The sequence below is a fragment of the Spermophilus citellus genome, assembly GCF_964194105.1.
Source record: "Spermophilus citellus genome assembly, chromosome: 13".
Taxonomy (NCBI): Eukaryota; Metazoa; Chordata; class Mammalia; order Rodentia; family Sciuridae; genus Spermophilus; species Spermophilus citellus.
In genome coordinates, this window is record NC_138193.1 from 26,792,483 (window position 1) to 26,864,571 (window position 72,089).

A 72,089-nucleotide genomic window follows, 5' to 3' on the forward strand; every position below is an offset into this window, starting at 1 on the left:
TATCTTTATATGTTTTAACTTTCCTAAGTGTATAATATAACTTTCCTTAATCAAAAATTAGACTACATGTGGTGAACTTTGTAAAATAAGCGTAATGATTAGGTTTTCTAAGAGGCCGGAAATATGGGCTTGGGTTCTAGTTGATATAATCAATGTGGTGCCTAAAATTCTGATGACCTTTCAGAGGATGATTGTTGTCCATTATCAGATTTGTCCACAGTGTACTGAGATAGAAGAACAGCCTTCTACTTTGTCCTTGATATGCTGAGGGGTAGTAGAACAGCCTTCAAGGCATGAACTACCTGTTATGTTCTAGCCATCTGAAATTTAATTTGTTTGGCATTTAACATATGCATGCCTCCTGTCAGAAACATAAGCATGAAAATGAAAAGTCCCAATTACATAAAAAGGGTCTCAAGGTTTCGGTTTCCCACCAACCAGCCTGGCTTTGCCAGCATTAATCCTCACTGTGACCCTGTCAAGACAGTGGGAGAGCGGCTTTGCCAGCACTTTTTCTCACTGTGACCCTGTCAAGACAGTGAGTGGGGGATCGCCTTCACCAAGTACAGGTGACTGGTAAAGTGCAACCAAATGGATGGGACTCATAAGGAGAAAAATCTCTTGGTACTATATGGAGTATTGTGCAGACTTACACTGCCTAATAAATCTGAAAGATAATGAAACGCTGGGATCTGTTTTTCTCTCTTTCCCACTAAAAGGAAATCCTAGACCTCTTATTGAGCTCTTTGGGTGCTGAGGATAATACCTGATCTTTCTGGGAATTTCACTTGGTATTTTTACTGGCCGGCCACAAATTGGTATCATTTAAGTGGGATACAATACAAAAGGCTTCCGGGAATTTGAGAAGCTGTGGTTACTCACTGTTTTGGCACTCTACACCCCTCACCGCCACTTTGATTCACAAGTCTCCGTGACTGAGGGTTTTATTGATGAGAACGTCTGGTGAAGGGAGGCAGCCTCCTCCTGAATGTGCCCTTGGTGGGTGCCACTCATTGCCTCCCTGGCATGGATATCAGTTGGAAAAGCACCTTTCAGCTTGCTGCAGAGCTCTCTTCAAATTGGAATGTCTGAGTTTTGAAAGCCTTTGAAACACCACCATGAGATTCCTATTATTAGGTGGCTTAACTCAGATTCTATGATTGTCAATGTGAAAAATAAAAATGGTACACTCAAGAATGCAGCTGGCCTGTCCTCCTAAGCTTCATGCCACCAAAAAATGGCATCGCTATGCTGAAACATCCCCCCCACCAATTTAGCAGTATTAGTGATTGTTTCAACACTGGGGCCTTCTGGATAGTTGAGACAGCATGAACATCTCCCTTCAAACACTGATTCTTGTGATCAATTCAGAACTACTTAAAAAATGTTGTGGAGAGTAACAAGCACGAATTTATTAGAAAGGATAGGAAAGGGGGAAGAAGCCACTCTCAAGGGAACGTGACTTCTCTGAGAGCAGAGGGACAGAATGCCTTTTATTCCTGCTTTCCAGTTTTTGGGGGGTTCCCGCAGAAATTTCCAGACAGCCTTACCCAGGTCCATCTCTTGACTTTTGACTGATGGAGGACTACCTCTGACTTTCAAGTCCCCATTGCCATGACCACTCTAGTCCACTTTGGCACATGCTGACTAGGTTTAATTGGAACCTGTTCTTATAGGAAATTATCCTTCATTCCCTGAGTTCTGAGACCTGATCTGTGTAAGGGGAACTTGTGTTCCTTTTATTGGCATTTTTTCAGGCCTGCATTTCTCCTGCAGATGACAGGTATTTTGCTGAGGAATATAACCTACCCTATCCATTATGCCAGGCAGTTCTGCTGGTAAATAGCTCCTTGGAAAAGAAAGCATGTGGGGGTCAGGAAAGTGGGCCCATTTGATAGAATTATTCCCTTAAATTTGTGTTCCCACCACACCTGCCCCTTATCATTCCCACACCAAGGATATAGGGTCCCTAAATTCTTTTAGGGTATTGGGTATTAACTAATTCTGGTGGCTTTCTGGTTAGAAAGGGCCAAGTTGGGGGAGAGTGACCCATAGTCCTTTTTATTCAACTAGTGGGGCCGGGACAGTTATGGGTATTCAGAAGCAGGACAGTAGAGGTCCATGGTACCAGTTGCCTGGGGACTGAATATGGTGTACATAGAACAGAGGTCATACTATGACAACAATACAGAGGACAGCAAAGCATTATTTTTTGTAAACACTTAGGGCATAATAATTGGTATTTCAGCCGTCTCTTAAATCCATGAAGACAGTAACATATTCAAGCTTATGGTAGGGTCTAGCATGCCTTTTGAATGGAGGCCATTAAACTCTCTAGAAACATTAGCGGTATTGTCAGAAACATATACACTTTTAGTTTTTATAATGTCACAGGTGTCCCCTTGTGAAATGTTTAAACTACCAACTACCAACTGCCACCTGATTTTTGTAAAATAGCTTTCTCATTGGTGATAACTCTGTTGAGTACAGAGATCCCTTTAGCTGTGTCACTTAGGGGGTCTCTGGGTAAAGTTAGGGCTTCTGCATGCCACATTGCATTATTTAGACCAATCAGAGACATACATATTGGGGTTAGAAAACACACCAATGAAAAACAGGTCAGTTGTCTAGTGGAAGGGTGGGACGATTTGTGTGTCTATGAAATCAGGTTTAAATTGGCTGAGGACAAGCCTGTGGTTCTGCCAGTCTTCTGTGATCCTTGTCAGACACCCCTGCATGAGAACCCTTCCTTCATAGCCTCCTATCCTTTATGTCCTTTTGTTAAGGCTAACATAGTACACACCTCAAGTTACATTAAGAGGAATTGTCTTTCCTTTTAATAGTCCGTATGATTTTTCTTTTTTTTTTTTCTTTTCTGCAGTGATGGAGATTGAACCCAGCGCCTTGTGCCTGTGAGACAAGCATCTACCAGCTGAGTTATATTCCCAGCCCATGACTTTGCTTTGCTTATACTTTCTGGCAAGGTGTTTAAGACCAAGTTAGTCCAAACTGCCTTTGTTCCTGTCTACTTTAAGAGTTGACTGAGATTCCCCAGGAATCACTCTTGGGAACTTGTGAGAAGCTTCTTGGCTTCTTTAGTCTTGTGCTTGCTTTGCCATCTGTCAAAATGGGTCAGGGCCTTGCTGACCACACATGGTTTTCTTTGGTAGTAGCATTATGGACATATCCCAATCCAATGATCCTCCTCTTTGCAGACTGTGTACTGGTTGGCTTCCTGTCCTCATGATCCCCCTGATTGGGAGGTTGTATGACTCAGGAGTTTCAGCATTCTAAGAGAGGTTCTGTCATTCCCTGGGTCCTGGCTGACCTTAGAGGGAAAAGGCCAAATTATTTTCTGCTTTTTCATTAGCACTTTTTCCCCTTGGCTTTAGTCACCAAGCAGTCCATTTTCACTGTTCTTGAAGTGGGAATAGTGGGCTTTAACTTTAATGTCTATAATTTATAGTATAGTTACCACTTGCATTTAATTAGTGATAATGTTAGTGCTGAGAGTCAACACCATATCCTATCTGTTCTATAGGTGATTGCTCATTGTCTTTAATCAACTCAGGCTGTTCTGTTAGAGTAATACTTCTGTAAAACACTAACAGGCAACAGTTGATAAGTTTCACAAGGAAAGTAGAAGATGAATTTAACAAGTGCAAAAAAAAATTATTGGTTTATACAATGGCTTTGAACCAACAAGCATAATGTCTATAATAACACTCATGTATACTTCATATCTATTAAGCCTCCAGAAAGACCTATGACTTTATCAACTCCATCACATATGAAATGCTTTATAATTTTGCTTTTCTTGAAACTCATATAGCCTTAAATATTTTTTATATTTTACCTAAACTTTTAAATAGTTTTGTATTATGTCCTTTTTAACTTTGAGATTACAGTAATCTTTACGACAAAAATATCTTTTTAATTGAGCTCATTCTAGTCTAATTTGGAGCCATCCTCACATGGAGTAGGGTGTTCCCCTTGCTCACGTCTGCATGTCTCCTGTCAATTTTACTTGCTCAATGGGACTCTCAAGTCCTACACATTCCTCTGAATCCTAACCACAGTGTGGCTAAGGTCAGACTTGATGGTTTCCACTGGACCACAGTGGCTCTGCAACTCAGTGCCAGCTCTGCAGAACCAACACCATAAATGGCAACTCTGCTCAGCAGAGACTTCAAAGCCCTTCACAGAGCTCTGGCAAATACTCCCCTTGAGGAACTTTCATACATTTTAACAGACTCTTGGGTGATTTCCAATGACCTTTTTGGGCTGCCACTCTGAAAACTAAAGTCTGGCAGATTACAGACATCCCTCCATGAATCTCTGTGGACCACAAAAACAAATCACAGCTTCTTGTTAAAACTTTCCTACTTGCATACACTCACAGGAGGGGTGGGGCCTTTGATGAGACCAATCAGAGCCAAGCTGCTCACTGAGCCAGCCCTGGCCGCTACTCTATTGTTGCTGGGATCTTTCATCACACCCAGCTAGGACAGCACGAAGAGAACTCTCTGTTTCTGCAGAGGCTGCCATGAGTGCCAGGGAGTGGCTCCTTCTCAAAGGTGTTATAATTCTCTCCTGACAGTTTGATGACTTTGGACTGTAGACCCTTTCTAAATCTTCTCAGGATAGTGTTGGTGTTTTATCATCATTGACACTTTTCAGGTTTGGGACGGTCATGTCAGTTCAACCTGTCAACTAGTCACAGGTTTGTGGCATGCATTGGTTTTCTGGACAATTTGCCACCTGACCATGGTCTACCTTTTATTGCAAAAGATACTCCACATTGATTGATAGTGAAGGTACTCAATGGACCTTCCATGTCCCCTGTCATCTGTAGGCATCTGGCATTACTGACCATTGAAAAAGTTTCCATCAAAATCAACTCAAAAAGGTTTTGATTCTCTCCTTCATCTCGTGGTCTGTGCATCTTGCTCAAGCAGTTGGTCATTAAATGCAGCTGTCCCCAGAAAGAGATCATCCCCTCTTAGCTGCATCCTGGGTGATGATTAAGATGACCAGTTTGGCAGTTCTTCAAAAGTGAAACATACCCACCAGAGAACCCAGGAAATCTCATTCCTAGAGAAATAAAAACTTATGTTCACACAAAAGCCTGTATATGAATGTTTAGCTGGCTCTGTTAATAATCACCCCAAACTAGAAACAAAACTAGATTTCCTACAACTGTTCAATGGATAAACAAATGGAGATACATTTATGATAAATCAGCAATAAAAAGGAATAAATGATTGAAAAATACAACTTGGATGAATCTCAAGGAGATTAGCTAAGTGAAAGAAGCCAGTCTCAAAAGTTTACATCTTCTCTGTTTCCATTTATGATTTTCCAAACATTGAAAACTATAGTGGTGAAGAATAGATCACGTGTGCCGGGGATCAGGCATGGGAGGGCAGCATTGCCACAAAGAAGGAGTTTGGGTGACCTGGGGGAATCACAGAACTCTTTCCGTAACCTATTTGTGCTGCTGGTTGCAGTCCGTATACACATTAAAATGCAAAGAACTGTAAGCCAAGAGGCTGCACTTCTCTCTCAGGGGTACTGTTTCTTCCTGGGCAGGTGACCTCCTCCTTCAACAGCATCATGTTTGTAATGACATTGATCGTTCTCCTCATTGTCCCTTTGACCTACACAGCCTTACTCACATTTTAGCTGACCTCCAGCAGAGCAGGCTGTCTCCTTTCCTGGATGGCAATGGAGACTGGATCAGTGCATGTTCTGGTGGCACTTGTAAGTGGAGTCATGGCTTTTTGGGTGAGAAGTTCACCTGAGTACTTAATTTACACAGCAGATCTCATGCAGGAGCTGCATTGGACAACCTGGCATGTACAAAACTCTGCCTTAGTCTTCGTTTTCCTGGTTGGATTCTAGGGGTTGGAGCACAGCATGTGGTTGAGACTGACTTATCACTGTTATCTTTATCACAATGCCTTCAACTTCAGGTGAGGCCCCACTATCATTTGACCCAGGAGCTCCTACTGGACCTGTGTCAATGTGGGCATATTTTTAATGGAGGGAGGCCCTACCCATGCTGTCTTTATGCTTCCTTGATGACCTCTTTGTGGGGGTGGCCAATGTAATAAGAGCTAGCTTTAATTTCTGTTTTTCCAGGCACAGCCTTAAAGAAAATATCTATTAGCTATGAGGGGTGTATGTCAGTTTGCCCCCTCCACCCATCGATTCTTTTTTCTATGTCCAAGGTACTCTACCCAAAGAAAGTCACATTGACCAGAAAGAGATCTTTTCTTTCTTTCTTTCTTTCTTTCTTTTGTTTGGCACCAGGAATTGAACTTAGGTTCCCTTAACCACTGAGGTTTAAAAAGTTCCCAGCCTTTTTAAAAAGTTTTATTTTGAGACAGAAATTCCCTACGTTGTCCAATGCCTAGTAAATTGGTTAAGACCTCAGTAAACTTGCTTCAAACTTACAATCCTCCTGCCTCCCAAATTGCTGGGATTACAACCATATACAACCACACCTAGTCCATACAGAGATGTTTAGGGGCCCCCTTCTATAGAAACCAGCAGGACCAAGAAGCAAATGCCTGTATTCATGGGGACTCCAGGAGGCCATTGTACCTGCTGAGCTCTGAGCAGACGGCAGGACTCCATTCAGAGCCACCTGCTTTCAAGCAAATATTCAGAGGTTCAGAACACAAAAGATGGAGGAGCTTGCACTGGAGGCCTGGTGCAAGCTACCACCAGATTTCTCAGTGACATCATTTACCCTGGGGTCAGAAACATCTGGTCTGCTGATCTTCTCGCCTTTCCCTCTTATCAGGCAAGGACAGCCTGCCCCTGGGCTTCACTGGGTTTATCAAGGTGAGGGAAAGTAACTTGTTTGTGGCCATGTTGGAGGGCTTTGTGCGTGTGCCTGGTGAAACTGCAGGTTTCAAACTGGAGTTTTTAAAATGGAGTTGCTTAGGCTCAGGCCTAAGGCCATCCTCACACTTCCTGTCAGAGCTCTTTGTCTTTCTGAAGGTAGAGTCTGTCTTGGGCGTTAGCCCCAAGGAGAAATATTAGTAAGAAAGCCTATTCTTTACCTTTGGCATGAAAAGTAGGAAGTGAAGCCAGGGGAGTCAGATCTCTGTAAGCTGCAGTGTGGCTGATGTGAATTGAAATGTGTTGGGAGTCTTGAAATAGAATGAGCTTTGAAATTATAGCTCCCAAATATATACACTTCATTAATAATTTTATATTGTTCACATATGATAATATTCTGCATAAGGCCTCACTTAGTTGCTGAGGCTGACTTTGAACCTTTGACCCTCCTGCTTCCATCGCCTAAGCCACTGTGGTTGCAGCCATGAGCCACTGCACCTGGCTGTTTTTAATTTTTTAGTGTGATTGATAGAAAGTCGCAATTACACTTGTGACTCACAATTTGTTTGTATTGGACATTGCTTGCTGCCTTAGGGTATTGTTTACCAATTCAAAGCTCAAGATACTTCCTGATAAGACTAGAGAGCAGAAAAATTAAATAAAATTTAAAGTAATGGTTATTATATAATTTAAATTCATAAAATAGATACCCAAATGATTAATAAAGTGATATGATCAAAGTTAATATGAGACATGGTTCAATGCAAATATCTTTCTGGATAGTCTAGATATTGCTATTCAGCAGAACCTTAAAACAGCTGCTGTTTGAAGTTCTGGATTCAAAGTACAGAACTTCAAATAAAAAGAAAATAGGAATGGGTAGGGCTTAACTGAAATACCCCGAATTCCAAGTTAGAGGCCAGCCTAGGCAACTTAGCCCTTATAATTAAAAAAAAAAAAAAAAAAGTGAAAGGACTCTGGGTGTTAGTTGCTCAGTGATAAGTGTCCCTGGGCTAAAATCCTACTAGGGGGAGTAAAGAAAACGTCGCCAAGAACTTGCCATTCTGTTCTCATTCATCCCTGGTTGGATGCACTCTACCGTCACTCAGAGCGTTGGCTCAATGGGTTCCGTTTCGGGGGGCGGGCACTGAAGTTCTGTCCAATCAGAGGCGTGACATTGAGATCTGTCCAATCCAGCGCAGAGCCCGTGAGGAGGGGGCGGGTTTTTGCCATCCGGGGCCGGCTGCTGTCCCGATCTGTCTTTACGTTCGCTCCGCTGTGCTCCTGCTGTCCGGGTCACTGTACTACGGAGGCGCTGGGAACCCACAGGAGATCGTTGCGCTCCCGACCGCCAGGAAATGGTGAGTGAGCGGGGGCGTCTGGAGCCCCAACGCTGCGTGGAACTGGCAGGACTGGCGCGGCGGGAACCTGAAACGGTGGGTGGGACACCCCGTCCTCTCCAGTCTGCAGTCCCGAGTCCTCCTCGGGGCAGCGCCGCCCTCAGCCGCTCTGGCCGTCCTAGCGGAGCGCAGGTCCGCCACGGCGGGGACCCAGTCCCCTCTTGGTCCCTGCGTGGTCGCCTCGGCCCTGACTGAAGCCCTGTCTGGGCAGCAGCCTGCCAGCAGCCCGGCCTCGCCCCAGCTGTGCGGTGAGACCAGGGACCATCCTCAGGAAGAGTCCAACTCTGTGCGTGGTGTTCCTGCGTGAGAATAGCTGGGGTTTGCGGGGACCTCAGCTCCCCTACCTCCTGGGCCTTCCGAACGTGCGGGAAGCAGCACGTCTAACCCAGAGGAGCCTGTCCTGCAGCCTGGCTCTTTATAAATGCTTAAGTTATAGATAAACCCCTAGGTTTCTAGCTCCCTGTCCGCATTGCAATGCCGAATTCTCCTCTCCAGGTTGTGAATTATTTGTCTCCCATGAGCACTCTACCGCTGAGCCACAAACCCAGCCTCCAATTTCTTTAAATATGTACCTAGAATTCTTGTTACTAGATCATATGGTAGTTCTATTTTTTTTTTTTTAGTTTTTTGAAGAATTTGTATATACACACACACACACACAAAAAAAAATGAAATTTATATTCTAACCAACATTCTATAAAAGGTTTTCTTTTTTCCATGTGGCTGTACTCTGGAGAACTTGTTGTCTTGCAGCTTTTTGATAGTAACCATTTTAATAGCATAGTTCAGGCTGCAGGGGGTCTGCTATTTGATTGGTGCATTAAGTCCCTGATACAAGTTAGATTCCAGTGCTTCCACCACCTGTGGCCAAACTTGTGGTACTGGTGAAGGGCAATAGGGAATTAGGAAAGATTCACACACACAGATTATGAACATAAATAGTTTGAATCATGTGGAGCACTCCTTTCTGATGGAGAAGCAGACCTAAAGAGTTACACCAGCAATCTTTATTTATATATGTCTCCTTATCAGGTTAAGGAGTATGCAAGCATTATTCTTTGTACTAAGGAAAGTTTCAGAATTAGAAACATCTGCAGCTTTTCTACAGTTTCAATGTGAAATGTTAGGAGCTTTGTGTAGCGTTCAAGGAGGTCCATTGTTTGAAGTTACTGAGCAGCAGAGCTGGTGAAACATTGTCTGGCAGGAGAATTTCTGTATCCCTGGGAGCTGTGTTCCTGAAATCAAGGTCAAAGCTGATAAGACTTGCACAGAGCCTCCTTGGGCAGGGCTTTACCATAGCAGCAAGGCATCCTGTGCCTTTGCACAGAAACAATCCCAGGCAGCATGTGCACCACAGCCATGAGGTCATCAGAGACCCCCAATCGCAGTCACTGCTCTCGCAATCTAGCCTGTCAAGTTGCCACTGGAAGAGTGTGCTGTGGCTTTTTCTGAGATCTGTACTTTTTAACCCCTTTTCTTCTCTAGTGGTGGGGATTGTGCTCAAGGAAGTACTTGCCCTTCAGTATAAAACCACTTGTTAGTGATCTGTGGAGATTTGCACATACTCAGTTAGCCTTTGTTTGCAGAACTCAGGAGGCTGGGATGGAGACCCAGGAAGAAAAGGTGTTGAGGCTCTCAGTGCATGGGCAGACTCCTTCTAGGAAGAATTGGAGCTATTACTGGGGTGAAGTGGGGGAGAGAGCTCAGGAAGCACCAAACTCCCACTTAGGCTAACAGTGGTGGCCTTTATTTTCCTCTTTAAATTCATGATTCTGGCTAGATAGGAGCTCATTCATCTGCAGCAGCAGTTGGCAGAGTGAGCTGGTAGACCCAGAGCCCTTCTAGGGATAAACTGACACCTATGAGATTTAACCCATTGTCTTCCCTGGTCCCAGGTGATGAAGCCCATGGAAGTACTTGCATGTCCATAAAAAAATCACTTTTTCCTGTGGTCTTGATACTTGTGTGTTTGTAGTCCCCTCCTCTCTCAGCAGTAGATAAATTAAAATGCGAACCACAGAAGACTTTAGAGTTAGGATATGCAGAGTCCCAATCTTCCTCTCCTAGGTCTCTAAATTTACTTGTGGCATGACTTTGTCTAAGAACTTGAAACATGAGTAGATATTTATTCAGTGTATCCATATATGAAGGGCGAGTCAGGAGTCTCCTATTCTGAGGAATTTCCAACATTATCCTCCATTAACATCTGCCTTTTATTGTGGTGCTGGGGTTTGAACCCAGACCTTGCACATTCTGTATGCACCCTCTACCAGTGAGCTGTGCTACCAGTCCCTGCACCTACCTTTAGATTGGGCTGACCATGCATTGAAGTCTAATGTAATTCTTAATATGCTTGGATTTACTTTGGCCTTCCTGTTGGTTTTGACAATAGAAAATTCACCTTCATGTGGCTTCACCTATGGATTTTGTGTGTTATGAATCCTTAGTTATTATTAATGTAATATTGCAGTTTCATAATATATGTTAGTGTCAGGTAATGATAGCTACTTGTTTTGCTCTTACAAATCAGGGTTTTTTGGCTAATTTTGTATATACTTTACAGATGAGTTGTAGGGTGTTTTGTTTTGCCCCTTCATTCAATAAAAGGAAAACATCCTGAAATTTTGATGGAAAATGTTACAAATTAACTGGGAGGAAAATCATTGTTTTCGGAAGGATGAGTTTTATCATGTACACATGGTGTGTGTACTTGAGTCTTTTATTTGCTTCTGTACATTTTAATTTTCTGGTAAATTCTACATATTTCCTTTGAAAAGCATGCATACACATGAAGTATCACAGGGTTGAGATGGCTCTCTAATACTAATCTGATGTTTTCTATGGTTAAACTGAGTGTAATATGACAAAAGATGTGGGTGGTCCCTAGAAACCATTGTTTTCCCACTTTTTTTATTTGTGTCTTCTTGAATGTACACCCTCTTTCCCCCCCTTTGGATTTCAGTTGTTTGGACCAATATTGCTATGTCCTCGTGTGTTTTCATGGTTTACACATGCAGTGATTTCTACAAGTCTGTGCTGATGGTGTATTGTGTATCTTCATAGATTTCCATAAATATAGAACAACAACTTACATTTCATCTTTCGTTCATTATAATTTATTTTTCCATATATTTTTCAGTATTGTTTAATTTTATATATCTGATGTGATTTTATTTTACATTTCTCTAATTTCCTAAGATTTGGAATGTTTTCATGATTATTGGCTGTTGAGTTATCTTCTGTATAAATTGCTCAAGCCTGCTTTTTTTGGTGTCCCTGAATTTTCCTTTGCTATTAAAAATTTTCAGTTATATGTGAGGGAATTATTTTCTTCCACTGTGTCACTTCTCTTTTTACCTTTTAATGTTAGCATTTGATGAATAAAATTTTTGTTTTAACGTTGCCCATTTTTTTTATTTTTTTAACATGTTTTTTAGTATACCTTTGAAAAGAACTCCTTTTTTTTTGTGGTTCTTGGAATTGAAACCAAAGGAACCCCCTTCCCACTGAGCTACATTATGGCCATATTTGAAATTTTATTTTAAGACAGGGTCTCACTAAGTTGCCCAGGCTGGAATAGAAATTTCCATCCTTCTGCCTTAGCTTTCCAAGAAGTTAGTATTACAGGTGTGTACCACCATGTCCACCTTGTAACTAACTCCCTTTTTATAATAATTTGTGAATGTTTTATGGTTTGCTTTTATCTTTAATTATGTATTACCTCTGACAATGATTTATGATGTGATATGAGGAAAGACTACAACAGCACGTTTGGGTCACCCAGATATCCCATTTTCCCAGCAGCTTTCTTTGGAATAGGTGCAATTTTTCTACTTTCCTCCAGTGCAAACTTTTGTCATTTATCATTGCCTAAATAGCAAGTGTCTTTTTAAAAGTTCTGTCTTTGTATCAACAGGTCTATTTATTCATTTTATTGTGAGATGTACATGACTGTGGGGAGCCATTCTGACACGTGATTGGGTGACTCCCGTTAAGGGCCTGAGGCGCTCTGGCTGTGTCGGAGCTTTCCCGACCCTTTCCTGATGAGAGAGCCCATCCGTGTGGGGGTGTGCATGACCACTGACCCCGGAGACCCAATCACTGACCCTGACCTTGGAGTGCAGCCCCCCCTCAACCTTCATTGGATGGAATTCTCCCCTGAATCTCTTGTCCCCCAAATAAAAGGCTACTCCCCGGCGTGTTCGCTCTCTCTCTCTCCTGCTAGCCCAGAGTAATCCTCGCTGCCCTGCTGGAGGCGGGAACCAGGGAGGCGAGCCGTCTCGGACCTAGCAATGTAAAATAAGGTACTGTCTGTGTGTTTTATTTTGATCTCTTCTAACTAACTTAATGCCTAGAACCTCATTAATGAAACCACTGCGCAGGCCGCGTGGTAGACATGACTATTGTGACTTTATAGTATATGACCATGTGTGGCCTAATGACTTTTTCGTTGGTGATGGACCGCATGTACAGTGACAGTTATCACAGCCTAGGTGTGTCGTAGTGAACCATCTAGGTATCAGTGCTCTGGGTGATGACTGCAAAATGAAGAATCACTTTACAGTGATTTATAGCATTATCATCTACACATGGTGTAACTGAGTCTTTTATTTACTTTTGTAAATTTTAATTTTTTAATAAATTCTATGTATTTCCCTTTGTTTTAGTTGTAGATGGACATAGTACCTTTATTCATTTATTTTTGTGTGATGATTGAACCTAGAGACTTACATGTGTTAGGCAAGCACTACACCATGAGCCACAACCCCAGCCCTACATTTTCCTTTTAAAGCATGCATACACATAATTTACAGAGATTTACAGCATTTCCCTGAATGTATATCCAACATTAAATTAGGCATGTATATGTATATTCTAATTTATTTATAATGTTTCCTTCTAAAATATAACCAGAGTTTTTTCTATCTTATTTTTCTTTTAGTAGCATGAACATTTGACATGCTAACACTGTGGAAATGTTCATTTTCAATATCTTTAAATTTTACTCTTTTCCCTAGGACTATCTTTCTATACTCCTAAAATTTGCTTTCTCCAAACTATTGAGATTGATGATTAACTAATGAATTCTTAGGCTCTTTATTCAACTATTGAACAATGTGTTTTCTTTTTTTACTTCAGCTTTAGATACATCTCATTTTTATAGCTTTATTGTGGGGATATAGCTCCATTGGTAGAGTACTTGCCTCACATGCACAAGGTCCTGGGTTCAATCCTCGGCACTGCCAAAAAACAAAACCAAAAAATCATATTTATATATATATATATGATTTTTTTGTTTTGTTTATATATATATATATATATATATATATATATATATATATATATATATATATAAATATTTATATCCATCCATGAAACCAGCACAACAGTCAACATAGTTAATATAGCCATTACACTAATGTGCTCCCTGGTCCTCTTTTTTTTTTTTTTTAATATATTTTTTTTAAAGAGAGAGAGAGATAATTTTTTTTTAATATTTATTTTTTACTTTTCGGCAGACACAACATCTTTGTTTGTATGTGATGCTGAGGATCGAACCCGGGCTGCATGCATGCCAGGCGAGCACGCTACCGCTTGAGCCACATCCCCAGCCCCCCGGTCCTCTTTTATAATCCTTTTTTCCTGCTCTTCTCCACCATATTTAAAAATTAATTTGATCTTATTGGGCAAAGCCAAAAATAGGATTAGTTTCAAAATTCTATACATCAATGAATTATCAATGAATGGGACACCTCATATAGCTACTGTCCTCCTCAATAATCCGAACTTTGCTGGGCATGATGGTACAGACCTGAAATCCCTAGAGTCAGGCATTATTGTATTCAACTCAGCAGTGCCCCCTCCCTGAGTTTGTCAATTTGGAAAAAAATTAAAAATGTTCACTAATTTCAAGCTCAGAATTTCTTAAGTTACAGGTTGTTTGTTTGTTTTTGGTACTGAGGGAGCTTAACCACTGAAGCCCATTCCTAGCCCTTTTTAGTTTTCTTTAGAGACAGGATCCTTCTGAATTGCTTAGGGCCTCGCTAAGTTGCGGAGGCCTGCAACTTATGATCCTCCTGCCTCAACTTCCCAAGCCACTGGGATTACAGGTATGCACCACGGGCTCATCCAAGCTTTGTATTTTATCAATAGTATTTGAAAGGCATAAAAATAATTCCTAAGAGGCAAGATTTAGGTGGGTTTCAGCCAGCATACAAACAAACAAACCAAAACAAAGAAACAAAATGAAACAAAAAGCAAAGAAATTGTTTGCTAGGCCAGCTTTTGAGCCCATAAAATTATATTATCGAGGGCCCAATTTTTTCTAAGGAGCCTCCCCTGCTGCTGCTGTCACATCTGCCCCCATCAAGCATAGAAGGGTCTTTTACACTGAGAGCTTCAGAGCACTGGGAAACTGGGGACTCAAGTGCAGTTGTGTTTCTAATGTTGTTGGAATGGAGACTTTAATGGAGACTTTAATTTAACTTTAAATTATACCCCTTTCTGAGGGTATAATTTTTAGTGAGGCTTTTTGTACACTGTCATCTGTGTCAAGTTCAGATTTGGGTAGCAAGTAACTTTATTTTAAAGATGCATTGACAGACTGGGAAAGCAGACATCTCCATGTTGACTAGAGAAGCACTTGCTTTCTGTCCTTGTCCCACAGCTGATCCCATAATAGGACAAGGATTTGAGAAAATGAAAAAATAGTTTTCTTGTTGTGCTAGTGAAGGAGAAACCAAGAGGACTTCTGTCTCAGAGGCTGGGATTCTAACTTCCCTGGGGAACAATGGGCCTTTGGTGATAAAGCTGCCCTCTAGCTGTGCCCTTTCAGGAGTTTTCATTTACTTGTATCCTATACAGATAGCCATTTCTTTGATCTCCTGGTGCCAGCCTTGAAGTCTTGATTTTTTTCATTCCTATGTGCAAGAGCTGAAGGAGAGATAATTAGCCAAAGACAGGAAGAAGGTTAATCTTGCTCCTCCCATGGTTAGGAAGAGGAAGAGGGAGAAAAGGAAGGTGGGGGCGGGGGGGGGGGAGAGTAAGTTTTAAAATAAGTCACAGTGGCAGAGTACTGAGGGTTATTTTCATTTTCTCCACAGTTAGTTTTTATGGAAAAATGGGTGACTACATCTCTAAGCTGCTTCCTGTGCAACCTGGGTGATGAAGGGGTCCCTAGAATGGAAGGTTGTTGCCTGTTGTTGTAATGTTTTCTTTTGGATTTTTACTAGAATGGACAGAGGCAATTCCAGCCTTGGTGGTGACCTGGAAGAAGCACACTCTTGTAGAGAAGTTTCTTTGATTGTTCTACATGGTATTTTAACTAGATTTTGTTGGGGGTGGGATTGCTTTTGGCATATTTTCCCCTCTGCCACCATGATAAAAGGAATGGTCCCTAAAATATTGTTTCTTTGTGGGCTCAATTTAATCTTGCTGCTGTGGGTCCCCCTTTGGAGGCTTTTGACAGACACCTGTTCCCACTGCAAGTGGGTCTCTTGGCATAATTAGCCACCATCTTTTTAAAGGTGTGGTTTCCCTTTTCTGTTTTCCCTGTACATTGGGGTCTCCAAAAAGCATGTAACTTCCCCGTTGGATGTACAATGTTTTGATCACTTGTTGAGCCACTTCTGCAGTGACAGATAGTCGGTTGTCACTCTGCATTGAGGAAGGGATGTCTTAGGATCATCTCCTTCCAGGGGACTCTCTTTATTTCTGAAGCTTTTTCTATTCTGGTAGAATAAGCCTAACTCATACAGAAATGGAGTCTACCAATACAAGCAAATACCTGCAAGTTTCTACCACAGGGCATTTCTGTACTTGTGAATCATAGAAAGATTACATTTTTACATATTGAATTTATAGTAGACTGCCTCTTAGTCTTTGGATTGTTTGAGTGCAAAAGACACAGTTCTGAATTCCTTGCTGATGAGTCCATTGCAGGCATGACCCTCACTGGTAGGGCTTGAAGAAATTAACCAAGCCACCCTTCCTATAGCGAGCTGTCTTGTGAAAGCGTTTATATCAAGAGCAGGCCATTGTTTCATGCAGAAGTGTGAGCCCATGAGAGTCTTTCTGCACTTTGCAGTGTTATCCTAGAAGTCAAGATTTTCTTTACCCCTTTTCTTCTCATTAGTATGAAAAGACGTGAATCGGTCTGATTCAAGCTGAGGTTCAAGGCCCTGATAAAGAGTTTGTTCTTTCTTGCCATTTAGGTTGCTCTGTCAACAGCCTAATTTCTCCTGGTCACTTAGATGCCAATCTTCAGATGACTAGGATAGTGCTTAGTTGCCACCTGCTTTGGTGTGACCGTGGTCTATATTAATGCCAATATTTTCAAGGGCATGCTTAATACCATTGTTCTTAGCTGCAAGGACTCTTCTTTCCTTCCACATAGTTTCTTTTTTCTTTTTTTGGTTGTATCAACCTGGATTTATTTATTTATTTATTTTTATTGGATGTTCACAACATTACAAAGCTCTTGACAAATCATATTTCATACATTAGAATCAAGTGGGTTATGAACTCCCATTTTTACCCCAAATACAGATTGCAGAATCACATCGGTTACACATCACATTTTTACATACTGCCATATTAGTGACTGTTGTATTCTGCTACCTTTCCTATCCTCTACTATCCCCCCTCCCCTCCCTTCCACATAGTTTCAATGCTTACCTTCTTTCCTTTGGTCAGTGAGAGCTCTTGTCAGAGTAATTAGCTTGACTTTCTGGGTTGAAGTTTTAGGAGCAAAGCCTCAGCTTTCAATCTGTCTTTTTTCTTGACTGCAGAGTATACAGCTACCCACTGGCCATTGTCCATGAACTTGCTTTTATCACTGAAGAAGCCCAGTCTGGCTCAATGATAGACTATTGAAGAAAAGACACTTTCTGAAGACTCTCTAAGCTCTCTGAGCAGTCATACCATCTGCTGGCATGAGGGTTGTTTGATTTAAGGTGGGCTTGGTTTCTCTTGAGGTTGACATTGAAGGGTCTCAGAGGATAGTCTGGAATCTCCCTACCCTCCCAGCAGTCAGCTGACACCAGTAATTCTGTTCCAGTACTTCTGTTTGAGCCGCACCAGGACTTGATGAGGAACATGGCAGAGTAGTGGGTTGTCCTAGAAGGGTTTTTCAACCGCTTGTAGTAAATCACAAGCGGCTCTCATGACATGAAGGCAGGGGGACCTTTCTTTTTCTGTGAGGTCAATTTGTTTTGACAGATAGGCTACTGGTCACAGTATGTCTCCAATGCCTGTATGAGAACTTCAAGGACTGTACCTTGTTTCTCATTTAGTCTTAACTCCTTTATGAGTCAGACAGGCCTAGGGCAGGGCTGTCATGAGGCTTTGTCTTAACCTCTTAAAGGAAGCTTGGCTTTCTGGTGTACAAGTCAAATGTTTGATTTCTGATCCTTTTAGGGCTTCCTAAAAGACAGACATTTAGCTATTAGTCTAAAATTAGGGACCCAAATGTGGCAGATACATGACATTACCAGGAACATATATTTCTGTCTCTTATTTCTGACTTCTTAATATAGCCTGCTTTTAATCTGACATTCAGGCTCATTTGGAATTCCAGATAGATGACTATTTTACAAAACTGAGCCTTTTTGTGGACACCCCACCACATGAGGTGGGATGGTTTAGTGCAGCAGTAGTATTTGAGAGGCAGTGTTCTTGGTTAGGGTTGGCTGTAAGCAGGTCATCCACATAATGCAAAAGGAGTCCTTTATCCAGCTCTGACCCTCTCAGCTACAACTTATGATAACCTCATTGAACAATATAGAAGAGAGTTTAAATCCCTATGGTGATGTGTTATTTTCATATTGAATTCCTGTCACTCAAAAGCAAATGGTAATTAGGCATTTCTTTTCAGTGGGATGTAAAGAATTCATCTTTTCATTGTAGTGCTATGAACCAGCCACAGATACCTGGCATTGCAGTTAGCAATGAATTATGTTCTGTGGGCTGAATATTCTAAACAATGTTAGTTATAGCTCCTAGGTCTTCTTGTACAAGTTGGTATTCATCACTGTGAGTTCTTTTCCCCTTTCATTTTTTGAACAAGCAAGGCTGGAGTACTACAGGGTATTTGATAAAGCCAATTCCATACTTATTGTAAGAATTTGTCCATAAGAGGCTGGATTCCTATCAGCACTTCTATTAAGGGGGTACTGTTTCTTCCTGGGCAGGTGACCTCCTTCTTCAACAACATCATGTTTGTGATGACATTGATCATCCTCCTCATTGTCCCTTTGACCTACACAGCCTTACTCTCATTTTAGCTGACTTCCAGCAGAGCAGGCTGTCTCCTTTTCTGGATGGCAAGTGGAGACTGGATCAGGACATGATCTGGTGGCACTTGTAAGTGGAGTCATGGCTTTTTGGGTGAGAAGTATCTGAATACTTAATTTACACAGCAGATCTCATCCAGGAGCTGCATTGGACAACCTGGCATGTACAAAACTCTGCCTTAGTCTTCATATCCCAAGTTGCATTCAAGGGATTGGAGCACAGGATGTGGTTGAGCCTGACATGTCACTGTTATGATTATCACAATGTCTTCAACTTCAGATGAGTCCCCACTCTCAGTTGCACCCAGGGGCTCCTGCTGAGCCTCCTCTCAGTGTGGACATATTTTCCATGAAGGGAGACCATTCCCATGCTGTCTTTAGGCTCCTTTGATGACCTCTTTGTGGGGGCTGCCAACACAACAATAGCTGGCTTTAGTTTCTGTTTTCCCAGGCCTTACCTTAAAGGTAAGATCAATTAGCTGAGACGGGTGTATGTCAGTTTGCCACCTCCACCCATTGGAGATTTTTCTATGGCCAGGGTAGTCTGTCCAATGAAGTTCACTGTTGTTATAAAGAGATTTTTATTTTTTTCTGTACCAGGGATTGACCCAGGTTCCCTTCACCAGCAAGTCATGTTGCCAGCTATTTTTATGTTTTGTTTAGAGGCAAGGTATCCCTAGGTTGTTTAGCGCTTATCTAGATTCCATAGGGGCTTGCTGAGTTGCTGAGGCTTGTCTCAAACTTGTAATCCTCCTTCCTTAACCTCCCAACTTTCTGGGATTTCAAGCATTCACAACCACACCTAGTCCATACAGAGATGTTTAGGGTCCCCCTTCTATAGAAACCAGCAGGACTAAGAAGCAGGTGCCTGTATTCCTGGGGACTCCAAGAGGCCATTGTATCTGCTGAGCTCTGAGCAGAAGTCAGGACTCCATTCAGAGCCATCTGCTTTTAAGCAAATATTCAGAGGTTCAGAACACTAAAGGTTGGGGAGCTTGCACTGGAGGCTTGGTCTCTCCTCAGCTACCCTGACCTTGGTGGACAGTCAGGGCCTGGGTGGTTGGACCTGGCTCTGAGGCCAGACAGGTGCCCTATTTATCTCCACATGGTCATGAGCCCTGATGCTTGTGGTGCAGCTGCAGTGCAGCCTGGGGAGCCCAGGGCCTTTGGCCTTTTTAGTCAGAAATTAGCTGCTGTTTTTGTCCAGAGCCTGTGAGGTTGCAGATCTCTCTCTACTCTGGCCATCTGCTTTTATCCACAGCTGTTTTTCCTTTTGCAGTTGTTTATCCCCTCCATCTTCCTATACATTTAGGCTGATAGGATACTGTCTTAGGAACAATTTCTCTGCCCCTGTGCTGAGTGTTCTTGGGCAAATGGGGTGTCATGTAAATCTTAAAAGGAGACCATCCCTTCCTTAAGTCCCAGTCTAGCTGTTCCACCACCAGCTGCCGTGTTCTTTGTGGTTTTTTTTCCAGGTTGGGCAAGGGAGTTGGAAGGCAGGGCAGAGCGGGGTCCTCTTCACTTACCTCTCTAATCCCCAGCAACTTTTCTGGGATTTTCTTCTGACATAGGGCTGGTTTTCCTGACCCATAGTGGGATGATCTGCAGCTGCCTGGGATTAGGCTGAGAAACAGTGCTGGCCCAGCTTTCATTTTCTGGTGTCTTTCTATCCTTTCAAGAAGCAGTGCCTTTTTACACCATCAATGTAGTCTCAGGCCATTTGGGCTCCTCATGCAACTACATGAATATCTGCACTTGTAGAATTTCTTCCATTTACCTACCTCTGACACACCAATTCCAATAGCAGGATTATAATAGTTAAGGAAGTCATTCAGTGGCCTGATTGTTACAGTTAAATATCATCTTTTTAAAGACAGACTTGTACTTGGCTCTCTTAGCCAGGATTATTCTGAAGAGTCTATAGATGGGATCAATGCAGAATTGCCCATGTGTCAAAGGGCCAGCAACATTCAATCAAAAACACAGAGTGAACCAGAGTGGATCCCCCAAACCAGGACCAACTGAAAGGACCCTTTAAAACAGATCATATGGGGGCACATTTCCTAGATCCCCAGCTGCACTTAAGCACAACTCTGACACCAATGGTGCCATAGATGCCCACAGAAAGAGGGACCTGGTGTTCCCCTGTAGCAGACCTGATGTGTGGAATCCAGGGTCGCAGTGTGCACACAGGAGGAGCTTGCCAGATGTCCATGTTGGCATGACTTCACTGCATTCCTTTTCCCAGAATAGGCCCATGGTGGAGCCGCACACCATTCAGGGAGAGAAGACAAGAGGTCCTTGAAGCCAAGGGGCCTTGGCAGCTGCTGGGAACGCCCCTCAGACTCTCCCTTTACTTACAGGAACAGCTCCTCCAGGACAATCTGAGGCAACTCACCTGTCTCCTAATTCTCCAGGCTCAGCTATCAATGAGTTCATCAGCCAGCTTGCTTTTCAGGGTGGAAGTGGGGTTGCTCAGAGCACCAAACCTGCCCAAGAGGGCTGGAGCAGGGCACTCTCAGTTTTCTTCACAGTGACCAAATTTGACACTGATAGCTTGGTCCTTGTTCTCAATACTCATCCAATACTGAAATCAAGGTTTTGAAGAAAAGGAAAAGGTAGTTTTGTTGCTTTTCTACCAAAAGAGAAACACAGGATGTTGGGGACCGCAAATCAAGTCAAGATGGTGCCTGGCAGTTTGCCAGGAGGAGTGGTTTGTGAGGCAACGCCACTGAGCCATTAAGATGGTAGGGATTCCTTATTGGCTGATTGCTGTAACTGGATGATGCTAATTGAGTCAAGCTGTGTGTAATCAGTTAGGTATATATACCTCTGCTGTTTTGCAATAAGGCGGCTCCCGCTACCTTGGGTGCCCGCTACCTTAAGTTTCCGCTCAGTTCCCGCTGAGCAGGGTCTAGGCACTTTCACTCCTCCTCTGAGAATTTTATGACCACATCCCTGAATGACAGCACACCCTGAGATGCTGACATTTCTTCCTCTTCCTCCTCCTGCTCTGGGTTTCCTTTTCAAGCAAGATTGCTTGATTTGCGGTCCCCAACAACAGGGGACTCCTGTCCCAAAGGCTGTGATTCTAATTACAAGGTGAACAGAAGTCCTTTTAAAGTGATGACTCAAAGACTACCCTCCAGCTGAGCCCTGTCCAGCATCATAATTCCCTTGAAGCCTTGAGAGACCTATTTCTTAGATCTTCCTGTGCCATCCCTAAATTCTGGATTTCTTGATTCCCACAGTACATGAGCTCAAGGACATATAACTTGGTTTAAGTTCTGACTGAAGACATGAAGAAGGTTAATCTAATTTTCCTCATGGTTAGGGAGGCATAGATGGAAAAGAGAAAGAAAAAAACAAGTCAGTTGTAAAATAAGCCACAGTGGAACAGCAGCAAGGGTTATGTTCAAACCATGAAATAGACCCTGACACATTCCTAGGGAGAAGCAAATAGAACACCTGCCAGGTGGGAATGGCTGGGGTTGATGAAGAATAGAAAATTCAGAACCTGCTGATCATTGTGATAGATGACAGTCTTCATATGTCCTCAGTATGGGGCACTTAGTGAAACCATGAGAGGTCAGAACAATAGCAAGAACTGGGGATGTAGCTCAGTTTTAAAATGCTACTGGGTTCAGTCTCCAGTACCCACCCCCCCACAAAATTCAGATGTATGATCAAATAATCCTTTACTGTGAAGCCAGCCTATACTTAGGAGGGGACAAGAAAAGACTGTGTTTGGGCTGAGGTGGAGGTGGGTCAGACTCCATGGGAGTAGGCAGGAGGGAAATTTCAGCAATTTTACTTAATAAATATTTTATTTGTCCTCAAACATTCATGTTTCATGAATATTTCACATTGGGAAAAAACAGTGGGTTGTGTTTTATGCATGTATTCAGATTTACTAGGAAATGTTAGTGAAATGTGCCAATCATCTGGGCATGCATGCGTGTTTGTTCCTCATGAACATTTACCCTTACGTATTTTGATGTCATTTTATATTACTTTTGTTGATAATCTATGACATCGAACACTTTTCTTATGTGGTTTTTAAATCTAAAAATAATTTCCATCATTTTGTTACATTTAATTTATGTGTTTATAACTTCTTCCTGTTTTACATATTTTACTGAGAATATTCTTCCATTTAGATTTCTTTCATACAGATAATTTCTCAGGTAAGATAGTCTCTTTTTGCCCCATGCCACATTCTTATGGACTGCTCTACTTTTTAATGGAGTATAATTTATCAATCTGTCCTTTGGATTTGCTTGATTTTCTTATCGTCCAGGAGCAGGTGTTGAACAACCAGAGTTAAACCCTTCAATTAAAGCCTCACCTCCAGAAACTGATTATTTCTGGAGATACATATTATCCATCAGTCTGGCTCTAGAGCTTATGAACATGTTTATTCCATTGAAAACAGGTTTTCTTTTTAAAATGTGAGACAAACAAATTCCTCACATGATGTTTGTTTTCTTTCTTTTAACTCTTTTGAAAAAAAAATTACTGCTCTATAACTCTCATTTTAAATGTGTTTAATAATTACATTACTTTTTGGGCACCTTTTGTTTGCTGAGATATAATAGACTAGGAAAGAATTGTCCAAAGCCTCAGTAATCCAGGCACTAGTCTCCCTGGCTCCCTTCCTGGTGCAGCCAGGCCTGGCTTGTGCAGTTCTCCTGTGCTGAGGGCAGAGTTGGCTTGCTGGAGCCACTGAGTTGTAGTATGACACACACACTGTGGCTCCATGTCTAGGAGGAGTAGGAGTAGCCCAGTAAAGAAAGGGGAACACAAGTCTGCCAGTGCCCAAAGGCCAGAGTGAAACTCTGCCAAAATGCAAAACTCCCTTATGAGTATGAAACTGCCTGAGAGGAGCTGCAGCCCACAGTGTGTCACTCTGACATCATTCAGCCAGAGTTTGGATGCACCTCCTGGCACTCTATGCCTGTGTGAGGCCTGATAACACTCCCCAGTCATGGATTCTGGGTGGGAACTGCAGTTAGAAAGGAGGGGGTGTCCTTCCACAGTTGTATAAGACGTTGTCATGATTCTTGAGCTCTGGAGTGTCTTCTACTTGTGAGGCCCAGGTGGCTTTGCTGGGCTTGTGTCACCCACTGAACTGCAGGTCATGCAAGAACTCTAGGAAGGGTGCTAAAGTACCTAGAATGTGAGAAAATAGAGAAATCTACAGATTTTAGGCAAAAGGGAGAATCAGCCGTGGAGGGACTTTGTTCTGCCTAAAATTAGCTCCAGTTACAGGTAAGTTCACTACTGTGGCAATATGGCCTTATCACCCACTGGATGGTGGGGTGGTAGATCAGTCTGCAGCTGGAACCATCATTGGTTACAAAGAGCCACCATTGGGCATCTCTGGGTCTCCACAGTTTGTGCAGAGTACACAAAACGTAATCCTGGGAGAAGCCACCTTGGTGGATGTGGTTCCTGGGTAGGAGGTGCCTTGTTGACAGTAGACATCAGCTTTTTCTTTCTCCCCAGGGTTATTCATTTTCTGTGATTCTCCCACAATATGAGAGACAGGATCTCAAAACATAGACCCTGTTCTCTCTATAGCTGCTCACAGGAATGACAACAAATCCTTCATTTTCGAGTTTCCTCCACATTCAAAAATATCAATTTTCCTTTTGCAATTCATAGGATTATTAATATTTTTACCCATGCAATATTTGAAACTGACAGAGTATTTTAATTATCATATACCCCTTAGTAGTGGATGATGCTTTTGAAAATGCTTGCTTTTAGGAGGTTAATATTTCACATTGGTGGAGAGCAAATTATTATCAGACTCTTTTCATTACCTTAGTGCTTTCTTTTTTCTTCCTTAGGCACAGTCACCTTATCATCATATTTTTGACAAGTATTGTGGTTTATATCTGGGTTGTCTCCAAAATCTCACATGTTGAAATATGGTGCCCAGTTGCATCAAGGTAGAGAGATGGGCTTTTGGGCCATGATTGGATTATGAGGGTTCTGACTTTTGTGGACTAGCCCATTAACAACTGAATAGACTGGGAGGGGAACTAGTTGGAGGAGGTGGGTCATTGGAGCAGCCCTGACCAGGATCATCTTCTTCCAGCACCTTTCTCCTTCTCTGCTGCCTGGCTGCCATGAGCTGAAGAGGTTTTCTCCATGCTCTTCTTCCATGATGTTTCTGTCTTGGAGTGAGACTACCATGGCCTGAGTGCTCTGAAACTGTGAGCTGAAATAAATGTTTCCACTTCTAAGTTGTGACTTTTAGCTATTTATGTCACAGAAATGAAAAGTTCAGTACAAACGTTATTAGGTGGCATGTTCTTACTCAGTTTTTCCATGGTGCTGGATTTCAGAACTATCTGGGTATGACATTTCTCTTAGAATGTCTGTAGACATCAGCCTCCTGATTATCTCTTCCCAGAGGACAGACTAATGATTGGAGTGGAGACTTGGGGGAAAACTCCTTTTTTCTATTTTGTCTATATCTGTAACCCCTTGGAACTTGAATGTGTTTGCCATAACCTTCATTGCATGAAGATTTTATTGGCCTACAAATTGGATCATAGTGTTGAAGGGGAAACACAAATTATTCTCCTTTCTGCATTTTCTCTGAGTTGTGAATACAAGGAGAATATCCCAGAGTTCAGAGAATACCCACACACTTCAGGGTGTATAAGAATCCACAGTGTACTTCAGTGTGTAAGAATAGGAATGGGAGAATGTCCAAAATGTTAGGATGTCTTGATTTTAACCTTGGGTCTGACATGTCTATATTACGGTCAGCTTTGCAATTCCTGGGCTCATCACCTTCAAAAGATTTCTTACTTCAGCTTCAACTTTTCCCTAGCTTTAAAATGTATTTAATTAGTAGAGCTTCAAATAAGAGAAAATATTCAAAGCCACAGGATACAGTTAGATTTTAGAAAAGGAGTTCAGCCTTGTGTTATTTTAATTAAATGTTTTATTTTCCTTTCTTCTTCTCCAAAGTGTTCTTTGTGGGTTTCTCATGTGCAAGAAGAGAAGGGGCTGCTCCTCCCAGCAGCCATGTTTATTATCTCACAAGTTACCTAGCCCGCCATTACCGTGACCACATTGTAACTTAGTATTCCTTTAACCCCGAGTGCTAACTAACTGAGCTAAGGTCTAGGTTAATACAGTCACAGAGCCCTTTTCTCCAAGAACATCACTATAGAAACTAGATAGTATGCCTGCATAGTTATCTTAGTAGGTTCAAGGGGAAACTGCTGGGCATTCTAAGCGTGGGAAACAGTTTCCTCATGAAGAACACTCAGCCAGGCATCCTGTGCTTTTGCACAGGAGTTTCCTAGTAGTCAGGCATTCATGTCTTTGCACAGAAACTTCCTAGCAGCCAAGCATTTTGTGTCTTTGCACACAAACTACCCAATCACCAAGCATGCCACAATCATGAAGTTTGTCAGAGACTCCAATCCCAAACACAGAATTCTTTAATATTTTTTGAAAAAAAATGGATGCTTTTGCTATTCCTCTTGAGATATGAATGTAAGTGCTTTATACATGTATTTCCTCTGTAGACATAAATACTGAGTTTGGCCAGCATGGTGGGTGGTATGTGCCTGAGATGCCAGCTACTCAGGAGGCTAGTGCAGGAGGATTTTATGTTTGAGATCAGCCTTTGCAAATTAGGGACACCATGTCTTAAAATAAAAAATAAAATGGGCTATGGATGTTTCTCAGTGGTAAATCTATATATAGTCCCTGGATTTAATCCCTACTGCAAAACAAAATCCCACTGAGTGTAAATACTTTTTCCAGTTGAGTTGTGGGTCCTTTCTCATTCAAAACTAAATGAATAAAATTGGGAAGCAGAGAGGTCAAAGCTCAGTGACTTGTTATTAAGTAAATCTTGAGCCTACAAAAGAAGGTCCTTGGGAACCATGTTTTTTGTTTCTTGAGACCCATGTTTTCCAGATATGGGTTTGAATTGTAGGCAGTCACTTCTGAGAAGGAAGCCTAGAGAAGGAGGAGGAAGATGTAGTTGGTTTCCAGGTGTGTAGCCCAGGTAAGGGATGGCTTTGCATTTTCCTTTTAAACTACCTTATATTTGGAATGGGTAGACCTTTATATTTCTACATTTCAGGTTTTTGCTTTACATGTTTTAGCCACTGTGCTTTCTTTTCTTCTTAGAATAGTCAACTGTAACTCTTTAAATATATATGCCCAGATATACCCCCTGGGCTGGGGCCTTTGTTCTTACACGTTCACCTAAACCAGGCCAGGCATATATGACCTGCAGGATTGACAGGTTTTCTTTTTGATAAATGGATATCAGAATGTTTTGGTGTCCTAGATTCCCACTGGGGATGTATGTATGAGTCATTAGATATTGCTGAAGAAGTGTACCATGCTTTATTTATGTTCCATCTGGATGCTCCATCATCTATAAATGCACAAGAGTTAATGAAATGCTCATTTATTACCCCTTAGTATGTCCTGAAAGAACAGAATAATTAGAAGAGACTCAATCACTAGAATGCCAAGGAAAGTCTACTGAAATACCCTATTATATCATTTAGTTTTGATTTGGCCACTAATGATGTATCCCTTTATGTCGATTGGCACATGGTAACAATTTATTCTATTATAGCTGTTTTATCCTTATTTGCTTTGTATAAATGCTATCTGCCAGATTTTCCCCATACAGTAATTTTTGTCTCTTTGTCTTCATGTGTATTGGTAGACTTTTTCTTAATAATCTACATAAACCATTATATTTGATACAGAAACTCTACTTTCTTAGTAATTTTTCTTTGTGTTTTGCTTTGGGGAATGCAGCCTCTGCCTTTAGTTTACCAGGGATACTTTATTGCTGGAGGTTCTGAAGTAGACCACAGGCTTTCATTTTATTCCACCTGCAGCTCAGAGACATGCACCTCATAATCTCCTTGCATTTTCCATAAATGGAAAAAATTATATCTTTCTAAGTGCCTGAAAATTATAAAGTGTACCTCAAAATAAATTTTGATTCACAGGGAAAAAATGAACAGTGTGGCTCTTATTTTATTCTCTATCCTTACATATGTGTATCTCAATAGTGTCTTTTAAAATAGCATCCACCCCAAATTGATTTATATTTCACAAGTGGATTCCACTTATTTTCATTTGCATGAAAAATTGTCTGTTGGTTCAGTGTATAAAGTTGACATTTCTATGTATGTCTACATGAAACTTAAATATCATTTGATCAATCTGATCTTGTTTCTTCTTAACATGTTTGCATTACTCTTCTCATTTATGATCATTGCCTTACTCTGAAAATTCTTTTAACATTCCCATTTCATCTCGACTTTAACTCTCCCCTGCATTTTTTTTTTGAATTGCAACTCAAATAAACTTGGGTAAAAATCAGGATCTACCATTTTTTACCAGTGTTTGGCGAATGTCATAAAAGATTAATACAATTACTCCCATCACATTCTTTGGGTTATCTGCATTATGACATGGAAAATATTTAGAATGAGAAGAATATATTTGAAATGTTCAAAAAGAATTGTCATTGATAGTTGTTATTTTAATAAAGTACATAAATCTCTTAAAATACTTGAACTCAGATCCTTCAATGTTTTTATCTTATAGTGGTCTACCTCACTGCTATTGAAGAGTTTCTCTTAGACCACTGGCGCTAGGATCACTAAATTGGAATCATTGCTACATATTCAGAAAACCATGTCCAATCTCAGACCCACTGAACTAGGGTCTGTATTTTAGTAAATCTCTGATTTGTAGCTGTGCATTTAAAATTTGAGAACCATCCTTCTTACTCACTATAACTTTCTCTTCTGAGAAATAGATGATTTATCTTATTCTATATAATTGGAATTAAAGTGTATATTACTATAATATAATGCCTTAATTTTACTTTTTATGTAACTATAGTATATATACTTTTTTTAAACTTATGACACTCTTTCCTCTGAGTTAGATAATAGAGAATATCACTGTGTTTCAAAGTATTTTCCTGAATAATTAAAGTGACTCACTTATTTGAGAGCCAGGTCTACTAACTCTCATTTCATCTTCAGTCAACTTACAAGCTCTGTGAATTATCAAATGGTCAATGTGCTGTTAATTGATCTATTCTTATTTTAGGAACTGTTGACATTCAGGGATATAGCCATTGATTTCTCTGAAGAGGAGTGGGAATGCCTGGAGCCTGCTCAGCAGAATTTATACAGAGATGTGATGCTAGAGACCTACAGAAACCTGGTCTTCCTGGGTGAGCAGAGCTTCCCTTCAGAATTCCTAATTTATCAGAATTCCTAATAGAATAATTTTCTTCCCTTGATGAATATCTATTGGACACTTCTGCTCTTCATGAATGAGTCTCAGATTCTTGCTTTCAAGATAAAGAAAGACTTGGGCAGTTTTTGTTACAGAGAAGAAAATGTTAATGCCATTACTTTCAGTCCTTCGTTTCTCCCTTTCTTGGGTTGATATATACCCTTCACTTTAGATTAGTGGTACTTACAGTAATTCAGTGATATGGAATGATGTAACCTACATGTCGAAGTCCAATTTATTCCCTTTATGGTACCAGAATAGAAGCATCAGTAGTCACAGGGTGAATTCCAACAAGTAATAATTTCATTTTCCAATGAACACATCTTATTATCTAGATTGTATTTGGGCACCTTCCTCTGGAGCAAAGGAGAGAGCCCTGAGTCATGTACCCAGATGGATAGAAATTCATGAATCAGATGATGTAATTGAGAGGCCCAAAGATCAAGGAAGAAACCAAACTTCCAAATGTTGGTGGAAAAATTATCATGCCACAGAAATGGTTTTCCAGAAGCTTAAGTTTATTTCCTTTGCTGTCCTAGAAGGACAGGTAATGCCCTATGTGTAGCATGTATTCAACTTCTTTAGTCTCCTCCTTCTCCTGTGGTGATATTCCAGTACATTCAAATTAACAACTCAAACACTTTTCCTTGTGACGGTGAGTGTGATTTGACAGCATTTCCACTATTGGGGGTGTCTCAAAAATCTGCACATTCATGGAGACCACTAGGTGAAGGCATTGTAATATATTATGTCATAAAGCAATTTCTTTAATATAACTTATATACTTATTCATTGAAATACCCTGTCACAGCCTCGTCTGACTCACATGTGGAAACCAAAAGTGCAGAGTAAGATGGTTACCAGCTACTGCTGTGTTTTGGGCAATGTTGGCCAAAATCTGCAAAATCTTATTTTAATGGGCATCAGAAGGTCAAAAGTTGTATTGTACTACGTAGTGAGTATCATGTATTATATTCTTTTTGGGGGGAGTTACCAAGTATTGATCCCCAAAGCACTACTGAGCCACGTCCCCAGCCCTCTTATATTTTTCAGTTTGAAATGGGGTCTTTCTAACTTGCCTATGGCCTCACTCTATTATTGCAGATGGTTTAAAACTTGGGATCCTCCTACCTCAGTCTCCTGAGTTGTGGGAATTCCAGGCTTGTGTCACTGTACCAGCTAATGTACTGTATTCTTGACAAAGGGTTATAGAATGAATGCAGTATTTTATAAGCAGTAACATGATAATTATATGAAATAATTATTTTAAATTATTTTTAAAATAATTTAAAAATACCAAGAAATACTTAGTAAATACATGACATTGAATTTGTTAATGAAGTGAATCAGTAAATGAACAAAATTATAAAAATTAAATCAAGTCATTTGTCTTGATCACCATGTAGTAAATTTATCCAGGTAACACTGACATTGTGTGTGTGTGTGTGTGTGTGTGTGTGTGTGTGTTTACCATTAAAAAGGTTTGTATAAATCTCTAATGAGAGATCAGAGGCTCTTTACCCTCTTTTGAATATTTGTGTTATTGTTATCCAAAATCTCTCTTACATCCAGATCTGTGTCATGATAGACAGAAAGTGATTTTCAGACAATTCCAAAGAAAGCCAGAACTGTTCAAGGTTCACATTATCCTTTTTCTATTGAGAGAGAAGGTAGTGGGTGGATTTTTCCTAATTGTACAATGGTGTATTCTCAAGGAGAAGACCTGTAGTGGATACTTTTCTCTACCACATTATTCTTCTTAATGATATACTCATGGTGAATACTGTGAACTCTCACCATGGTTTGGGTAATTCTCACAAAGTAATTTTGTCTATCCATTGTTATTTAGTCTATATATTTACAGTGTAACTGTGGCCTTTAATGTTACTATTCTACCACCCTGCTAATGTCCTGACTGCTATAATTTCATGTTGTATTAGCAAGAGATATTTCAAGTATAATATGTAAAGTAATTGTTATTTATTTCAGCCATGATCTCTCATCATACTCAGGAAATATCACCAGAGCCTGGCTTAGAACATTTATTGAAGCAAGTGATAAAGAGAAGATATGGATATTGTAACCTCGACTATTTACAACAACAAAAAAATGGAGACTATGTAGGTAAGAGTGAAGGTCAGAAATCATATTATAAAGGACAAGACAAATTAGAACTGACTATGCATAATGAAAATTTTACCATCAGCAGACCTCAAGAACATTTAATAGCTCAGAAAAATATTCAGTGCATAACTGAAGGGCAAGTTTCTAAAAGGGATAATTTTGAAAGTTTCTTTATGAACTGTCCATTATTCTGCAATGAACAAAAAGTTCCTTCTTGTTCCCAAACATATACTTTTAATGATTGTGGGAAGGCCCCAATGCACTCATTACTGCTTAATCAAAATTCAGATATAGATTACTGGAAAGTGTGTAACACATGTAATGAAACAAGCAACACCTTCAGCCATGTCTCTACTCTAAGCAACCAGTGTACTTACATTGGAGAAAACAATTACAAATGTAGCAAAACAGAGAAGAACTCCAGCTCTGGTTGCAATATGAGAGAACATCAGTGTGGCCATTGTGCACAGAACTCTTACAGAGATGATGAATGTGGGGACACCTTTCCTCAGTGCTCAAAGCTGATGACCCATCCAAGTACTCAGGGCCAAGAGGTGCCTTGCAAATGTGAGGAATGTGAGAGAGCTTCTAACCCAGCAGCTAGCCTTCCTCAATACAGTGGAGCTTATCCTGGAAGGGAGCCCCCCAAATTTAAGGAACGTGTCCAAGCATGGAGTTGCTCACCCCTTTCTAAACACAAGTACCATAGCAGTGATCAACATTATAAATTTAAAGAATGTGGCAAAACTTTTAATCTAGGACCTCCCCCTGTTAAACACCACAGAATTCATAGTGGAGAGAAACCCTACAAATGTGAAGAATGTGGCAAATCCTTTAATAATTGCTCAACCCTTTCTAAACACCTGAGATGGCATAGCAATGAGGAAACCTACAAATGTAAGGAATGTGAAAAAGTTTTTAAGAATTTTTCAGTCCTAACTCAACACCAAAGTATTCATACAGGAGAGAAGCCCCACAGATGTGAAAAATGTGGGAAATGTTTTACTCAAAAAGTATATCTTATTAAACACCAGAGAATTCATGCAGGAGAGAAGCCCTACAAATGTCAGGAATGTAGCAAAGCTTTTAAGGATCATTCAACCTTTACCAAACACCAGAGAATTCATACAGGAGAGAAGCCCTACAAATGTGAGACATGTGGCAAAGCTTTCACTTTCGGATCAAGCCTTATTAAACATCAGAGACTTCATACTGGAAAGCATCCCTACAAATGTGAAGAATGTGGGAAAGTTTTAACAAAAAGAGGATACCTTTCTGAACACCAGAGACTTCATACTGGAGAGAAGCCCTACAAATGTGAAGAATGTGGGAAAGGCTTTCATCGAAGAGCACACCTCACTGAACACCGGAGAGTTCATAGTGGAGAGAAGCCCTACAAATGTAAGAAATGTAGCAAAGCTTTTAATGCTCATTCAGCCTTTTCCACACATCAGAAAATTCATACAGGAGAGAAGCCCTACAAATGTGAAACATGTGGCAAAGCTTTTAATCGAAGAGCACACCTTACTCGACACCAGGGAATTCATCATGGAGAGAAGACCTACAAATGTAAGGAATGTGGCAAAGCTTTTAGGGATCATTCATCCCTTACCAAACACCAGAGAATTCATACCGGAGAGAAGCCCTACAAATGTAATGAGTGTGGGAAAGATTTTACTCAAAGCTCAACCCTTAATCAACACCAGAGAATTCATACAGGAGAGATACCCTACAAATGTAAAGAATGTGGGAAAAGTTTTACTCAAAGAACATGTCTTACTCAACACCAGAGAATCCATGCAGGAGAGAAGCCTTACAAATGTGAAGGGTGTGGGAAAGATTTTACCCAAAGATCACACCTTACTCAGCACCAGAAAATTCATGCAGGAGAGAAGCCCTACAAATGTGAAGGGTGTGGGAAAGATTTTACTCAAAGATCACACCTAACTCAGCACCAGAAAATTCATGCAGGAGAGAAGCCCTACAAATGTGAAGAATGTGGGGAAAGTTTTACTCAAAGACCGCATCTTACTCAACACCAGGAAATTCACACTGGAGAGAAGCCCTACAAATGTAATGAATGTGGGAAAGGTTTTCCTCAGAGTTCAAGCCTTACTCAACACCAAAGAATTCATGAAGGAGAGAAGCCCTACAAATGTAATGAGTGTGGAAAAGGTTTTACTCAAAGCTCACACCGTACTCAACACCAGAGAATTCATGCAGGAAAGAAGCCCTACAAATGTAATGAGTGTGGGAAAGCTTTTAATCTAAGAGCATACCTTACTCAACACCAGAGAATTCATAGCGGAGAGAAGCCCTATAAATGTAGTGATTGTGGGAAAAGTTTTACTCAAAGCTCACAACTTACTCGACACCAGAGAATTCATGCAGGAGAGAAACCCTATAAATGTGAAGAATGTGGCAAAGGTTTTAATCAAAGAGCATACTTTACACAACACCAGAGAATCCATACTGGAGAGATGCCCTACAAATGTGAAGAATGTGGAAAAAGTTTTACTCAAAAAACATGCCTTACTCGACACCAAAGAATTCATGCAGGAGAGAAGCCCTACAAATGTAAAGAGTGTGGCAAAGGTTTTACTCAAAGCTCACACCGTACTCAACACCAGAGAATTCATGCAGGTGAGAAGCCCTACAAATGTGAAGAATGTGGGAAAGGTTTTACTCAAAAACCACATCTTACTCAACACCAGAAAATTCATACTGGAGAGAAGCCCTTCAGATGTAATGAATGTGGGAAAAGTTTTACTCAAAGCTCAAACCTTACTCAACATCAGAGAATTCATGCTGGAGAGAAGCCCTACAAATGTGAAGAATGTGGAAAAATTTTTACTCAAAGACCACACCTTACTGAACATCAGAAAATTCATACTAGATAAAAGTCCTACAAATGTTAACATTGTGCTAAAAATGGTTCAATTCTTATTACACACTACATGAATAATAGGAGAGTGAAATTATACAAAGACCCAAATGTGACAATGTGTCTATAGTTGTTAATTCCTTACTCACTGAAGCACTGAGTAATGGGGAGAGATAATACAAGTGTAAAAACTGTTGCAGACCTCAGCAATTTCTCAAACATTGCTTATCACTGGAGAATTCATAATGCATAGAACCCCAAAACAATTTAAATATCATGTCCAAGTCTTTACTCAAATTTCAAACATTCTTTAACATTAGAAACCTGATATCTATAGAAAATGTAGAAAGACATTTGCCTGAAATAAAATGCCTTATATTTAGATATAAGGCCAATTGATAACAGCAAAATATCTTTACTGAATAAATCCCTTGAAAAAATATTTTAAAGTATGGTAAAGCCCTTATCTGTACCTCATAACTTGAAGTGAGAAGAAAATGAGGAATTGCCTTTAACTTTAAAAAAAATGTTTTTAGTAGTTGATGGACACAACATCTTTATTTTTATTTATTCGTTTTTATGTGGTGCTGAGGATTGAATCCAGTGCCTCACACTTCTGAGGCAAGTGCTTTATCACTGCACTTCAGCCCCAGCCCTGCCTTTAACTTTTGCATAAAATTTATTAAATACCCTTGGCTAATGTAGTATAAAAAAATTCTCTCAAATAATCATAAAATACTGTACAAAACTTGTCTCAAAAATTACTCAATATCTTCACTTTTGAAAACTAGAGAAAACAATCCTAACAGATCTTTTTATCAGAAGACTTGTTCCTGAGAGTTGTAAATCTATATTTTTGAGACTTTACAGTGGATTTTGAAACACTTTATTCAGAGTATGTATGGATTTTGTTACTAAATAAAAGTAAGAAGTGTTAATGTGTTAACATTGTTTTGTATTGAATCATGGTATTATGTCAGAGGTATCACACTGTACCTCTTTACTAAGGGTTGCACATAACAGATAATAAAAACATACTAAAATATCTCCATTAATCTTTTTAGAAATAGCAACTTATTTGGAGAATAGTTTTCCCATAAATCAGATCTATATTCATTTCTTCTGTTTGTAATTATGGAGAACTTGATACAGTTAGAGATAAGGTATAAGAACATGAAAATAAGCCCCAGAGTTCTTTATTTTGATTTAGTACTCTAAAATTTTATACTATAGGTGTCAGTCTCAGTGTTATATATTTTTAATTCCAGCAACTCAAGAAGCTGGGGCAGGAGGATCCAAGTTCAAAGCCAATCTCAGCTACTTAGACCCTGTCTCAAAATATAAAACAAAAAGAATTGGGGATGTGATTTTTAAGCACTAGTGGATTCAATTTCTGGTATCAGTTTTTTAATATTTTATTTTATTTTATTTTTTATATATATTTTTAACTTTCTATGGAAAGTTAAATTGTAATTTGGGAGTAACTGAGGTGTTATTGCATTTTTAAAAATTTTTTTGTTGAACCTGATACATTTATTTATTTATTTGTCTATACATTTATTAATTTACTGGTGAGGATCAAACCCAGTTTAGGCAGGTGCTCTACCACTAAGTTAAAACCCCAGCCTGAGTTATTGCATTCATTTTGAATAATTTTCAACTTACAGGGAAGAATTGTAATTATTGGGTTTAGAGGAAAGTTTCAACACATGTACATATCACATGATCCAATCAGTAATTCACATAACTTTCACACATCACAAAGTTTTTATCACTATGGGGAAAACATTGAGAGTGTTTCTTCTCATCTTTGAATGCACCACACATTAATAGCTGTAGTTACCCTACTGTATAATTGAACCCTAGAGCCCTAGTACTTGTTTTTCCCCCTAACACTGTGCTTATGAACCCCTCATTCACTTTCAGCACATAACCAGAAGTGGAATACCTGAATCACAAATTTATAAATTCTAAAGAAAAGGTCCAGTCACTCATTATGACTTTCTCCTTTTTCCAGTGGCATGTGGTTCTATTTTGAGCACTGTGACCCCAAATGCCACCTTATGTGCTTGTCAGCAAGTCTGTACAGCAGGCTTTGAAATGGGAAGTTCACATTTATTTTTTAAAAGTGAGAGGTGTATGTGGTGTGTTTCATTTATTTGCCTCACTATAACTGTAGTATAGCATAAGCCACTCACTTAAAAAAAAAAAAAAATATATATATATATATATATATATATATATTTACATATCCCCCTAATTTTTCTTGTTTTCATGAAGGATAATCAGAGTTTCCCAAACAAAAAAGGAAATAACTGCTTCCAGATGGTAAGTCTTGAGCCCAGTCATCTATGAGAATTTTATAACCAGTCACCTTCAATACAGAAGGGAGACTGCTAAACCGGTGAAACAAGAGATCAAGTGCAATAAGGGTGATTACCCTATCTCTACTTTACCTAAATTAACATGGAATACTGGTATTTTTTAAGACCTATATGTGAAACAGTATCACAATAAAAGACACTTTATTTTTTGGTACTGGGAATTGAACCCAGGGCTGCTATACCAGTGAGCAACATTTCTACTTTATTTTTTATTTGAGAAAATAAATAATTTTTTATTTGAGAAAGGATCTTGCTAAGTTGCTGAGGCTGGCTTCAGAATTGCACTTCTCTTGCCTTAGCCTCCTGAGACCCTGGGATTACAGGCATGTGCCACTGTGCCTTGAAAGAAATATATACCCATACAAATGTTCAGTGAGAGAAGTTTTTTTTTTTTTTTTAAGAGACAGTCTAGCTGAGTTGCTTAGGGCCTTGCTAAGTTGCTGATGCTGGCTTTGAACTCTTTATCCTCCTGCTTTATCCTCTTGAGCCACTGGGATTACAGGTGTGTGCTACTGTTCCTGGCTTAAATGATCTTAAGGGAGTTCCCAGCAGACTTCCATAGCCCTACGGGGAGAGCCAAGGATGGTAGGTTTTTTCTGTGGGAACACATAGGTTGCTGTCTCAAAAGTCACTCAAGGGACTTGCCTTTGAAAGGTTCTATTTTCTGGTTTCTACATTCTTAAAGAAACTTGGAGAACAGAGTGAGCACTATCATTTGAACATATGCATGACTTGAACAGTATCCCCAAGTGCTGTGCCAAGGAAACTGCTAACAAAGGTTGATTCACTGGCAGTCAATAGAGTTGAAGATCCCTTCTCACTGTTATGGGCCCAGCTATGGGCAATGACCAAACAGACTCCACCTTATCCTGAGACTCCATGTCATGTAAGAAATGCTTCTTCCATGAGAACCCCCCCCATCATACTGATTATGCTTAGCACACCCTGTTTAGAAATACAAATGTTTCTGTTCTTATACCATGCTCAATTGTTCTGGGTTGTTTGTTGTTGTTGTTTGTTTCCATTTTTCTTGGGTAATGTACCGTGTCAGAGAATGTTTGTGTAGATGTTGGTGACCATTCTTCAACTTGTACTCAACTAAGGTCATTTTGACACATTTTCCTCTCACACATGTCCCATGTGGGCAGTGGAATTTGAGATTCCTCTGTGTGGAGCGGGCTGGCTGTGGAATAAAAGCTAAGGCCAAAAACCAAAAAACAGCATAGAAACCGCAGGAAATAGTAAGCAATTTTATAAAGGAAGGGCAAGATGGCTCTGTGATCTTAGGGATCAAGCTTCCAAGTTGGAAAGAGAGAGCAAGAACCTGTGTTTGCTTTATTTATATAAGGAAAACATAAAAGGTTTCCCTTAGAATTTTCTTCACCAATTAAGATAGGAGGTGGGCTGTGAGCTGTCCAGTTTCCAATGGGTTATGCTCAACTCCAGAGGTACAAAAGTGGTCTCCCTAGCTGAGTGAAGACATAGGTCACTGATATTGCATAACCCATTAAGTGGGAGGAGCCACAAAATAGTTTTCAATGCCAAACCTAAATCTCCCTGGCCCAAGGCTGAGTGAAGATAATCTCAAATAATTTATAGGTGATGTACCACACTTACCCTTCTGCTTATGATTTTGGATCTCCTGATATTTGTAGTCTTAACTCATAGTGACAGCCACATATGATTTAATAAATTGGCATGTTTAAAAGGTGTCCTCTATCCCATGAAGGGGTTGAAGGTGTAGCCTTGCACCCCTTGGCCCACCAGCTGGTGAATAAAGATGGTTCTGCCTCCTGCCTTAAGATTGACTCAGTGACTTATGGCAGTCTTGCCATATCATCACCAACTTGAGAAATCATGGCACCCTGCACTAAGATTTCCCTTTTAATTTTTCTTTTTTGGATTTGATGCCCTTTAGATCCTCTGTCATATTGGTACTTGCTGTCAATAAGCATCTTATAATGACAATTTCAAACACACACAAAGTAGACAAGGTACAAGGTACTCTGAAGTGCTGCCATTGAGCATTGTGCTTGCAGAGTGGCATTCTTCATCATCTGCTCCCAGGCACAAGCCCCTCACTCCTGGGTTCCTGCTCCGCACATGTGCTCTCACTTCATTCATTTTTGCATTTGAAACCACCAGTGTTAAGCTTGTCAGTCTGCTCCTCCCATCAAACTCCTTACAAAGAAGCAACAGGGCAACTGGCCGGAGTTCTCTGCAGTGGAACTGATGAGGGGCATGCAAGCACTCCAGGATTTGTTATTACCACTTCAGACACTCCTAGAAGATGTGGGTCTTGAAGATTCAGAAGTCACTCAGGCCTCTTGGGCAAATACTCATTCTACTGTAGCTGTGGACACATCTGTCCACCTGGATCCTCTGGAGGGAAAAGAAATTATTAGGCTGCAGCAAAGATCTGTTTGTAATTGAGGGCTCCTGAGCCTGTGGGCACCTCTCCAGAGGACAAGGGACTTCCTCTGTGCCATCTGGGTAAGGAGGTCCATGGCTGAGCATAAAGCAATAGACAGGGCCTGGAGGAGCCCAGTGCTGCAGGGAGATGTGGAGTGAGCCTGATCGTTGGTGCAAGTGGGTGTCTCAGTGCAGGCAGGAAAAGCACAGCAAGCAAGGCTGCATGGTGTGTGCATCTGATACGTGTGCAGTGTATACAAAGGCTGTGTGGATTTGGATGATATGTGTGTACACAGGCATGGTAGGGGCCAACAAGTTTTTTAAGAAAACAATTGTCATGCCTTTAAATTTTACAAACATTCACAATGTCCAATTTTAACTGCTAAATTAAAGCAAACAAATTTTCAGAAATTAAATGCACTTAAATTTACAAAAGTTACAAACCTAAATTACAGTTTCAAATTCTTATTTTAAAACATCCAAAACTGTAAGTTTGAGAAATAATTAAAATTAAAACTTCAAAACACATTGTTTTTCTTTTAAAATTGAAATAATTGTCATCTACAGTCGTCAGTAAGAGAACTGCCTTGGAAAATATATATATTTCTTATTTCTACTAATGGTGATGGTTAGTTGCCAAAGAAAAGCATTCTTTTGATGGTAAGCCCTGCAAAATAATTTCCTTTAAAGCAATGTACTGTCAGTCCCTGACAAACCTCCATTAATATACAGAGCCATTCCAACTTGACTTTGAAGCTGAATAATTGGAATGTGAATAGTGGTTCTCTCTGAGCCAATAAAAACTCATGAAGAGGGATGAGGATGTAGCTCATGGATAGAGTGTCTAGGGGTTTAAGGTCTAGGATTATAAAACAAAGAAACCAACAAAAACTTCCTCCTGATGCAAAGGAAGAAAAGAAGAAGGCAAAGACTAGACAATATATTCTAGGACTTCACATTGACCTCAAAGCATAAAATAGTGTGAGACCTAAGCTGAAACTGAACTAAATACCATGAAAAGTGAACTTGACATTGTGTGACTTAATGAGTCACCTGTAGAAATAAAATGTATCCCCTTCCAGGTCCAACTCTCAGTCTTCTGCAAAGGCCTCAGAGGAGCTCTCTGTCCTTTCTTAATTTGTAGCCCCTGCAACGGGTTTCTAGCAGATTCCAGAAGGAGTTCAGGAGGGAGGAGAAATGCTTTGGCAGGATGGGCTTTGCATCCATGGAACTGGGGTGGACAGCATTGTTTGCTCTCCAGAGGAGATGGAACGTCTGCCTCCATCACTTCCACCCCTCCCTGAGACAATGATTGCAGAACATTGCAGAACAGTCACAGCTGGTGAGGAACCCTAAGGGCTCCTGGAGAGTGACTGTGGACTATGGTGAACTGAGTAAACTGGAGCCATCTCTGCACACAGCAGTTCCCACAATGCATGGGTTGATTAGGTGTAGCCCAGACATCTCCCCCAGCAAAATGTGACATATATTTGGGACAAAGGAGTGCTTTGTGCACTAGTCCTTATCCCATGAGCTCCAAAATAATGTAGGGCCAGTGCTGTATGCACCTGAAGAAAATTCTTCTGATGAATGTGAGCTGACAGCCATTGTCCTTCAAAGAAAGAGCAGCCCTCGTGAGCGACAGTACACTGACTGGTCCAGCAGAGGCCCTTAGGCCATTGACCTGCCATCGCTCCACAACCCTCCATAAACACTTTGTGGTGTGATGCTGGGATGGGGTAGAGCAGTCAAAGTCTATTCCATGCCAAAGTGCTAGTGATACAGGGGTCCTGGGCACCCCAGGATACAAAAACAAACAAAAACACTCAGAGACTAATCAACTCTGTTGGCAGGGCAAACATTTTACTTGATGCACAGATGTTTAAAATAAGTGTTCATTGCTGTTAATGTTTTTCTTGGCAGGAAAAAGATGACTTTAAAGGTTAACTAGGTTTGTTTGATATCTTGGTTTTCATGAGTAACATAAAATGAAGAATTAAAAATAGAGCTCTCTGAAAAATTTTCTGGAACTCCCAATGAAACTGAAGGGCAAGAGGAGTGCACTATCCTTGTTTGTGGGAGGAGCCACTCCCTCTTTTTCTCCTTTTTCCTACTTTTTTTTAATTTGGTAGCAGGTATTGAACCCAGGGGTGCTACTGACTGCACAACAACCTCAGCCTGTCTTATATTTTATTTTGAGACATGAGTCTCACTGAGTTGCTTAGGGCTCTGCTAAGTTGCTGAGGCTGGCCTTGAATTTGAAATCCTTCTGCCTCAGCCTCTCAAGCTGCTGGATTACAGGTATATGCCACTCTATTTGCCTTTTCTATCCCTTTTAATAAACTCTTCTATTGTCCTAGTAGGTTCCATGTCTTGCCTGGAGTCCTTTCAAGCAAGAACACAGAGTCAGGGATGGGGACCTTCAAAAACAGCTCACTCTGTCTCCACAGGTACTCTTCTTTGCAGCACAGTCATCCCTGATTCTTGTTTTTCACTTTAGACAGGAGGAAACTGGCTGAGGGAGGTCACATGGCCAATTAAAGACAGCTGAAACCAGAGTATTTCAAGACTCCTGCCCCATGTCCTGTCACAAGCCTGGCGTTCTCTGGCAATAGGTCAACCAAATGTTCCCCTTTCCATCTGCCAGCATTACAAAAGTAATAATGGCTGAAACTGTCCTAGACTCAGAAATCTCTTAGGAATAATTTTCTTCTCCCTGCAGTTGCTCATTTACCCTTTGCTACCATCTTTTCTTCTCTTTGGCTGAGTTCTTATCAGCTACCCATCCAATGGGACATCTAGGGTAAGAGGAGTAGGTAACTCTGCCCCTATAAAGAAGTCACATTCTGAATACCACATTTCCTCTCCTGAAAGTTGGTAACAAAGGGGATCCATAACCCTAGGGTATGGGCCAGAAGGAAAGGTACTAAGGTCAGAGAAGCTGCTTCTACCATTGCTTGGCATAGCCTTTGCAGGTAGGAAGAAAGTGAAAATGTAAAGGGCACCCTTTCACCTCTGCCACCCCTGTGGATGGCTCCTCAACTTCATCTTCCTGCCACTCTTGTCATATAGCCCCACCCAGCTCCACCTCTCGACTTCTGAATGACATCAGGATTGCATCAAACTTTCAAGTCCCCATGAAAAGATTTTATTACTGTTGCACTAAAGAACTTGTTTGTAAAGATTTTATGGTTGGGGGCAATTAACCTATCTCCCCAAGTTTTGAAATCTGCTTTGTGAAAGGGTCACACCATTGCCCAGCCTAACTTGTGTTCTTATCTGAACAATATAAATCTCTATCTAGATAACTATAGAGAATATTCTGCCCAACAAAGTAGAAGAGACATTTTTCTCAAGTGTTTAAGGAATACTGTTCAGGACATGTCATATTATGGCCATAAAAATGTTAATAAATTAAAAGCCCTGAAATCAGGACATGTATTTTTTTTGTAGCAACAATGAAATTAAGCTAGAAAAGATGAGGCTGTGGCTGTGGCTTGGTGGCAGAATTCTTGCCCTGCACATGTGAGGTACTGGGATCGATCCTCAGCACCACCTAAAAATAAAGATATTAAAAAAGAAGGAAAGAAATTAATCTAGAAAAGAAAATAACAGAAGGAAAACTTAAAAATTAACAAATATGTATAAATTACATAATGTACTCATTAAGAAGAAAAAAGTCAAATAGAAAATAATTTAGGATGGATGAAAATGAAAACACAACATGCCAAAACTTGTGAGGGGCAGCAAAAGTAGTCCTCAGGAAGAGGTACACTCACACATTGCTTTTGGAGTGCAAATGGGTATAACCACTGTGGAAAGCAATATGGAGATTCCTCAGAAAACTTGAAATGGAACCACCATTTAATCCAGCTATACCACACCTCAGCATATATTCAAAGGACTTAAAATCAGCATACTATAGTGACATAGTCACATCAATATTTATAGCAGTTCAATTCACAGTAGCTAAGTTATGGAATCAACCTAGGTGCCCTTCAACAAATGAATCAATATATGGTATATATACACAATGGAATATTACTCAGCCATAAAGGAGAATAGAATCATGGCATTTGCTGTTAAGTGGACAGAACTGAAAACTATAATAAGACATTAAAAAAATGGCTGGATGTTCTCTCTGACATGTAGATGCTATCACACAATAAAGGAGGGAATAGAATTTCACTGGATTAGACAACAGAAATTTAAGGAAAAGAAGTAAGGATGGGAATAAAGTAGAATGATTCAGACATACATTTCTTATGTACATATATGAATACAGGACCAGGGTAGCTCCACATTATGTATAACCAGAAGGATGGGAAGTTAGAATGTACTTTGACATATCATACATACACAGAATATACTGTCATGTATAACTAAAAAGAATATCAAAAAATTAAAAAAAAACAGTAGTCCTTCCTCAAAGGGAAATTCATAGCTATAAAACCCTACACTATGAAACAAAAGTCACCAAACAAGAACTTAAATTTACATGTTAAGTAACTAGAAAAAAAACAAGCAAGCTATATTCAAATGTAGCAGGAGGTAAATATAATGAAGAACAAGGCAACAATAAAAGACATAAAGAATAGAAAATAGAGTCAAGGAAACTGAATGTTGATTGTTTAATAAAGTTACAATATTGATTGTTAGACTAACAAAGAAAATAGAATAAAATTATCAAAATTTCAAAATGAAAGTAGAAACAGCAACACAGGATTTACAAAAATAAAGGAAATTTTATGCATAACTAAATGTCAACAAATAGCCTAGATGAGGTCCGAGAGTCACAACCCACCGGTGGCCCCTCTGGAGAGGAATGCCCTGTCTGCCTTGAGAGGAGCGGCACTCAGGTTCCCTATTCACCAATAGGTGGCTCCCCCCAACCGCCTCCATCTTGGAACATGGCAGCCACTGCCGTAGCCCTCCCCACATGGTAATCTCCACTGTGGGACATCGCACAGGGCCAGGAGGTAGCTGCCTGTTGCAGCACCACACACCACACAGCAGCATCACAAAATAGGCCAACCAATGTCATCATATAGCCCCTCCTTCCAGCTCCAACTCTGAAAGCAGTTGCCTCTAATTTATGACACCTGCACTGCCATCTTGTGTTACCTCCACTGCCACCTCTGCCATACTTGGCTGGGGCAGATTTCACCTTGGGACCCTGACTGGGGCTTGGAAACCCAACTTTAATATACCTACAGGCTTGATACTGATGTCACTACCAACCAGGGACAGGGCTGCTTCCAGCTAAGGACAACAACCTGGGAAATCATCACCAAGGTCCCATGGGCCTGGTTGCACCAGAGGTCTCTCCTCTAGGTGTGCCAACAGTCACCATCCTGTTAAAGAGGCAACAGGGAGCCTTGCATGGGGTCACCTCTCTCCCTTTTCTCCTGCTAACAGCAAACTTCTTTTGATTAAACCTTTACTAGTCCTGTAATCTAATATCTCTATATTCTCACATTCTAACTTTTAAACATCAGCCTCCCTCTCTGTCTACCATTTGAAACTGTAAACCTTTATGCAAACCTGCTGGCTACATGATAGAAAATAAACAAACTCATCATTTCTGTTTATAGTGACAAAACTGTAAATGCCAAACTAGAAGCTAATTGATTTATGGCTGCATATTGGTTGCATTGAGTGTTATAAATATTGATGTCCTCCTTAATGGTGAGGTATTGATAACCTGCAAGGACTGCACAGGATTATAGGATAGAAGCTGCAGTATCTCCGATCTGCACTGCAAGAGAGAAAGACACATAAACAACATGAAAAAACAAGGGAGGAAAGTGCCCCAAACAAACCAAGATATCACAATAATAAAAACCTCTGATAAAGCATTAATCTCTAGCATATATAAAGAACTCAAAAAACTTAACACCAAAATAAATAAATAAATAACTCAATCAATAAATGGGCTAAGGAACTGAACAGATACTTCACAGAAGAAGAAATACAATCAATCAACAAATATATGAAAAAAAGTGTTCAACATCTCTAGCAATTAGAAAAATGCAAATCAAAACTACTCTAAGATTTTATATCACTCCTGTCAGAATGGCAATCATCAAGAATACAGGCAACAATAAATATTGGTGAGGATGTGGTGTAAAGTTACACTCATATATTGCTGGTGGGATACAAATTGGTGCAACCACTATAGAAAGCAGTATGGAGGTTCCTTAGAAAACTTGGAATGGGACCACCATTTGACCCAGCAATCCCACTTCATGGTTTATACCTAAAGAACTACAAATCAGCATACTACAGTGATACAGCCACATAAATATTTATAGCAACTCAATTCACAATAGCTAGACCATGGAACCAACCTAGGTATCCCTCAATAGATGAATGGATAAAGAAAATGTGGTATATATACACAATGGAATATTACTCAGCTTTAAAGAAGAGTGAAATTATGGCATTTGCCAGTAAATGGTTGGAGTTGGAGAATATTGTACTAAGCAAAATAAGCCAATCCCACAAAACCAATGACCAAATGTTTTCTCTAATATGCAGATGCTAATTCACAATAAGGCGGGGGCACTAGGGAAGTATAGTGCTACCTTAGATTAGGTAGAGGGAAGTGGTGGGAGGGAAGGGGAGGGGATGTGGGGATAGGAAAAATAGTAGAATGAAACAGACATTATTACTGTTTGTATATATGTGACTACATGACCAATAAGATTCTGCAACATGTACACTCAGAAAAATGAGAAATTATATCCTATCTATGTATGATATATCAAATTGAATAAATGCATTCTACTGTCATGTATAACTAATTAAAACAAATCAAAAATTTTTTAAAAAGAATTTGCTGACAGTGCAGTAAATGAAATGTCAGAGAAGGATATATATAATTAAAATGATCTGCGAATTAAAGAATGACCTAAGTCAGCAAATGCAGGCAAAAATTGATCATTCCAAAAAAGAGATAAGAGAGCAAATACACGTAGTGAAAGATTACTTCAAAAAGAGAGAGATTCTGAAAAAAACACTAAACAAAAATGCTTGAAATGAAGGAAACAATAAACCAAATAAAAAACTCACTAGAAAGCATTACCTATAGACAAGATCACTTGGAAGACAGAACCTCAGACAATAAAGACAAAATATACAATCTTGAAAATAGAGTTGACCACACAGTGAAGATGATAAGACTATGAAATGAACATGTAAGAATTATGAGATAACATAAAAAGAACAAATCTAAGATTTATCATGCTAGATGAGGGCACAGAGATTCAAACCAAAGAAATGCACAATTTCTTTAATGAAATAATATCAGAAAATTTCACAAACATGAAGAATGAATTGGAAAATCAAATACAAGAGGCTTACAGGACACCAAATGTACAAAACTACAACAGATGTACACCGAAACACATTATAATGAAAATGAGTAGCATAAAAAGTAAGAATAGATTTTAAAGGTCACAAGAGAGGAATCAGATTACATATATGGGAAGACCAATTTGGATCTCAGCAGATTTGACCATAATGGAATGAAACTAGAAATCAATGACAAAATAAGAAATAGAAGTTACTCCAACACCTGGAAACTAAATAATATGTTATTAAATTATTCATGGATAACAGAAGACATTAGGGAGGAGATAAAAATTCTTAGAGGTAAATTACAACTCTAATACAACATACCAAAGTCTCTGGGACACTATGAAGCCAGTACTAAGAGGAAAGTTCATTGCATTAAGCTCATTCATTAAAAGAAGAAAAAGTCAACAAATAAATGACCTGACATTACATCTGAAAGCCCTAGAAAAAGAGAAACAAACACCAAAAGAAGTAGAAGACAGAAAATAAGTAAAATTAGAGCTGAAATCAATGAAATTTAAACAAAAGAAACAGTTCAACAAATTGACAAAACAAACAGCTGGTTCTTTGAAAAAATAAATAAAATTGACATACCCTTAGTCATACTAATGAAAAGAAGGAGAGAGAAAACTCAAATTACTAAAATTTGTGATGAAAAAGGAAATATCAGAGACAAACACTATTGAAATACCAAAGATAATTAGAAAGTATTTTGAAAATGTATACTCCAGTAAAATAGAAAACCTAGAAGACACTGATAAATTTCTAGAGACATATGATCTACCCATACTGAACAAGGAGGACATATACAACTTAAGCAGATCAATTTCAAGTAAGGAGATAGAAGACACCCAGGACCAGATGGATTCTCAGCTGAGTTCTACAAGACCCACAAAGAAAGATTAATACCAATACTCCTCAAATTATTCCATGAATTAGAAAATGTGGGAATCCTTCCAAACTCATTCTACAAGGCTAGTTATCACCCTGATGCCAAAACTGGACAGAGACACATTAAAAAAGAGAGAGAGAGAGAGACAGAGTCAGAGAGAGAGAGAGAGAGAGAGAGAGAGAGAGAGAGAGAATCCCATACTAATATCTCTGATGAACATAGATGCAAAAATTATCAATAAAATTTTGGCAAATTGCATATAAAAACATTTAAAAAATAGTGCACCATGATTAATTGGGTTTTATTCCAGGGATGCAAGTTTGGTTTAACATGGTAATCAATAAACATAATTCATCACATCAATAGACTTAAAGATAAGAATCATATGATTATATTGATTGGTGCAGAGAAAGCATTTGCCAAAATACAGTACCTTTTCATGTTCAAAACACTAGGAAAACTAAGGATAGTAGGAACATACCTCAACATTGTAAAAGCTGTGCTAAACACAAGGCCAACATTATTCTAATGGAGAAAAATTAGAAGCATTCCCTTTAAAAACCAGAACAAGAGAGGGATGCCCTGTTTCACCACTTTTATTCAACATAGTCCTTGAAACTCTAGCCAGAGCAATTAGACAGACTAGTCACTAAGCAACTCAGTGAGACTCTGTCTCAAAATAAAATAAAAAATAAGGCCAGTGATGTGGTGTTTAGGGATATAAATAGGAAAAGAAGAACTAAAACTATCATTATTTGCTGACAACATGATTCTATAGAGGATCCAAAAAATTCCACCAGAAAACTTCTAGAATTAATAAATGAATTCAGCAAAGTAGCAGGATATAAAATCAATACCCATAAATCAAATGCATTTTTATACATCAGTAATGAATCCTCTGAAAGAGAAATTAGGAAAACTACCCCATTCACAATAGCCTCAAAAAAAAATTGGGGAATCAATCTAACAAGAGAGGAAAAAGACCTCTACAATGAAACCTACAGATCGCTAAAGAGAGAAATTGAAGAAGACCTTAGAAAATGGAAAGATCTACCATGCTCTTAGGTAGAATCAATATTGTGCTATGTAGATTCAATGAAATTCCAAATAAAATCCCAAAGTCATTTCTTATAGAATTAGAAAAGGCAATTATGACATTCGTTTGGAAAATTAAGAGATCCAGAATAGCCAAAGCAATCCTAATGAAGAAGAATGAAGCAGAAGGAATCACAATACCAGAGCTTAAACTACACTACAAAGGAACAGTAACAAAAATGGCATAGTATTGGCACCAAACATACATGTAGATCAATGGTACAGAAAAGAAGACACAGAGAGAAACCCACATAAATGCAGTTATCTCGTACTAGACAAAGGTGCCAAAAACATACTTTGAAGAAAAGATAGCTTCTTCAACAAATGCTGCTGGAAAAACTGGAAATCCTTATGCAGAAAAAAATAAAATTAAACTCCAATCTCTTGCCATGCACAAAACTCAAGTAAAAGTGGATCAAGGACCTAGGAATTAGACATGAGATCCTATGCCTTATAGAAGAAAAAGTAGGCCCAAATCTTCATTTTGTCAGATTAGGCCCTGACTTCCTTCCTTAATTCCCCAGTTCTTCCCCTTTCCTTCCCCACCCCATCTCCTTATTTACCTGTTTCTATTCTACCCCTCTCCCTTCTTTTTCACAAGATTACTTTTGTTTATTCCTTTTTTTTTTTCTGTAGCTGTTGCAAGTGAGAGAAAACATTCAACCTTTAATTTTCTGGGTCTGGCTTGTTCCAATTTAACATGTTCTCAGTTACATTCATTTACCAGCAAATGTCCTAATTTCATTCTTCTTTATGGCTGGCACAACCCCATCATGTAGATGTGCCACATTTTCTTTATCCATTTGAGTCTTGATGTGCCCATGGGCCACTTCCATGAGTTGGCTGTTGTGGAATGTGCTGCTCTAAATGCAGAAATGCATGGAAAGTCTGTGTCTCTTAATCCCAGCCATGGATTGTAGGTCCTGCCATTTGATAAAAGAACATCATCATCTTCCCTCTTTCTCCCAGGGGAGGGAGGCAAGAAATGTCTGCAATCCTGGTGTCACATCCACAGCCCAGTTATGCTGGGGAGGTGGAGCACACAATACAAAGTCAAAGAAAGTGCCTGGAGAGAGCATGGAAGATGTGTGCCTTATTGGAGAAAGCTTGTGGGAGGTTAGGGATGCTCCACGGAGAGTTCAGTAGCCACAGGCTGACAGGGAGCTCCTCCAACCCTCACAGTGCTTGGCCAAATGTGTATTCCTTCTTCATGGCATTTGTACAGTGGTGGCTGGGGGATAGCTGACAAGTATCTTTTCCACTATGTCCTCAGTTATACATCCACCCCACTCAGAGAGAGAGGTCTTCTATGTGATGACAACAGCAGCATTATCTTGCTAGGTTTGCTTGTCTGATCAGCATCCCAAGGAGCAGCTATCCTGGTGTACATGCCTGATAGAGGCTTATATAGGCAACACTAGCCTGCCCTTGTTCCCAGTGTGCACAGGAGAAAACCCAAGTTCTTCCAGATAACATGTATCAGGCCTGCTGTTACTGTTCTTTTAACTTGATGAGGTATTTTGAGAACAGAAAAGGGGGCATTCAGGGACATGGTTTTTACAGTACCCCTTTCTTAGAGACGATATACCAGGAATTCTAATTCTTGTTCTGTAGTAATTGATAGGGTAAATATTTGAGTTAGGCATTGTCATTTTTTTCTTGGACCTGAAATACACAATTATGTTGTTTATTTGGGATTTTACTGATTTAAAATTAGACACTCATAGCTAAAAACTTTCCTATTAGAACTACAGAGATTTTGGCATGTTGTATTCTTTTTTAAGAATATTTTAGTTTTGGGCTTGGGATATAGCTCAGAGATAGAGCACTTTCCTAACATGAGTGAGGCCTTAGATTCACTCCTCAATAATACACACACACACACACACACACACACACACACAGAGAGAGAGAGAGAGAGAGAGAGAGAGAGATGCATTTCTCCTCTAATTTCTCCTATAATCTACTCATTCTATAGTGCATTTTTTGGTATCCATGTCTTTATATAGTTTCTGTGGCTTTACTTGCTCTTGACCTCTAACTTAATTCCTTTCTGACTTATTAAGATCAAAAAAATTGTATTAACTTTATGGAATTCTCTAAGACTGGTTTTGTGGCCTAAAATATAGTCTATTTTAGAGAAAGTTTCATGAGCAGCTGAGAAAAGAGTTATTAAGCTATTGTTGAATAAAACATTCTGTAGGTACCTGTTCCTTCCATTAGATTTAAAATATTTTATAGGTTTGAGGTGTCTTTGCTAATTTTGTGTTGAATGGCATATCTATTGGTGAGAGAGTTATGCTGAAATTATTCAATATTATTGTGCCAGGATATCTGAGCTTTTATGTTTGTTTATGGGATTAGATGCATTGATATTTGGTACATAAACATTTTCTATTGTTTATCTTCTTCATAAATCTATCCCATTACCATTATCTGGTGACCTTATTCATCCCTTCTGATTGATTTTGATTTGAAGTCTGCTTTGTTGGATATGAGGGTCACTACTCCTGCTCATTTTTAGACTCTGTTTAATGAAAATTCACTTTCTATCCTTTCACTTTTAGTCCATGGGTGTCTGTGCCTGTTTGTGTGTCTCTTGCAAGCAAGACATAGTGCTTTTGTTTTTTGTTTGTAATTCAATCTACCAGTGTGTCCTTTACTTGGAAAGTTGAGATCATTTACATTCGGTGTTATTATAGAAGTCCTCCCACTTCAGAATAAGTTGTGTTCCTCTTATTGGCATTATTTCAGGTCTGCAATTCTCTGGCAGATAATAGGTATTTTGCTGAAAAATATAACCTATCCTTTCCATGTATGCCAGGCAGGTCTGCCAGTAAACAACTCCTTGGAAAAGAAACAATGTGGGGGTCACCAAAGTGGGTCAATTTGATAGAATTATTCTCTTAACTTTGTGTTTCCACCACTTGCATCTGTCTGACCCTTATTGTCCCCTCCCCCAAGGAATTTGGGTCTATAAATTCTTTTACAGTGTTGAGTATGAACTGATTCTGGCTGCTTTATGCTGACAGAAGGCCAAGTTGAGGATAAGTGACACATAATTCTTATTCTCCAGCAGGTGGTGCAGGGACAGTTACAGTTATTCAGCATCAGGGCCATAGAGGTCCATGGTAGCAGTTGCTTAGGAACTGGATGTGGTATGCATAGGACAGAGGATATGCTAGACAACAATAAGCAGAACAGCAAAGCAATAGTTCTTATAAACAATTAGGAAAACAATTAGTAATTCAGCCAGTTTCTGAAAACCATGAAGACAGAAACACATTCAAGCCTAAGGTAGAATCTACCATGTCACTGTGTTTGAATGGAAGCCATTCAGGGCTTTAGAAACATTAGCAGAGTTGTTAGAAACATATACACATTTAGTTTTTATAATGTCACAGGTGTCCCCTTATGGTATGGTTAAAGTATCTAATGCTACCTAATTTTTGTAAAATAGCTTTCTCAGTGTAATTAACTCTGTTTTATACTGAGATCCCTTTAGCAATGTGACTTGGGGGGTCTCTGGGTAAAGTTAGGGCTTTCCACATTACATTATTTAGACTCATCTGAGGGAGATATATTGGAGTTAGAAAACCAAACCAATGAAAAATATGTCAAGCTAGCCTAGTGGAAGGGTGGGAAGTTTTGTATGTCTGTGAAATCAGGTTTAAATTGAGGACAAGCCTGTGGCTCTGCCAGTCTTCTGTGATATTTATCAGATACCCCCATATGAGAACCCTTATTTTGTAACCTCCTGTCCTTTATGTACTTTTGGTAGGGCTAACATAAGATACATCTTATGTTAGGATTTGTCTTTCCTTTTAATAGTTCATGTGTGACTTTGCTTTGGTTATGCTTTCCTGCTATGTATTTAAGACCAAGTTAGTAAAAATTGACCTTGTTCCTGTCTACTTAAAGTTTGACTGAGATTTCTCAGCGATCATGCTTGGAAACTTGTGAGAAGCTTCTTGGCTCCTTTAGTCTTGCTGTACTTGCTGTGCCATCTGTCAGGATGGGTCAGAGCCTTGCTGATCACAGTTGGCTTCCTTTGGAAGATCATGTACATGTCCCACTCCAATGATTCTCCTTTTTTTTTTCAGACTGTGCACTGGTTGGCTTCCTGTTCCCTAGGGTCCTCACAATACCCCTGATTGGAAGATTGGGTGACTCACAGAGTTGCAGAGTTCTAAGAGATGTTCTGTCCTTCCCTAGGTGTTGACTGATCTTAAAGGAAAAGGGCAAAAATATCATCTGCTTTTATATTAGCTTTTTGCTTCCTTGGCTATAGTTTCCAAGTTTTGGTTTTAAACACCAAGCTGTTCACTTTTACTGGTCTTGAAGTGAGGGTAAAGGGTTTTAACTTTTATGTCTTTAATTTATATTATAGTTACCTCTTGCATTTAATTAATATTAGGGCTGGGAGTAAATATCATATCTGTTCTGTAGGTGATTGTTCATTGTCTTTAATTAACACAGGCTGTTATTTTAGAGTATAATTTCTGTAAAACACTAATAGGCAATAGTTCTTAAGTTTCACAAAGAAAGTAGAAGATGAATTTAACCAGTGCAAAAAAAAACTTGGTTTGTACAATGGTTTTGAACCAAGAAGCATAATGTCTAAATAACACTAATTTATCATTTATACCTATTTAATTATTTAGCATCCAGAAAGATCCATAACTTTATCAACTCTATCCCATATGAAATGCTTTATAAGTCTTACTTTTTTGAAACTTTTTATAACCTTAAATAATTTTTATATTTCACCCAAACTTTTACTTAGTTTTGTATTAGTTCCTTTTTTACTTTGAGATTACAGTAATCTTTGTAACAAAAATGTTTTTTTTAGTTGAGCTAATTCTTGTCTAATTTGGAGCTATCCTAACATGCAATAGGGTGTTCCCCTTGCTCACATCTTCATGTCACCTGTCATTTCACCTACTCAATGGGGCTTTCAGGTCACAAAGATTCCCTGGAGTCTTTTTTATAGTTTGGCTAAGGTCAGACTTGATGGTTTCCACTAGACCACAGTGGCTTTGGAACCATAGTGTCAGCTCTCAGGACCAACACCATTCATAGTACCTCTGCTCAGCAGTGAGATTTCAAGGCCCTTCACAGAACTCTGACAAATACTCCCCTTGAGGAAATTTCCTACATTTTAATAGATACTATGGTGGTTGCCAATGACTTATTTGGGATGCCACTCTGAAAACTCAAGCCTGGCAGATTAAAGATATCTGTCTATACATCACTCTGGGGGGCAAAAACAAATCACAACTGCTTATTAAAACTTTCTCACATGAATAAGCCCACAGGAAAAGCCCATTCTCTGATGAGACCAATCAGAGTCAAGCTGCTCACTGAGCCTGCACTGCCCTGGCTACTAATCTATTGCTGCTTTGATCTGTCATCACACCCAGATATGACAACAAATCTATCAGCACAAAGGGAAGGACTCTGTTTCTGCACAGGCTGCCATGAGTGCTAGACTGTGCCTCCTGTTCCAAGGGGTTAAATTCTCTCCTGGCAGTACAACGACTTCAGGCCTCACTCCCTTCCTGATTGTTCTCAGGATAGTGTTAGTGTTTTGTCATCATTGATACTTTTTCATGTTTAGGTCAGTCATTTCAGCTCAATCTGAAATTAGTCACAACTTTTTTACATGCATTTGATTTTCTGGACAATTTGCAACCTGACCTTGGTATTTTTTTTTTTCAAAAGCTACCCCACAATTGATTGATAATGAAGTTATTCAATGGACCCTCCATGTTCCCTGCCAGCTATAGGCATCAGCAGTTGTCAGCTGCCCCTGTTATAGTGGCAAATTATCTGTCAGCACGATCAAAGCTGTGTGTTTCTTCAGTCATATCTAAAGAAAATATATTACCTCTAAACCAAAATATTAAATGGGAGGCCTAATTTTTACCAGTTGTACACTTTAGAACATCTGGTATCCCTGACCAACCACAGGCAAACACCACAGGTGCTGCACACTGCAGAAAAGAGGAGAAGATATGAGGAGTCCATATCATGTCTGCAGTAATCATTGTTTCTCATTTAGTTATGACATTTCCTTTGCCTCATAGTAATTAGCTACTATTTATTTCATCCTCTTGTATGCTCTTTGCAACTTTTTGGCAATTTCAAATTACAGGGAACTGAGTTATAGGTCCAGGTTACCTTCATTAATAGGAAACACTAGTGGAAGGTCAGGATGACAGTGATCTTTTCAGCAGTTAAGCAGGGAGGCTTAGTGGGGAGCTGGAGGGCCAACTGAGGGCCAGCAACAGCTCTGGTCATTCCACAGCCAGTCCTAGGTGTACCTGAGAAGTGCTGCCTTTTTACTTTCTTCTGATGTAGTGTCTCTTGGGAGCTCTGTTTGTCCCAACACCTGGGAGACTGACTGTCTGGTCTCCATCACATCCCTGTCAGTACAGGGCCACTGGTGGGCAGCCTTCCCAGAGAGAAGTGCTTGCTTCTGGGAAAGCCTATCCATGACCTGAAGCTAGAGTGAGGTCACAGGGCATCAGACTTGTCTAACAATTCCAAGAAACCCCTGCCAGCAGGCCCTTGGAGGGTCCCCTCATCCAAGAACACTGTGGCAGGGCCTTTTGAGGGTGTCACGGGAAAGGAAGGAGCTGAAACTCCAAACCTTGGTTCTTGTGTTCGGATGAAAGAAAATTTAAAGTCATAGCCCAAAAGTCATATAAGGGAACTTTATTACAAGTGAAAGTGAGATGAAATAAAAAAGGCAAAGTGAGGCTTAAACAGAGAGCACTCTGAAGAGAGAGTGGGCTGTCTATAAGCAGAGAACAACAAAGGAGAGAAGACTGTCTCCAAATTTATTAGTGTGTGATGTTTAACAGGAGAACTGGGAACCATCTTCTATACCCTTTGCCAATCAGGTGTTCTCCTCATCCTATATGTTAGGCAGTGCAGTTTTGACTTTAGTTGATCCCCTTGGATTGGTCATGGTCGTCATCCTATTTAGGGGATCTTTATGTACAAGTCAATCCCATGTTAATGTGGGCTCAGTAGCTGGTTAGATGTTATTTTAATGTGTCTGTGCTGCTACCTTTATATGAGCAGAGATACCTAACCATAATTCCTAGCTTCACATCAACATTAATGATTCCTGTCAAGAGTTGGCCCATTAATTCTTTTCTTTTGTTGTATTTTCCCATTAGCTCCTTTGTTTCTCTTTATTTTCTGCAAATTAACTACCACTCTTTGCTTGCACATATACTTTGAAAATAGTTTAAAGAAGACCCTAAAGTAATTTAAAGAACAGTTGTGACCTTGCCATGCATTTCTCTGCTCATTGATGGCTACTTTCTAACGTTCCCCCACTCAAGGACTAGAAACCCTGAATCATGCAGGGGATAAGGGATAATGAGGTCAAATCAAAAAATACTTCCTGCTGATTAGGGCATAGTCCTATAGGCTTGCTATCTGTCAGCAAAATGCTTCAGATTATGAGTAAGGTCTATCTAGGAAGCCAAGGCAATTCTCTGGTTTAGTAGAAACATATTGTGAAGCCACCTGGGAGGCAGATACTATAAACAAAACAAGAAGACATAAGTATTGGAAAAAGATTGATGCCATAGACACAACAGCATCTAAATACACCAATAATATGGATGTCAGTGGTTTCTTTCACTAGTAAGTGTCAAAAAAAAACACATGGGCTTAAAAGGTGATTCCATGAAAAAAGAGGCAAGGACATAAAATCTATTTGAAAATTTAAATCTTTAATTTTAGTTACATTGAAGAGTGGTCAGGAATGTAAACACAACATTCACTCTGGGCTGGTGAAGTGGCTCAAGCAGTAGCGTGTTCGCCTGGCATGCATGTGGCCCGGGTTCGATCCTCAGCACCATATACAAACAAAGATGTTGTGTCCGCCAAAAACTAAAAAATAAATTTTAAAAATCCTCTCTCTCTCTTAAAAAAAAAAAAAATTCACTCTGGATAATGACATAAGTGCCACCCTGAGCTGCAGCAATTACATCCAAAGCCATCTGGTTTTGCAATGCAACTTTTCTCGTGAGAGCCACCTGGTATTAAGGAGAGAAATACCTCTTTCAGTGTCATGCTCAGTGTTTTTGTATAATTGGTCAGAGTCTCTGACCTGATCTCATGCTGTTACCTGATCTCATGATATTCCATGGAAACATCCTTTGTGTGTCCCCTTCTCTTGTTCTGCCTTTGGGTGTGGCCTTCCTAGGTGTCAGTCAACCTGTTGACAGCAGACATCAGGAAGCTAGACTCAACCCCTGAAACCTGACCCCTTGCTTCATTTGAATGGCTTCTCCTCAATAAAAGGGGTCAGCATGTTCTCTCTCTCTCTCTCTCCCTCTCTCTCTCCTTCTCTCTCTCTCTCTCTCTCTCTCTCTCTCTCTCTCTCTCTTTCTCTCTCTCTCTCTCTTTCCCTGCCCCCCCCCCGACCCTTAAGGTCAGAGGAGTCATCACAGGACCCAAAGAAAAAGGTATCTCTGTCTCTTGTGTGATTATTTTGTACAGCCCAGTTCCCCTGGAGTGGCCCTGAGTGTTTTAGTCATGAGGAACTCGACAAGAAAGCATGTGTTTCTCCTCATAACAGGATAGAATTTGAAGCCTTAGTTTTATTACCAAGGTGTTCAATGACATGTCATATTTAAATTGCTTATAGGCTTTTTAGAGTAAGTTAAGCCTGAGTCTGTATGGCTATCTAGCCACAAGAGGCTTTTAAAGAACAACCAGAGATTATTATGTGGTCAATTACTATTTTTCTTGCAATTTCACAAATAATCAGGCAAAAATTGATAAAATTTAATGGGTCAAGCCAGGATAAAAGAATACTATGCCATGTGCTCACTGTGGAGTTGACTGGCTGGCCTGGGATGTAGGATATCTGGACCCCAATCCTGTAACATATATTTCAGTGAAGTCCACAATGCAATCACAAGTTTTATACATCCTTTTTGGTGACATTTTATTTTAATTTTTGTTTGAACTCCCACTTAGAGATAATATAGGTCATTTTATTTATACTTTCATTTTTGATACATATTTGAATTGTTTCCAGTTTGTATGTAATGCTGCCGTGAGCATTCTTTCACATGGTGAACACAGGTCAGCATTTCCATTGGGTATATTCCTAAGAGTAGGACCTCTGATCAACAAATACAGTCTATTTCCATCTCAAGAGATGCCACCACAGAGTTTTTGAAAGTGGTTGTCACCATTTAAATGCATACCTGTGTGTAATTGACTATTTTTACCATTCCTGTGACCCTAGAGAAGTTATTATGCTTTTGAGACTTTCCCACACACACAATGGGGACCACATTGGCATCTACTTTCTGGAAGATCATAAAGTATAAATGAGATTGCTCTACATCCTTATAACTCTCATCAGTTGTTTTAAGCTATGGCTTTTTTGTTGTTGTTGTTGTTGTTGTTGTTTTTCACATTGTCATCTGTCTTTTAAATGTGTCTGGCACTGAGGATTAAAACCAGATTCTTACACCAAACAAGTGCTTTACTACCTGAGCTAAATCCCCAGCCCTGCATTGCAATTTTAAATTGAGTTTAATGAGTAATGATGTGGAGCACATTTTCATATACACGGGGGTCATTTTGTATCTTTCATTGAAATGGCTGATAAGATAGATACTCATCCATTCCCTTCCCCTTTGTGGGTTGCCTGGGTTTTTCTTACAAATTATTGCTTATTATTCACAGCAGGAGGAGTCTGGATGTGGCATGGGAATTGCCCTAAGGGCCAAGACCTTTGTGCATTGTGCATAAGTGTATGGTGCTGTGTTGAGAGCCACAGCCAAAGGTGGCCCCAGCAAACTTCCAGCTGCCAGCAACATCTAGCTGATTGGCTCCTCTGTGTTGATGTTCATTGGGCTGCTTCCCTGCCCTTTCAGACCACGGAGCTGCTCATTGGGGGACTTCTTTGGCTCCGCCCATGCGACCCAGCCAATGGGCCCCAAGAGCAGGAGGATATGGGGAGGGGATGAGGCTTGTGTTGGGGTGAGAGGCTTGTGGGAAGCCGGTGGTGGCAATTGGGCTCTGAGGGTTTTTTCCTGAGGAGCTGTTTTGTTTGGGTGTGTAGTTCTAAAAATAAAGTTAGTTTCTTTTGACAAGTGGCTCCTGAATTGTGCCCAGCCAGACTGCAGCATTAGGGCCAAGACCTTTGTGCATTGTGCATAAGTGTATGGTGCTGTAACAGAGATCTGGCTGTTCCAAGCCTCTGTACATCTGCAAAAGCCATGTCAGAAGGCCAGTAAAACTGCACATGCAAGCCTGGCCCACATTGGCACCTCATGCAATATTTATGGAGCTCCCAACCATGTCCTCATTCAGTACATACATATGCTGGTTCACACAGAACTCCTCATTGCATTATCAGGAAACTGAGACATAGACAAAGAAAGGGACTGGTCTAGACCACAGGTGAGCAGAGTTCAGTAGGATTCTGCCCCCTCCCATAATGTTTATTTTGGAATGATAACACCTATCATTCCACAAATCCCTTCCCTGTCTCTCTTCATATGAGCCATTTTCCACTCCTTACCCACTCATGAGCACACAATATACACCTCCATACATGCATATACAACACAAGTACAATTTCCAAGGTTGGCTCCACAAAGTTGGGGGCAGAAAAGTAGAAGATAATAAGGAAGTAGATAGTGGAAAAATTCAAAGCTTGAAGGCATACCATCCATGGGGCAGTGATATCTTTTATGTTTATTCATATGCTCAGGGACAAGCAAATGGACAAGAGGATTAAAAGATTTTCAGGAATTAGGGAAGACAGGGTAAGATTTTATATTCTATCTACCTTAAACTAAGATGAGTTAAACTATGCTGTGTAAAAAAAAAAAAAAAAAAAAAAAGACAAGAGGAGATATAGCTTCAGTGTCTTCCCATATGAGCTGGGTGCTTTAACTGGATGACTTCGTGCTCAGTAAGTGTTGGCCTTGTTTCTCCACTGAGAGCACATTGCACTCTAATTTTATGGGGAAAATAAGACTTTGAGTTCCATAGAAGACCATCAGAGCAATGTGAGTCTCTAGAAAGAAAGATATTTATTACTGCACCTTCTCCATTCTCCAGAATTATTTAAAAAAATGATGTTGTTCTTAAGCCACCTAGCCTAGGGGACTGTGTTGCAGTGAACTGTATTTTCTGATAGAGAAGTAGTACCCCTTCAATTTCATTGCACACTATTATTAAGAATCGAGTCACTGGAAGCAGCGCCATTTGTCCTCAGAAAGAGCGGGAGCGATGCAGGGAACCTGACCCCGCGAGGTGGCCGTGGTGCGGCATCCACGTGGGTCTCTGGAGGGCAGGGGCGAGGAGCTCAGAGCAGTGGCCCGTGACCTGTCGAGCGGTATAGCTGACATGTCATTTGAGGAACTGTTGAAATTGCAGAGCCAAGTGGGAACCAAGACATACAAACAATTGGTAGCTGGAAACAGCACTATGAAGCAATGTTCTAGACCACCTGTCCAAAATGCATGTGTTACAGATAAGCACAGGCCTCTGAAGATGTCAGCCAAGGTTCGAGTGCCATTTTTACGTCAGGTTGTTCCAGTCAGTAAAAAAGGTGGCCCGGGACCCCCGCTTTGATGATCTGTCAAGGGAATATAATCCTGAGGTGTTTGACAAAACATATTAATTCTTAAATGACATCCGAGCCAAAGAGAACGAGCTTGTGAAAAAACAGTTGAAGAAGCACCTTTCAGGGGAGGAGCATGAGAAACTGCAGCAGCTGCTTCAGCGAATGGAACAGCAAGAAATGGCACAGCAGGAGCTTCGCCCGGCCCTGAAGCAGGAGCAGCGGACTAAAGCCCAGCAGGGTCATCGACCATACTTCCTGAAGAAATCTAACAGCGTCAGTTGGTCCTAGCTGAGAAGTTCAAGGAGCTGAAGCGCAGCAAGAAGCTGGAGAGTTTCTTGAGTCGAAAGAGGTACCGAAATGCAGGCAAGGACAAGAGACATCTCCCTTTGAGCAGAGTATTGAAGAACTGTCATCTGTCTACCACTGCCCAGGGAGACAAGGATCTGTGGAGACATGGATCTCTGGGTTCATTCTCCTGGTTCTTTGCTGTTCAAGGGCGAGGAAAGATCACAGCCAATCTTGAACTCAGAAGATTAGGGCTCTTGGACTCCCCCTAGAGCAGGACAAGAAGAATAGCTCAGCCTTCTGCTATGTCACACTGCCTGTATTTGGATTTGGTTCATTATGTCCTCCTGCCTTTCTTCCATCCTAGTCTTAAACCAGTGATTCTGGTACTGAAGAAAGGGGACCATGAAGTCTGTGGCTACAGGGCTGGGACTTTATATAGGAATCATTTCATAAACATAACTGTTATTTTTCATTATTTTACTATTTTGTAGAACACCTAGAACTCTTTTAGTGGGATTTATAGGGATAAACAACCATTTATAGGGATAAACAACCAACCCTACACCTTCCACAAATGAAAAGTCAGATCAGACTCTCTTCCTACTTAAATCTGGGTCCTGAAAAGATGACAGTTATTTAAAGGGTCAGCCACTCCCACAGAACTACTTGGTTTTGACTGTAAGAGGAAATAGGAGGTAGGGACATAAAGCTTTCCTGAACTGGGCACAGTGGCACATGCCTGTAATCCCAACAGCTGGGGAGGCTGAGGTATGAGGATCAAAGTTCAAAGCTTCAAAGTATCAGCAGTTTAGTGAGGCACTAAACACTTAGGAAGAGCCTGTCTCAAAATTTAAAAAAAAAGGCAGGGCCAGGGGATCTAACTCAGTGGTAAAGTGCCTTTGGGTTCAATCCTTGGGACCCAAGGAAAAATGTAGGGTAGGGCTGGGAATGTGTCTTGATTGTAGAGAATCCCCGGTACCACAAAAGGGAAAATAAAAAAAGAACTACATCTATTTCTTGATGTCTCTGAAGTGGGAGAAAGATGTCCTGATGATAGAAATGGAAGCTGAAATGCTCCTCTCCCCTGATCCTATGCCTAGGATCATAGCTACCAGTATAGTTTGCCTTGCCAGGAGAGTGCTACAGGGTACTTGGTGTCATATGTGTCAATCTTTTTTTTTTTAAGTCAATGAATGGATTCTGGCTGGTTAAAAGCAGAAAACTATCTAACTATCAGAACTACTGAGAATGATGGAGAGAAGATCCAAATTGGGGGGAAGAAGATAGGGATAAAGTCTAGTCATTAAAAATACTCTGTATGGGCTAGGGTTGTGGCTCAGAGGTAGAGTGCTAGCCCAACATGTGTGAGGCACTGGGTTTGATCTTCAGCACCACATAAAAATAAAATAAAGATATTGTGTCCACCTATAACTAAAAAATAAATATTAAAAAAAAAGAATTGAGTCACTAGTTAGTTAGCGTTGGGACCCACTGTGTGTGCTGGGCCATACATCCATCTAATTCTAAACATAGCAGGATAACAGGGCAAGGTTTATTATCAGAAATGAAGAACAGAGTCTCGATCCAACATGGCGGTGGGCGCAGAGAGATCAAGTCTCTGACCTTTTCAGCTGTGCAGGCATAGGGAGTCATAAACAGTCTAAATGCTGTTTGCTCAGGATCATTAGGCAATGGTGAGCTGACGTGGATCTGGGGCAAACAGTCTGGGCCTCTCAGAACACACACTGAGCCCGCATCGGCTGAATTCAAGCTCCCGTTCGCCTGCTTCCCACAGACAGACAGCTGTGACTCAGCACTAATCCATCCGGCTGAAACAACTGGTCAGCCCTTCTCATCCTACGGAGGTAAATGCTAATCGAGCCTTCATAGGTAGTGCCCACAGGTTTGAAATGGGGCTTGGGAGAGACAGTAAGGACCCACCCGTTGCATTGGTCACCCGGGAAAGGGAAACGAACTGTTGCCATTTGCAAGAAATACCACCATGGCAGAGAACTGATGTCACCAGACTGCGGCAGAGGAGATAACTTCACTGAAACCTGCGGCTACAGGTGTGTAATCCCCTAGACTTCCCTCTCCACACATCGGGGAAACCTTAAGGGCCCCAACCAGCTCTCCTGTGAGCTCGATAGCCAGACCGAGGGAATCAGACGTGGCACGGGACCCACGGCGTGGAACTCCTGGCTACCACTCCCACTAGTGCTGACAACTGAGGTCTCTTGCACCAGCTACCGGGGGCGTGGCTACCGGAGGGCAAGTAAAATTCGCTGAAGATTCTCAGCCCCAAGCTCTACAAACTTACGGTCTGAGGGAATGGCAAACAGGGAGAGTGTGCCCAGTCGTTCATGAAAACAGGGCTCCCGGGAGAAGCACACCTGGCGTATAGCCAGTATTGTGGTGAGCGACACCGGTGAGAGGGGCCTGGCTAGAGGAAAAGTGGGGAAGTGACTAGACACAAGAGGAGGCCCTAGGCACTCAGGATTGGAGACTAGCCCAGTCTGGGAGGAGGAGTTGCTGCACAGTGATTGGTTACCGAGTATTGACAGGAGAAGCTTGGCCTGGTGGGTAGAGCTCCACCTACTGGAAGAGAAGTTAATCAAACTCTAAGACTGCATTTATTAGTTTTTTTTTCTTTTTGATTTGGGTTTTGTTTTCATTTTCATTTTTCTTTCTTGTTGTTTTTTAAATTTTTTTATTTTTTTCCTTCTAATTTTAATTTTTATTTATTATTATTATTATTTTATTTATTTTTTCTTTTTTTATTTCCTATTTTTTTCTTCTTTTGTCTTTTCATTTCTTTTCAATTTTCTTATTCCCCCTTCCTTGAATTCTGCCTGCTTACTCTTATTCTCTTTAGTGACTTCTTCCCTTCCCTTCTAATACCTTTCCTCCCAAGCATCAAATAAATTTATAGGAGTAAACAGTAACTCAGCAGTCAAACAGAACAAGAAGTAACATGAGCAGCATGAAAAAGCAAGGAAGAAAAGGAGTACAAACAATGCAGGACAGCCTAAATATTCAGGACCTAGAGTCATCAGAAAAATGGTCATATAAAGAACTCAAGGAACACCTTAGACAGATGGAATGGAACCTTAAAGAGGATATGAGACAGCAAATTCAAACAGCGAAAGAACACATTGAAAACGAATTACATAAACAGATAAAAGAAGAAGTTAAGCATCTTTATCAGGAGATAGAGATTATTAAAAAATCAAACAATAATTCTAGAAATGAAGGAAACTATAAACCAAATTAAAAACTCAAATGAGAGTATCACTAACAGAGTGGAGCAAGTAGAAGCCAGAACATCAGATAATGAAGACAAAATATATCATCTTGAAAAGAGTCTAGCCAACTCAGAAAGGCAGGTAAAAAATCACAAGAAAAACATCCAAGAGATATGGGATAACATAAAAAAACCAAACTTAAGAGTCATCGGGGTAGAGGAACGTATAGAGGTTCAAACCAAAGGAATGAGTAACCTCCTGAATGAAATAATTACAGAAAACTTTCCAGAAATATAAAAGGAAACGGATATACAAATTGTAGATGCATACAGGACACCGAGCATACAAAATCACAGTAGACCAACGCCAAGACACATTGTTATGAAGATATCCAATATACAGAACAAAGAGAAAATATTAAAAGGTACAAGAGAAAGGAGGCAGATTACATTCAGGGGTAAACCAATAAGGCTAACAACGGATTTTTCATCACAGACGCTGAAAGCAAGAAGGTCCTGGAACAATGTATTTCAAACACTGAAAGACAATGGATGCCAACCAAGAATTCTGTATCCAGCAAAATTAAGCTTCAGGTATGACAACAAAATAAAAATCTTTCATGATAAACAAAAGTTAAAAGAATTTGCAGCCAGAAAACCAGCATTGCAAAGCATCTTGAGCAAAACACTACACAAGGAAGAAATGAAAAACAATAACCAAAACCATCAGTGGGAAGTGCCTCGGTAAAGACAGAGGGCGAGGGGAAAGATAATCATGGAGAAACAAACTAAATTTTAAAAAAAAAGGATAAACAATCAAACATGGCTGGAAGTACAAACCATATATCAATAGTAACTCTAAATGTTAATGGCTTAAACTCTCCAATAAAGCGACATAGGCTGGTATCATGGAATAAAAAAAAAATCCAACAATATGCTGCCTCCAGGAGACACATCTGATTGGAAAAGACATACACAGGCTGAAGGTGAAAGGATGGGAAAAAATATACCACGCACACGGTCCTCATAAGCAAGCAGGGGTGGCCATCCTCATATCAAATAAAATCGACTTCAAGACTAGGTTAATCAAAAGGGATAAGGAAGGACATTATATACTGTTAAAAGGAACCATTCACCAACAAGACATAACAATTATCAATATTTATGCACCAAATAATGGTGCTGCGACATTTATAAAACAAATTCTCCTCAAGTTCAAGAATCAAATAGACCACAACACAATAATTATGAGTGACTTCAACACACCTCTCTCACCATTGGACAGATCCTCCAAACAAAAGTTGAATAAAGAAACTATAGAACTCAATACCACAATCAATAACCTAGACTTAACTGACATATATATATATATATATATATATATATATATATATATATATATATATAATTTATCAACCATCATCAAGTGGATATACTTTTTTCTCAGCAGCATATGGATCCTTCTCAAAAATAGACCATATATTATGCCATAGGGCAACCCTCAGTAAATATAAAGGGGTGGAGATAATACCATGCATTTTATCTGATCATAATGGAATGAAACTGGAAATCAATGATAAAAGAAGGAAGGAAAAATCCTACATCACATGGAAAATGAACAATATGATACTGAATGATCAATGGGTTACAGAAGACATAAAGGAGGAAATCAAAAAATTCTTAGAGATAAATGAAAATACAGACACAACATATCGGAATCTATGGGACACAATGAAAGCAGTTTTAAGAGGGAAATTCATCACCTGGAGTTCATTCCTCAAAAAAAGAAAAAACCAACAAATAAATGAGCTCACACTTCATCTCAAACCCTTGAAAAGGAAGAGCAAAACAACAGCAAATGTAACAAAACTAAAAGTTGGTTCTTTGAAAAAATAAATAAGATTACAGACCTTTAGCCATGCTAACGAAGAGAAGAAGAGAGAGAACTCAAATTACTAACATACGGGATGAAAAGGGCAATATCACAACAGATGCTACAGAAATACAGAAGACAATTAGAAATTATTTTGAAAACCTATATTCCAATAAAATAGAAGATAGTGAAGACATCGATAAATTTCTTAAGTCATATGATTTGCTCAGACTGAGTCAGGAGGATACACACAATTTGAACAGACCAATATCAATGGATGAAATTGAAGAAGCAATCAAAAGACTACCAACCAAGAAAAGCCCAGGACCGGATGGGTATACAGCGGAGTTTTACAAAACCTTTAAAGAAGAATTAATACCAATACTTTTCAAGTTATTTCAGGAAATAGAAAAAGAGGGAGCTCTTCCAAATTCATTCTATGAGGCCAACATCAGCCTGATTCCGAAACCAGACAAAGACACCTCAAAGAAAGAAAACTACAGACCAATATCTCTAATGAACCTAGATGCAAAAATTCTCAATAAAATTCTGGCGAATCGAATACAAAAACACATCAAAAAAATTGTGCACCATGATCAAGTAGGATTCATCCCTGGGATGCAAGGATGGTTCAATATGCGGAAATCAATAAATGTTATTCACCACATCAATAGACTTAAATATAAGAACCATATGGTCATCTCAATAGATGCAGAAAAAGCATTCGACAAAGTACAGCATCCCTTTATGTTCAAAACATTAGAAAAACTAGGGATAACAGGAACTTACCTTGACATTGTAAAAGCTATCTTATGCTAAGCCTCAGGCTAGCATCATTCTGAATGGACAAAAATTGAAGGCATTCCCTCTAAAATCTGGAACAAAATAGGGTTGCCCTCTATCACCACTTCTATTCAATATAGTTATCGAAACACTGGCCAGAGCAATTAGACAGACGAAAGAAATTAAAGGCATAAAAATAGGAAAAGAAGAACTTAAATTATCACTATTTGCAGGTGACATGATTCGATACCTAGAAGACCCAAAAGGGTCTACAAAGTAACTACTAGAACTAATAAATGAATTCAGCAAAGTGGCAGGATATAAAATCAACACGCATAAATCAAAGGCATTTCTGTATATCAGCGACAAAACTTCTGAAACGGAAATGAGGAAAAGCACTCCATTCACAATATCCTAAAAAAAAATAAAATACTTGGGAATCAACCTAACAAAAGAGGTGAAAGATTTATACAATGAAAACTACAGAACCCTAAAGAGAGAAGTAGAAGAAGATCTTAGAAGATGGAAAAATATACCCTGTTCATGGATAGGCAGAACTAACATTATCAAAATGGCGATATTACCAAAAGTTCTCTATAGGTTTAATGCAATACCAATCAAAATCCCAACGGCATTTCTTGTAGAAATAGATAAAGCAATCATGAAATTCATATGGAAAAATAAAAGACCCAGAATAGCAAAAGCAATTCTAAGCAGGAAGTGTGAATCAGGCGGTATAGCGATACCAGATTTCAAACTATATTACAGAGCAATAGTGACAAAAACAGCATGGTACTGGTACCAAAACAGGCAGGTGGACCAATGGTATAGAATAGAGGACACAGAGACTAATCCACAGTTACAACTATCTTATATTTGATAAAGGGGCTAAAAGCATGCAATGGAGGAAGGATAGCATCTTCAACAAATGGTGTTGGGAAAACTGGAAATCCATATGCAACAAAATGAAACTGAATCCCTTTCTCTCGCCATGCACAAAAGTTAACTCAAAATGGATCAAGGAGCTTGATATCAAATCAGAGACTCTGCGTCTGATAGAAGAAAAAGTTGGCTCCGATCTACATATTGTGGGGTCAGGCTCCAAATTCCTTAATAGGACACCCATAGCACAAGAGTTAATAACAAGAATCAACAAATGGGACTTACTTAAACTAAAAAGTTTTTTCTCAGCAAGAGAAACAATAAGAGAGGTAAATAGGGAGCCTACATCCTGGGAACATATTTTTACTCCTTACACTTCAGATAGAGCCCTAATATCCAGAGTATACAAAGAACTCAAAAAATTAGACAATAAGATAACAAATAACCCAATCAACAAATGGGCCAAGGACCTGAACAGACACTTCTCAGAGGAGGATATACAATCAATCAACAAGTACATGAAAAAATGCTCATCATCTCTAGCAATCAGAGAAATGCAAATCAAAACCACCCTAAGATACCATCTCACTCCAGTAAGATTGGCAGCCACTATGAAGTCAAACAACAACAAGTGCTGGCGAGGATGTGGAGAAAAGGGTACACTTGTACATTGCTGGTGGGACTACAAATTGGTGTGGCCAATTTGGAAAGCAGTATGGAGATTCCTGGGAAAGCTGGGAATGGAACCACCATTTGACCCAGCTATTGCCCTTCTTGGACTATTCCCTGAAGACCTTTAAAGAGCATGCTACAGGGATACTGCCACATCGATGTTCATAGCAGCACAATTCACAATAGCTAGACTGTGGAACCAACCCAGATGCCGTTCAATAGATGAATGGATAAAAAAATGTGGCATTTATACACCATGGAGTATTACGCAGCACTAAAAAATGACAGAATCATGGAATTTGCAGGGAAATGGATGGCACTAGAGCAGATTATGCTTAGTGAAGCTAGCCCATCCCTAAAAAACAAATACCAAATGTCTTCTTTGATATAATGAGAGCAACTATGAACAGAGCAGGAAGGAAGAGCAGGAAGAAAAGATTAACATTAAACAGAGACATGAGATGGGAGGGAAAGGGAGAGAAAAGGGAAATTGCATGGAAATGAAGGGAGACCCTCATTGCTATACAAAATTACATATAAGAGGTTGTGAGGGGAATGGGAAAATAAACAAGGAGAGAAATGAATTACAGTAGATGGGGTAGAGAGAGAAGATGGGAGGGAAGGGGAGGGGGGATAGTAGGGGATAGGAAAGGTAGCAGAATACCACAGTTACTAATAGGGCATTATGTAAAATTGTGGATGTGTAACCGACGTGATTCTGCAATCTGCATTTGGGGTAAAAATTGAGAGTTCATAACCCACTTCAATCTAATGTATGAAATATGATATGTCAAGAGCTTTGTAATGTTGTGAACAACCAATAAAAAATTTTAAAAAAATTAAAAAAAAAAGAAATGAACCACATGTGAGGTTCATTTGATTTCAACAAGCATGTTGCTGATGCAGAGTGCAGTTAGTCCCAGAAGAGAAGGACCTGCACAAGATCTGCTGGAATTCAGGCCTCCTAGAGGTTGTCCTCTGGTGTCTCTCACCCATTGTTATTCTCATGTCAAAGTTTCAGGGTTTTCTATGGTTGACACCAAAATGTAAATTGCATGAGCTTAACTTCATTTACATTTTATGATCTTCCAAGAAGTATATGCCAATGTGATCCCCGTGTGTGTGTGTGTGTGTGTGTGTGTGTGTGTGTGTGTAAAGCCTGAAAAGCATGATCACTTCTCTAGAGTCACAGGAATGGTAATAAAATGTAAATTCTGAAGCCAAATCTGTTTTCTTAAACTAAGGCCCTTGGCTGCATTGATAACTGTCCAAAGAATTTGAAAGGCCATTTGTGTTTGCATACTTTTATACAGTTGAGAAGATGAAAAGTCAGTACCCCTAGGAGTGCTTGGGGAGGCCTAATTATTGGAAGAGGTTCACTGAAATAAATTTTGAAGATGTGGCCTAAAGTTTTTGGCATTAGAAATCTTTTAACCAGGCACACATTCTAGAAACTGTCCCTTATCCAATTCACTTGAAGGAAGATGCTCAAGAGAGAAATCTGTTTCTTGATGTGTCCAAAAGTTCCAAGGTTGTAGCCACAAAAATGTTCAGAGTGGGAGCATTTAAGGATGTTGACAAAGCCAAACACAAGACCCTATGTCCATTCATCAGGAAGCACCCACAGGTAAAAGAGGGCAGTCCAGAAAAACCAATCCAGAAAAGCCCTTTCTGTGAGCACATGTGAGAAGTCTTTCACCTTCCCCTTACATGTATGTGGGGGTGTGTAGAGGGGAACTGCAGAAGACCTTATTAGATATATATTAGAACTCTGACAGTCTTTCATATTAATACCACTGGGCATGCATGGCTATCCAGGGTGGGTATTTAGGCATTGAGTCATAATTTTTCTACTGAGCTATTTATCTAGGGACCTTACTCTGTAATTTGGTGTTACCCCTGGATGGAGGTGTATATTTATATTTATATATTCCAGATCTTGGTGTACAATTTTTCAAGGGAAGCATTCCCTGTGTTGCCTGTCAGAGTGGTCAGCGTTACATGTTGTACTGGATGTCAGGAGATCTCTTTGCAGAGTTCCATACAGATCATCAAGAAGCCATTTATTAACTCTGTTTCCTTGAGAAAAAAATCAAGTACACCACATAACCAACAATAATATCTCTGGTCTGAGGTTTGATGACCCTTCTGGAGAAGTGTATTCACAGGCAGGTACTGGAGATGGCCAGGACAGAGCTAGTACAAATACCCAAGTATAGAGACTTCTCTCAGCTTTGTTCTAGCACTTTACCACTTGAATGACCTATATTTTCATTCCCAAAGGTATCTGGATATAAAGCTTCAGATCACATACTTGTAGAAATAACAGAGAAAGCATTTGACATGATTTTCAATTTGTACTGGGCAATGGGTATTTTTTTTTTACTGTTACTAGTTTTTGCTTTAGTTTCCAGCCCCAGGTAGCTCAGGTAGCAGTTGACTCCACTGTGCATCTAGTCCTTCTACAAGACTTAAATAATAACAGCCTTACCAGGACAGTATTTACATGAAGAGGAGTGAGGATAATACAAAGGAGGTTAAACTTTGCTACACATTTTTTTTGGAACTATGCCCTACCACAAAACACATTGTTGTGGGGCAGTTTGCTGAGAAAACACACCAAGTTCCAGTTTTGTCCAAATTGAAGAGTCTGTATTCTGACTGGCTGGGACTGCTTCTTACAGAACCAAGTTGTGTCTGCAGAAAATAGCCTAGAGCTTCAACATTTTAGGGTATTTATGAGAAAAACCACAAAACCCCTCTCCAAGCTGATGTAACTGCAAGCAAGCGGGGTACAGAAGCTGAATCGAGCAGTTAGCAAAAACAATGCAATGGGTACATTGGTATTTCCCATGGGACTTTTCCAGGTTGGCATAGCAGCAAGAAAGTAGAAGGGAAGTGGGTCACAATGACCCTAATTGAGTACAAGTTAGAGAATGGTTACTAACATCCAGACAATCAATCTCGGACAGGGTACATTGCCCAAGAAAAATGAGAACCAAAGAGAGAACAATTTTACATTGTATAAGAATTGCCATTTTGTGTTGCCAAGTATGCTGTGCTAGGTAATCATTAATGGGCACAGAGACAGGTTTTTCCCATGGGAGAATCATTCTTACATGATATGGAGTCTCAGGGTAACATGGAGTCTGTTTGGTCATTGCCCATATAGCATGCTGCATAACAATATCACTGTGGTTCCACCAGGTAAGAAGCTGTCTGTCCTCACTTGCCTTCAGAATATTCCAGTAAGAAATGTCATTTCTTGCAGCAGTTTAGCCTTTCAATGTTGGTGGAAGGTGATGTGATACAATTACACCTTCATTCCGCTATGCAGCAGGGACAGTGTTTGTGCGTCCTAGAGGGCTACATCTGCTTCATAGGGCTGTCATAAGACACTGCCACAATTGTGGGCTTCAGGACAATAATGTATTTTGTCCTAATTCCAGAGGCTATACATCAACATCCTCGTTGGAATGATTTCTTTTGAGGCCCAAACTTTGACATGTAGATTGCCGTCTTCTGTCTCTGTTTGCACAACATTTTTCTATGCTTATCCATGTCCTTATTTTCACTTCTTATAAGTGGGCCAAGTGGCTTTATGGATTAGGCCCCACACCAAATAACTGGACTAACAATAATTATGTCTTTAAGCAACATATGTGCAAATAGAGTCACAGTCTGAGGTACTGGGTAGTTAGAACATCAACATGAGATTTGGGGAGGGGCACAATTTATCTGATAACAAACCGGTTTCCTAATGAGGATAGAATTTGTGGAAATGGAATACTGATTGAAAGAACATGCACATGTAACATTGCAGTAGCTACAGGCAGAGCATGATCACATTGAAGCTGCAGCTCTTAGACTGCCACCAGAAATCTCTGACTGTAGCCGCTACTCTGAAGCCAGTATTTTCTGGGTATTGGCATAGTTTTTATTTTGGCTGTTCTGTCATCCTTGTGGCAAATAAAATAACAATGTTTCATTAATTTCCAATTTCCCAGCTGATAAGCTTGAGTCATCTTTCAGTTGACTCTCAGCCATTTAGGTTTGTTATTCTCTTAGTCAAATTCTGGGCCCTATGATGTGCTCTGTTGCACCTGTAGTCTCCAAGCATTTGCACCTAGGAGGAACCTGGGTTGATAGCTCTGTTTCTAAAGACCTCCCATAACAACAACAACAAAAAAAAAAAAAGAAATTGTGTCAAAAAGTCCTCCTGGAATGTTTTCTCTAGGTGCTCACTTCAAAATATGGAGGAGAGAGGTTTTCTCCCAACAGGAGCAGGTTTGAAGGAATTTCATACAGTCCTGTCTGGGCAGTTCTCAGTTCGGATGCATACTGCCAAGAAACCATTTGATATGTAGAAGCCTACGTTTTCCCTGTATTGAGGATGTTCTTGGAGGACTTAGTCAGATGAAGATCCTCATGGAGACTATTAAACACATATGTGCTGTGGCTCTATCACGGGCAAAACCCTGGAAGACACCTTGCAGATAATAATTGTTTCACCACTATCTGCCACTCATACCAGTTTTCTTTTGCAAGTTTACTATAACCTTTTCTTAATAGGGACTAATGCCATCCACATGCCCAAATACAACATGTTGATTTTCTTTGTCTGAACTCCAGATACTAATATCAGATGATTCAAAGCACTGCCAGTAATCACAGGTCCCCTTGCCCTCCTCTTATTCTATGCCTATA

General features: G+C 39.9%; 1 protein-coding gene and 1 pseudogene across 3 annotated transcripts; both read left to right on the forward strand.

Moving 5' to 3' along the window:
- The first annotated feature begins 8,076 nt into the window (after window positions 1-8,076).
- On the forward strand, window positions 8,077-34,284 carry LOC308632535 (uncharacterized protein). Of its 2 annotated transcripts, XM_081264691.1 has the most exons (4): window positions 8,077-8,213; window positions 24,651-24,768; window positions 28,676-28,802; window positions 30,857-34,284. In XM_081264691.1, exons 3-4 carry the CDS (start codon window positions 28,769-28,771, stop codon window positions 33,889-33,891), a joined length of 3,069 nt encoding a protein of 1,022 aa, XP_081120817.1. In that variant the 5' UTR covers window positions 8,077-8,213; window positions 24,651-24,768; window positions 28,676-28,768; the 3' UTR covers window positions 33,892-34,284. The 2 variants fall into 2 exon arrangements, with proteins under 2 accessions (XP_081120817.1, XP_081120816.1); XM_081264690.1 differs by lacking the exon at window positions 24,651-24,768 and having other exon boundaries at window positions 8,077-8,288.
- Window positions 34,285-59,327: 25,043 nt separating this feature from the next.
- LOC308632487 (ribosomal RNA processing protein 36 homolog) lies at window positions 59,328-60,197 on the forward strand (annotated as a pseudogene). Its single transcript has one exon. The product of its transcript is annotated as a ribosomal RNA processing protein 36 homolog (transcript).
- The last annotated feature ends 11,892 nt before the right edge of the window (window positions 60,198-72,089 follow it).

What these genes read in the sequence shown, in the direction of transcription:
- LOC308632535 (XM_081264690.1), top strand. Translation starts at nt 8,211, where the DNA reads ATGGTGAGTGAGCGGGGGCGTCTGGAGCCCCAACGCTGCGTGGAACTG. An exon ending in CGCGGCGGGAACCTGAAACG is followed by an intron (nt 8,289 to 28,675) that starts GTGGGTGGGACA and finishes TTCTTATTTTAG; the next exon opens with GAACTGTTGACATTCAGGGA. An exon ending in CAGAAACCTGGTCTTCCTGG is followed by an intron (nt 28,803 to 30,856) that starts GTGAGCAGAGCT and finishes TATTTATTTCAG; the next exon opens with CCATGATCTCTCATCATACT.